At 40.0% G+C, this 72,089-nt stretch overlaps 4 protein-coding genes, 1 non-coding gene and 2 pseudogenes across 5 annotated transcripts in view; 3 read left to right on the forward strand and 4 right to left on the reverse strand.

Annotated features, from left to right (window-relative positions):
* Positions 1 to 3,578, reverse strand: part of cdcp1b (CUB domain containing protein 1b) — a 14,085-nt gene extending 10,507 nt beyond the window's left edge. The window contains exons 1-2 of the mRNA XM_053675148.1: positions 3,323 to 3,578; positions 1 to 35 (exon numbers count right to left, since the gene is read on the reverse strand). The exon at positions 1 to 35 is cut by the window's left edge and continues 181 nt beyond it. Coding sequence (XP_053531123.1) covers positions 1 to 35; positions 3,323 to 3,374 — 87 coding nt within the window. The 5' untranslated portion in view covers positions 3,375 to 3,578. The remainder of the gene's footprint in view (positions 36 to 3,322) is intronic.
* An 11,197-nt stretch (positions 3,579 to 14,775) lies between these two features.
* Positions 14,776 to 22,417, forward strand: LOC108257464 (cell adhesion molecule 4). Its single transcript, XM_017455264.3, has 4 exons — positions 14,776 to 15,190; positions 16,973 to 17,233; positions 17,615 to 17,944; positions 18,553 to 22,417. Exons 1-4 carry the CDS (start codon positions 15,133 to 15,135, stop codon positions 18,804 to 18,806), a joined length of 903 nt encoding a protein of 300 aa, XP_017310753.1. The 5' UTR covers positions 14,776 to 15,132; the 3' UTR covers positions 18,807 to 22,417.
* A 1,532-nt stretch (positions 22,418 to 23,949) lies between these two features.
* Positions 23,950 to 24,052, reverse strand: LOC124626279 (U6 spliceosomal RNA). The gene has a single exon (XR_006981007.1). It is a non-coding gene; the product is annotated as a U6 spliceosomal RNA (small nuclear RNA).
* Positions 23,978 to 27,903, reverse strand: LOC108257467 (delphilin). The gene is made up of 4 exons (XM_017455268.3): positions 26,626 to 27,903; positions 25,636 to 25,889; positions 24,825 to 25,154; positions 23,978 to 24,679 (listed from the first exon to the last, which is right to left on the reverse strand). Exons 1-4 carry the CDS (start codon positions 26,711 to 26,713, stop codon positions 24,608 to 24,610), a joined length of 744 nt encoding a protein of 247 aa, XP_017310757.1. The 5' UTR covers positions 26,714 to 27,903; the 3' UTR covers positions 23,978 to 24,607.
* A 2,363-nt stretch (positions 27,904 to 30,266) lies between these two features.
* LOC108257456 (palmitoyltransferase ZDHHC4-like) lies at positions 30,267 to 35,434 on the forward strand (annotated as a pseudogene).
* A 73-nt stretch (positions 35,435 to 35,507) lies between these two features.
* On the forward strand, positions 35,508 to 38,576 carry LOC108257462 (glycerol-3-phosphate phosphatase-like; annotated as a pseudogene).
* An 11,578-nt stretch (positions 38,577 to 50,154) lies between these two features.
* Positions 50,155 to 58,488, reverse strand: LOC108257455 (cell adhesion molecule 4). The gene is made up of 5 exons (XM_053675149.1): positions 56,935 to 58,488; positions 53,945 to 54,205; positions 53,239 to 53,568; positions 52,365 to 52,616; positions 50,155 to 51,515 (listed from the first exon to the last, which is right to left on the reverse strand). Exons 1-5 carry the CDS (start codon positions 56,990 to 56,992, stop codon positions 51,373 to 51,375), a joined length of 1,044 nt encoding a protein of 347 aa, XP_053531124.1. The 5' UTR covers positions 56,993 to 58,488; the 3' UTR covers positions 50,155 to 51,372.
* Between the last annotated feature and the right edge of the window lie 13,601 nt (positions 58,489 to 72,089).

Genomic DNA, 72,089 nt, shown 5'->3' on the forward strand with positions numbered 1-72,089 from the left:
GTAACGTCCTGTGATCACGCTTACTGCATTTCCCTCTGGAACAACAAAAAGGGGTGCATTTTCAGCTGAAATGCTCCATTAGATTATCTTAAAAGTACCCCATCTGGAGTTGAAAACCACTGCTGATTAGGTGATCGTTGTATAATTTGTATGTTAACATGATTCACCTATTCCCTAGTGATCAAGCGATAAAGTGATACACAGATGCTAGATGGTTAATATATAATTCATCAAATGTGCTTCTGGAAAATGGTTTTATCTGGAATTAGTCTGAACTTTGATGAAAAAGAAAGAACTTTCTTTATTTAAGAACTTTATTACCAGAAGAATTAGCTTACGCTATTGCTGGTATTCCATGTCTCCAGAGTAATAGGTTTCCTCACAAGTCTAGGCTTGAGAGATATTGATTGCATAAATATTGCATAAGTGATGGTGCACACATTTAGACTTTCAGTATAATGCAAGACATTCTGAACAAACTTCGAAAGGGCAACATAGATTCATTCTCTCTCTCTCTCTCTCTCTCTCTCTCTCTCTCTCACACACACACACACACACACACACACACACACGTATACTTCTGGGCCATGAAACTGCTTATCAGTCAAATGTCCGATTACTTTTGAGCTTGTGAAAATGGATGGACTCTCCAAAAATAACTGTAAATAAAGTAATGACAGAGTAAATATTATATACACACACTATATATTACATACATTACATATCTGTGAGTAAAAGTATGTGCACCTCTAGGGTTATCAGTTCATTTGAAGGTGAAATTAGAGTCAGGTGATTTCGATCAATGAGATGGCGATCAGGTGTGAGTGAGCGTCCTGTTTTATTTCTTCAGAAAAATAGTTGTTGAAGCTCATCAGGCTGGAAAAGGTCATAAAACCATCTCTAAAGAGTTTGGACTCCACCGATCCACAGTCAGACAGATTGTGTACAAATGGAGAAAATTCAACACCATTGTTCCCGTCCCCAGGAGTGGAGACCGACAAAGATCACTCTAAGAGCAAGAGCTCACAAAGGAACCCAGCGTAACTTCTAACATGAGGCCTCCCTCACATTTAAAACCATAACATTTCCACCACGTGCTTCACAGTCGGTATGAGGTGCTTCTCCTGAAAAGCTCTTTTTGGTCTGCACCAAAACATGTCTGCTGTTACAGTGACCAAACATCTCTATCTTTGATTCATCAGTCCAGAGCACATTATTCCACAAGGCCTGGTCTTTGCCTATATGCTCATTGCCTATATGCTCATTGGCAAACTGTAGTCTTGCAAAGGCTTTTTCCTGGAACACCTCCCATTCCCCTTTCTGATTGTAGAAGCAGGCACTTTGACACCAACAGCTGCAAGATCCTTCTAGCAGATCCTGTGATGGAAGTTTTGGGGATCTTGGAGACTTCTTGGGCCGATTTTAATGGGATGGCCAGTCCTGAACAAATTGGCAGTTATTTGAAATCTGCGCCATTTGTAGATGATTTTCCTTACAGTGGAATGATGTATTTCAAATCATTTGGAGATCTTTTTAAATCCCTTGCCAGACTCATAGGCATCCATGACCTTTTTATCTGAAGGCCTTACAGATCTCTTTAGATCATGGCATGATGACACCACACACCTCAATAACAAAGGGAACATCAGACACTGGATATGAGAGGGGTATAAATAAGACCGGTTCCACCTGCACTCCAAAGCAGGTTCTAATCACTGGCACACAATCTTGATTATAATTTTATGGATTTGAAGCTGTGTTAAATGTAGGGGTGTACTTACTTTTACCCCGTGACTGATCTGTTTTGTTTTTTGTTGTTGTTCATTTAAATTGTGAAAATTACTACAAAATGTCAATTTTATGTGTCATTTGATAGAGTGCATCAACTTTATTAATAGGCACCTTTTCAAAAAGGATCAAATGTTTGCTTGTCTAAATACGTTAAAACATTTTTTACATGAGGTGTACTTATTTTTTCACGACTGTATACATACACAAACATTTTTTTTCACTGACTGAAACTGGATATAGACAAATATACTGAATCCCAGCTCAAGAATAAACATAGAACTGACTAGAACAGATAGAACGTGTTTATTTTTATTTTATTTTATTAATCATCCTAGGTCAGCATGTCTCCAAGCCAATATGTCAATCTTTTCCCAATCATGAGAACGCACAGCAAACATACCAGACCCTGATCCTGCCGTACTTCAGTACGAGACATGTTTACAGAGGCACAAGCCATTCCGAACAATTCAACAACGTGACATTTAATAGTACAACTCTTTGTTGTTCCCGCACCGCTGCGGTTACGGGTATTCCGGTTTGACGACTTCCTGATGTAAAACTAATCCCATGCGTATGAATGACATACGCAGCATCAGAACACATTCGAACACATTTATTTATAAATACATACACACAAAAACACATTTATTTCATTAATTCTGGATGTAGTTAGTACATCGTACCTACAGTACACTACTGGCCATTTTCTCAGGTATCCCTACCACACAGGTGCAGTTACTGTACTCACTGTAACCCACTTGTTTCTGAAGTCATGGACAGTGTATAATGGGAAGGGATAGCGACGCTTGTCTTTTTAAGCAGTGTGTATTCCCTTAGTGAACATTTTATTATATATTACACCTGCCTTATAATGCAGCTTGTGGCTGTACAGTTAGAGACTATTACACACTATTGTTTTCCCATACGTACTGAGCGTTACATTCTCCCCCGAGCCCTTCAGTGGTCAGTTTCTGATCACAAGGCTCCTGCTGGCTGGATGTTTGTACTTGCGTGACTTCTCACCCCAGCAGTGGTTATAAATCCCAGCATCATTACCGTGTGTGACCCACTCACACCACTGCACCACCACTGCCGTCAGCGCAGTGATGCGTCAGGATCATTATCCAACTCAATGCACAATGCACAATGCATGACTGTCTGAACGTGTTGCACATAGTGTGTCTACACTGTGTAGCTGGTTGCAGTAAGGTGTATAATATCGATCGTTTTTGACCATTGCATGTTCATTTCTCTCTGCAAGCCCCATCATTAAATCTCTACGATCTAAGGGAATCGACCTGAACATCCACCGGTGTGGGGATCTTTTGGCTCAAGAAACACTTAATTAAAACAATGTGTGAAGAATAAGAAGGTGTCCTGTGTGCTGCTATTGCCTCTCCATCATGTTTTAATCCCTCTACAGCCTATTAAAACTGGCACTTTTCAAGGCTACTAGTTAAAACCCCAGCACACCTGAAAGCCCATGACCTGGACCTGGACTGAGAGTTGGTTAGAGCTGTTAGATTCTCACCTGAACTCTCTGCAGTCAGAGCCAGGAGCAGTCCAAACAGCAGCCAACTCATTTTGTTTTTAATCCACCATCCGAGAGAGAGAGAGAGAGAGAGAGAGAGAGAGAGAGAGAGAGAGAGAGAGAGAATAAAAAGGAGGACAATATTCCACTTGTCTTCAAGACTTCTCGGCTCTCCTTAACATGTCGGTTAAATGCACGTTATTGTAATGGGTTATTCGGTAGCCCTTGGAGCTGAGCTGCGGCTCCACTTCCGGGTTGACACACCTGGCTGGGCGTGTACCTGCTACCTGCCCGAACTTGACGTGGACGGGCGAGTTGAAGCGCAAAACTTGAGAACGTGACAACCAACTCCCATCTTAAACCACTGACGGGTTGAGAAGTCGTGTCAGAAATAACGTCCGACTCTTTTAATTTGCTCACCAAAGAGACTATTTTATTTATTTAATGTGCTTTTCACGCGCACACTTAAGACTGCTCAATCCCCCAGAATGCAACAGGTGATGGTTACCGGACTGCTTTGTGTGCTGACATTCAGTTCCTAAACTTGGATTCTTTCACTGTCTCCACATGCCCGAGCACATTCCTGTGAACGCAATGAAATAACCCCGTGGGTCTGTACAGGCCACCTAACAACAACAACCAAACTAATGTAAATCAGATATATCCGGTTTCACATGATCGTCTCTATTGTTGCATTCAGGTGATTTGTCATTTCCGAATAGGAAAGTCTAAAGAAAACTCGGAATTCCGCCACGAGAACTCGGATGGTCTTCTCAACCCCGAGTTCAGCAGGTGACGTCACACCAACATGGCGGCTCACAGTCTGAACATTAAACACTGTCGCACATCTTTACCTTTACATGGGTATTTGCTTTAGATCAATCAACACACAGACATGTTCATGTGTTAAATCTATAACACTGTCTACAGTTCACTGTTTTGAGGAGGTAAATATACATCACTCATCACGGTTAGCTGGCTAGCTTGTTGGAAACAAAAGATGAACATTGAAGCGTCCATGTTTTTTCCCCACACACTGCAGCTCGAATGCATTGAAATCGAATTCCAACATAAATCTCTCTCTCTCTCTCTCTCTCTCTCTCTCTCTCTCTCTCTCTCCACACACTGTTTATGTTGAGATAGGAATAGATGGGGACATAAATATTGACTACACCTATAGTTTAGAGTCAGTTTGATCATACGAAATAATCGTAACAAAGAACCACAATATTTCTTCTGGGAAAGTACTGTGCTGTGGTGGCAGGTGACCACACGAGGGCAGCACAGCCTCATCAGCAAACGCCTCATTAATAATCCGATTAGTTGAAATGAGGAAGTGTGCCAGTTGCCACTAGATCTCATTTCAGTTTATTGTGGGATTCACTACAACAGGAAACGTCTTCATTCATCTATATTTGAGGTTTAACGTCTCTTAAAAAGTATGGTATTATGTCCTTGTTCCTTGTTAATTCTTTAATAACCAACACAAATATCCAAGGCAAATTCTTTCTGGATCCACAAGGGCCATTGATATGGCTACAGTCAAATGTGGTATTATTATTATTATTATACACATCTGTGTGACATTAATGAGCAGTTTATGTGGAAGTATTTTCTAATCCAAACAACTTAAAACAACTGCATTTCATTTTTCTTTTTCTCTCTTACTTTCGTCTGCTTCTCTCTCTCTCTCTCTCTCTCTCTCTCTCTCTCTCTCTCTCTCTCTCTCTCTCTCTCTCTCTCTCTCACTCACACACACACACACATTCACACATTCACACCCCACTCATCCCAAGGCAGCGCTGAAATAAAAACGACAAACCCAAACAATTTAAAATGCCTAAAATGTTTAAGCAGTAGACTCAGTGTTTCTGGTTGATCTGTAAACACAAAAAGTAGGGGAAAAGCACACTATGATGTGTTTGGTTTCTATTATTATTATTATTATTATTTACAGTGTGGCACATTGTGATCATGTACAGTATGAGTACAGTATGAGTTTTCAGGTTTCCCCCCCCCAGGGGAAGACATAATTGTTTACATCATTTTGGAATCATGTCAGCGACAGTATGACAGTATATAGTTCAAATCAATTCGATTCAGTTTTATTTGTATAGCACTTTTAACAATGGACATTGTCTCAAAGCAGCTTTACAGAAACATATAAACACAGGATAGAGATTTTAAGTGTGTGAATTTATCTCTATTGTGCGAGCCGGTGGCGAGGAAAAACTCCCTAAGATGATATGAGGAAGAAACCTTGAGAGGAACTAGACTCAGAAGGGAACCCGTCCTCATCTGGGGAACAACAGATAGTGTGAAAGTAAAAGAAAGTTCATTATGGTTTTTATACAAAGTCTTTGTTGTACTAGTCCACTGTTCACTAAAGGAGACCTGAGTGTAAAACTGTATGTGGTAATTGCAGTCCCAAGGCCATTGCAGCAACCAGAATCCCAGCAACCACAGCGAGAACGTCCATGTGGAATTGAGGTCTAAAACCATTTCCATGGTACTTCAAGCGGTACCATCCTCAGCAATCTCCAGGCTGTAGCCTCCAGTTGTTGAAAGCTCCATCCAGACGTAGGGCATCAGGATGGATCAGGCAGGTCTGGAGAGCAGAAAGGGTCAGGATCATTGGCATCTCCATAAAAAAACGATTAAAATATGATCTATACTGATATATACAGCTCCTGATGCAGCCGGTGAGTCTCCACGCTGCTAAGTATTTGAAGTGTTGAAAGAAAATGGATTCATGTATGTCACAGATGGCTGTGATGGTGAAGAGCAAACTTTATTTTGCCTGAAATTTTTGTTCTTTTTTATTTTGCAGATATATCTTATGTGTGGTCACCAGGAAGGAAAGACATCAAGAGGAAAGACATCTGATTTTTCATTTCTGGTCAAAAGAGTAGTTTTCCCCATATTCTCTTGAGCTAGCTATGCGGTTTATGAAATTGTATGACGTCATGAATTTGTCACCTGTCATGAGCATCTGCAGTGAATTTTATAAGATGGCAGCTACGTCTGTCAGTGTTTAGCCTTAAAGGTTCTACGCTTCCTAAAGGGGGTGTAGTTTGGATCTCTTTCTGATAATCAGGTTGTTGTAGGAATCTCCAGAGAACCGTTAAGACTTCCCTGCCAAGAGGGATGACCTAAACACTTTTTGTTGTAGCAGATGTAACCTTTGTCCTTGTAGTAACATATCCAGATCTGCGTTTTTGATGAATAAACAATTACATTACAACAATACATTAACAATACAAAAAAACAATACATTACATATAATGTAGTTTCCAAACATAACATTACAAGCCTTTAACAGCTCCTTGTTTGTTCTGTGGCTGAATCCTTAAAGGCTCTATAGAAACCTATACATGCAGTGATTCACTATCATATCGTGTTCCAAGTAAAGCTCAGGAAGTGAAGAATCATTGAGTAACCCCATGAATGACTATTTCTGAAACTGCTCACACCCTTCCCATGTATTCTTTCCATTAATTGGACTTTCCAGTGTTGCAGAATGAACACGAGTAATCTCAAAGCACCATTTCCGGTTACATGTCCCATCTTTATTGTTATTATAAGAAGTGGTTTCACAAAGATCTTGGCGAATGTTGCATCTGGTATCATGTAATATGAACACCGTGACATGAAGAAACATTTGGTTCTGTATCTGGATTAACAACAGCAACAACAATAACGGTAATGATCACAATCATAACTTTTACAAAATTCATGACAGAAATCAGAAATAAAAAATGAGGGGAAAAGATGCATAAAGATGAGAAATACCGCATGAATCAGAGATAAAGCATAGACTACATGAAGCAGAATGAATAGATGTGATAGAAGGACAAATAAGTGATAGGTTATATAACAGTTTTTCTCAGCAGTATACAGTTGAGTGGAAGAAGAGTTCACTTTTGTGGGTGAAAAAAAAATCCCTCTGTTTTACAATTTATACACATGTTTAATTATATCAGTGCACGTGTTCAATATTTTATTAAAAGTAGCAAACAAAACAGATGAAATCCAATGGCAGAGTGAAGATTCAGGCAAAGGTCAGGCGATGAACAAATGAGAAAACCAGAAAGACTCAACGAATAAATGACTTGGCATCAACTGTAACAAAAGACACAGAACATATACGTAAGAAATGAGCGAGGGGAGAAGCGAGAGTCTGTATATACTGCCAGAATGTAAACACGTCCAGGTGTATGTAATCAAAAGTGAACGTGAGGGAGTCTGTGGTGGGTGGCTGGGTGTTGTAGTCCTTTGGAGGCCGCACTGTATTCAACAGGAACCGGAAACTGGGAACTGGGAACTGCATTTTCACTGTAATTGATCACAAACAAAATTAAACAAATAACAAACTTGACTTCCATTCTGAATAGTGTGAAGAAAAGAACCTAGTACATTACACAAATGTGCATGTACATTTGTGTGTGTCACATCCTCCCTGACAAAATAAAATAGGCTACAGCTGCTAACCCTGGTATAAGCCAAAAATTACAGTATGAATATAAATGTTTAATATATGTGAACATTTGTCTTGGCTTTTCTCTCCTGAAGATCAAGTCAGTTTAGCCTGGCTTTCTGCTGCCAGTTGACTTCTCCTTATCGCCCCCTGATGGTGGTATTGGATCAGAGATAAGTTCATTTGGTGTTTGACTCTCCATCCACGGTCTCTCCTTCTCAGTGGTACTTGTGTATGATTTTAGACACGAGGATTCTCCTGGACCAACATAAGTATCCTCTCTCCTTTGCCCTGTCCAACTTGCAGAGCTCCAGAGCTGTCCTCGTCCGAATCGATCTATGTCCTTTGTCCCTTTGTTGCTCTGTCTGCTTGGTCTCTGTTTTGCAGGCTCCTTCGGATGCGGAAGTGTCTCAACAGGTAAGTCATTTACCAATAATAGTAGGTTACAGTGTAGGTTTCTTGTTCCTTTTTTATTCCTGCTCTCAGGACTCGGTATGTATACAGGGTTGTCTGCTACCTGCTCTTTAACAACATAAATGGTCTTCTCCCAGTATGATCTGAGTTTTCCTGAACCTCCATGTGCAAGAAATCTGTCTTTGGGTTTAACAACCACACCTTTGACTTTCAGGCCATATTGAGCTTTGCCCTATGCACTTGCTTGCCTGCTGTTCTCACTTGCTATTTGGTTGGCCTCAGCCATTCTTACAGCCCACTGGACAGCAAATCCCTTGTCCTCTTCAACTAGACTGGCCAGGTGTCCCGGTGTGTTGTAATGCATAGCATTTTAGTCCTTTGTCCCACCTCCCACAACTTGAGATGATGTCCCACATTTTGATTGGAAATAAAGAGTTTGAACAGACCAAGGCTGGAAGCGGGGCCTGCTCCAATGCCGGTTTGTGAATGGAGGGCAGATCCGGAGAAGGTGAGTGGTAAGGATTGCACACCTGTGGGGAATTCTACTAATGAACGTCCTGTGTTGCAGTGAGCTGAGGTGAGAATGAAAACAGGAGAGACAGCCGCCTCAAAAGAGAGAGAGAGAGCCGACCAGCACAGAGCCGTGTGTGCATGTGTGTGTCTATAAAATAAAACTGCTGAAATGGGAAATATAAAGAATGCATCACCTTTTGAGCTGCTCCAAGGCTGTCTCCAGCTTCATCATTCCCTACCTGAATTGAAAGTGTTTTTTTTTGTTGTTGTTTTTTTTGTCATGTTTCTACCATAATATTTCAGTAAGTTATAGACTGAAATAGATGGAAAACATCAGTTGCATAGCTGATGAATCAATCGTCCCCAGCGGGTGGTGGCCTAATCTGACATTCATCCAATGGATGTGAAGAAAGTATTGAAGCCTGTCATCAAAGAGCTGTCAGCTGTCACTCAAACAGGGCTCAAATGAGGTCAAGCCATAGAAATCCTTTTTTTCCCACTTAATTTTTTATGCAGTAATGTTTCTCTTTGTCGCATCGTTTGATACAAGAGACATAAATCTAAATAAATATAAACGGGCCGAGTGTACATGTTTCTTATTCACTCAGGTAGACATCAAAATGCGAGGCCTTTGGGTGTTGGAAATATGTCCTACATTGTCCCACACAAACCTACCACTTGTCCCACATTTAGTCCGTTTGCATCTGGTCACCCTACCCAAACATGAATCATTATGGGATGCTCAGCTTTCGGCTTCACAACCTGCTGACGCTTTTCCTTGGAACACATCAAAGAAAAGTGCTGCAATGCTACAGAAAAGATCATGTTGTCGAAGGTCTCGTGGAGAGCCATCCACTGCTGAACTTGGCCAAGACACAGGGCCTTGTTGTGGTTGTGGATCATAGGGTCAGTCCTGTTATAAGATTTCACTAAATAAAAGGTTGTATGGCTGTATGATTAATATGGAAAATTAACTGCATAACCATGTTTAAAGCTGTTTATCAGGCTTTGTCATAAATCCATCCAGTTACATTTATGGCAGACGCCCTTATCCAGAGCAACTTACATTTACCTCATTTATACAGCTGAGCAGGTGAGGGTTAACACTAAGGCCTTGCTCAAGGGCCCAGCAGTGGCAGCTTGGTGGAGCTGGGATTTGAACTCACGACCTCAAGTTGCTTTATGGATCTCCTGATGGTGCTGACTGACACTTGTAACTGCAATCTGGACTGAAACTCACTCTGAATATTTTTAGCATTTCATCGTCCTCGTGGTATTTCTTCAACAATTTGAAGTGCAGCACTAAACACAAACAGGCATTATATTTTCAACAATATCAGCTTGTTATTTTTATGAATTTCGCAAATCAAACAACCCAATTGACCTAACCAATTACCAGACAATTCTCTCTTCTTTTTCCAATAGCATCTCCACTGCTAAATCCACATACTACCAAGAGAAGATTGGTAGTTCTCCCAACGCCCGCATTCTCTTCAAAACCTTTTCCTCTCTTCTCTGTCATAGATGCATAGACCGGCTCCTCCTCCATGTACAGTGAGGGAAAAAAGTATTTGATCCCCTGCTGGTTTTGTACGTTTGCCCACTGACAAAGAAATGATCCGTTTATAATTTTAATGGTAGATTTATTTGAACAGTGAGAGACAGAATAACAAGAAAATCCAGAAAAACGCATGTCAAAAATGTTATAAATTGATTTGCATTTTAATGAGGGAAATAAGTATTTGACCCCTCTGCAAAACATGACTTAGTACTTGGTGGCAAAACCCTTGTTGGCAATCACAGAGGTCAGACGTTTCTTGTAGTTGGCCACCAGGTTTGCACACATCTCAGGAGGGATTTTGTCCCACTCCTCTTTGCAGATCTTCTCAAAGTCATTATGGTTTCGAGGCTGACATTTGGCAACTCGAACCTGCAGCTCCCTCCACAGATTTTCTATGGGATTAAGGTCTGGAGACTGGTTAGGCCACTCCAGGACCTTAATGTGCTTCTTCTTGAGCCACTCCTTTGTTGCCTTGGCCGTGTGTTTTGGGTCATTGTCATGCTGGAATACCCATCCACGACCCATTTTCAATGCCCTGGCTGAGGGAAGGAGGTTCTCACCCAAGATTTGACGGTACATGGCCCCGTCCATCGTCCCTTTGATGTGGTGAAGTTGTCCTGTCCCCTTAGCAGAAAAACACCCCCAAAGCATAATGTTTCCACCTCCATGTTTGACGGTGGGGATGGTGTTCTTGGGGTCATAGGCAGCATTCCTCCTCCTCCAAACACGGCGACTTGAGTTGATGCCAAAGAGCTCCATTTTAGTCTCATCTGACCACAACACTTTCACCCAGTTGTCCTCTGAATCATTCAGATGTTCATTGGCAAACTTCAGCGGGCATGTATATGTGCTTTCTTGAGCAGGGGGACCTTGCGGGCGCTGCAGGATTTCAGTCCTTCACTGCGTAGAGTGTTACCAATTGTTTTCTTGGTGACTATGGTCCCAGCTGCCTTGAGATCATTGACAAGATCCTCCCGTGTAGTTCTGGGCTGATTCCTCACTGTTCTCATGATCATTGCAACTCCACGAAGTGAGATCTTGCATGGAGCCCCAGGCCGTGGGAGATTGACAGTTCTTTTGTGTTTCTTCCATTTGTGAATAATCGCACCAACTGTTGTCACCTTCTCAACAAGCTGCTTGGCAATGGTCTTGTAGCCCATTCCAGACTTGTGTAGGTCTACAATCTTGTCCCTGACATCCTTGGAGAGCTCTTTGGTCTTGGCCATGGTGGAGAGTTTGGAATCTGATTGATTGATTGCTTCTGTGGACAGATGTCTTTTATATAGGTAACAAGCTGAGATTGATAGGAGATAGGAGCACACTTCCTTTAAGAGTGTGCTCCTAATCTCAGCTCGTTACCTGTATAAAAGACACCTGGGAGCCATAAATCTTTCTGATTGAGAGGGAGTCAAATACTTATTTCCCTCATTAAAATGCAAATCAATTTATAACATTTTTGACGTGCGTTTTTCTGGATTTTCTTGTTGTTATTCTGTCTCTCACTGTTCAAATAAATCTACCATTAAAATTATAGACTGATCATTTCTTTGTCAGTGGGCAAATGTACAAAATCAGCAGGGGATCAAATACTTTTTTCCCTCACTGTAACTCCCAACTGACTTCCTTCTCTCCTCTCTCAGAGACTGATGTCTCTAAACTCCTCCTCTCTAGCCGTCCCACAACCTGTCCGCTTGATCCTAACCCTTCTCACCTGCTTCAGTCCATCTCTCCCACACTATTACCTGCACTCACACACATCTTTAACACATCCCTCTCTACTGGCACATACCATACCTCATTTAAGCAGGCCCGGGTTACCCCACTGCTTAAAAAACCATCACTTAACCCTGCTGTAGTTGACAACTACAGACCTGTTTCCCTCCTCCCTTTTCTTTCCAAAACTCTTGAAAGAGCCGTTTTTAATCAACTCTCCAATTTTCTCACACAGATCAACGTCCTGGACACCAAGCAGTCTGGCTTCGAGAGCAACCACTCCACGGAGACTGCTCTGCTTTCCGTCACTGAAGCCTTACGACTAGCAAGAGCAACCTCTAGATCATCTGTCCTCATCCTACTCGACCTCTCTGCTGCTTTCGACACTGTGAACCATCAGATCCTCCTGTCAACTCTCTCCAGCCTGGGCATCACCCGAATGGTTCTGCACTGGGTGGAATCCTATCTCTCTGACAGATCCGTCAAGGTATAATGGAGGGGACGTATTTCTGAAACTCAGCAACTCACAACTGGCGTTCCACAGGGGTCGGTTCTGGGTCCACTCCTCTTTTCTATCTACACTACATCTCTAGGGCAGGTGATTGAGTCTCATGGCTTCTCATATCATTGCTATGCTGATGACACCCAGCTCTATTTGTCCTTCCAGCCTGACGATCCATCTGTCTCTGCACGCATCTCTGCTTGCCTGTCGGACATCTCGGTCTGGATGAAGGAAAACATCTTAAGCTTAACCTGGCAAAATCTGAGCTTCTTGTCATCCCAGCCTGTCCCTCAATCAACCACAACCTCACTGAACAGCTCGGCTCACTCACACTCATGCCAACCAGGACGGCCAGGAACCTTGGGGTGATTCTTGATGACAGCTTGACCTTTACAGACCACATCTCAACAACTGCAAGGTTGAGAAAATCCGACCCTAACTCACCGAACAGGCTACACAGATACTACTAAAGGCTCTTGTTATCTCTAAATTGGACTACTGCAACTCACTGCTTTCAGGCCTCCCAGCCAGCTCCATCAAACGCCTTCAGATGATTCAGAATGCTGCAGCGCGCCTCGTCTTTAACCAGCCCAAGAGAACCCATGTCACACCCCTCTTCATTTCCCTCCACTGGCTTCCTGCAGCTGCCCGCATCAAGTTCAAGGCCTTGATGCTCACCTACAAGACCTTGTCAGGAACAGCACCCTCCTACGTCAATTCTCTCCTGAAGGCCTACGTTCCCTCACGGAATCTGAGATCGCTTAGCGACCGACGCTTAGTAGTTCCTAGTCAGTGTGGCGCAACTTCCAATCTCAATCCGGACCACAGAATCTCTCACCATCTTCAAAAAACAGCTAAAGACCCACCTCTTCCGTGAACACCTAACCAACCCATAAATTTTTTTTTGCACTTTCCACCTCTACTCTGTGCACTTTGCTTCTTCTGGAACTCAAATTTAGATCTTGTATGGTAGCACTACTTGTATTGTTCTCTGCTAGATATATCGCTTTGCTTGTACTTTTCTCATTTGTTAGTCGCTTTGGATAAAAGCGTCTGCTAAGTGCATAAATGTAAATGTAAATGTATTATTATTATTATTAGTATTATTATTATGAAAATGAAAGATTTTGTGCTCTCTTTCTTGTAGGTGGGTGAGTCGGGCAGGGACAGGGGCGTTGGGGCGAGGAACAGCCCAGTATAATCTTCACCGACATCTTATCGTCCTGTTTTCTTATTCTGGACTGATGATTTTCTCTCTCACTTTCTGTTCCTGGAGTTTGACTCCAATCTTTCTTTTGCACTTTTCTACCACTAACTCTTCCTCCACATCTAGATCACTGACTCGACACATCTGTGCATCTTAGTTTCAGTCACAGCCTCTCAGCGGTCCCGACAAGTCCCGGCACAGGAAAACGTTGTGATTTCAACCAGACAGTTCGGCGGAGTGTGTTGTAGAATCGACCTTGTTTCGACGCCGAATAGATATTTTATTTCAGACCTGATAACGGTGCGGTGAACAGAGCACACAGACTACGTTTACATGGACAGCAGTAATCTAATTATTGACCTTATTCTGAATAAGACAATATTGTGATTAAGGTGTTTAGAATACTCCTTTCATGTTCAGGTTTTACACGTTATAGAACACAGACCGATTAACAGCACACGTCATTACGTCACCGCACCACGCCGTCCGACGTCCCTCCAGAATTTCATGTATCTACATACAGTTGGTCTTCGTTATGGTACCGTATACAGTTTTGGGTGTTTTTATTTTTAATTTTACAGACGCTTCAAGTGCAGTCAATTATTTGTCGTGTTATACGTGCTAATAGACGACTGCTTGAAACCGTGGGCTGCGTCCCAAACCGCACATTTACAGAAATACGTGAATTTCACCTACTATATAGTAGGTAAGTACGCAGCCGTGCTCTCTTGTTTGCCTTCAACAGTTGAGCGCTGCCGTGTGTGTACATGTCCTGTCGCACAATGCGGTGAAAACTCCCACATGATGTTAATAGTGTGATTAAGGTGTGTACATGTCCGTAACGCACGTCGATAATGCGACTAAAACAGGAATACTCCACACGTCTTTATTCCATTTGTGTTTACTTCGAGTATGACTTTAATCAGATTAAGGAAATAAAAAATTACTCTTTACATGCTAGTTTCTTAATCAGAGTATTTTCTTAATCAGGTTAATGTCGGATCATTGTTGTCCGCCTAAACGCAGTCAGTAGTGAATGCCGACTGAACACTGTAAATTAACTGGTGACTGATTCTGACTATATAACTAAAACTAGACGTGAATCGACGCCTCTTTGCTGTATCCTATATGAAGGAAGATTTCCAAAAAAGAGGACACATCCGGGGTAAATGGAACGTTTCTCAGACTGAACGCGAAAGTAATTTGAGATCCTCCGGTTAATGTGTGTCATTATCAGTGTGTGAACCTGGATCATCCGAGTAACTGACGACAGACTTGGGCGTGGTGTGTATGTGTGTGTATGTGTGTGTGTGTGTGTGTGTGTAACTTGGGCGGGTTTTAGTGTTATGAGCCGAGTTGCTACAGACTGTTGGATTTGTTTCGAGCACTCTGTCAGGGATTATTTTATACACGACGTTCAGCCATGGCGCGTGGCGGCTTCTTCCGGTTAGTGCTCCTCTCAGCGGGTTTTATTCTCAAAGGTAGGATCTGAGCTCTTTGATCGACTCTTGTTTAACCTCCTGTTGAACTCCGTGTACTACATTCATTCCTCACGCTGTAAACCGCCAGCCTAAAGTTTTCCACACGGTATGGAACAAAGGTCAGTTAGCAGTAAATGTACCTCAGGGAAGTGTTAGGGTTTTGCTTTAAAAAACAACATTTGATATGTTTTTTTCTTACAATAAATTAACTTCAGCTAACTGTTCGGTTCTGCTTTTTTTTTTTTTTATACACGTTTTTACCCAGCAAGGGTGTCAATAATTCTGAGTTCCAAATCATTTTTGGTTCCAAGAACATTTTGAAGGTTTGTTTTTGTTTTGTCTATTTCTATAGGAAACAGAACGTTATTTTTAGGTTTGCAGAACGTTCCCCTAGCATTCCTTTAACACTCCCCCAACGTTCCTGTAACGCTACCCCAACATTCATCTAACGGTCCCCCAACGTTCCTCTAACGGTCCCCCAACGTTCCTCTAACGGTCCCCCAACGTTCCTCTAACGGTCCCCCAACATTCCTCTAACACTCCCCCAACGTTCCTCTAACGGTCTCCCAACATTCCTCTAACGGTCTCACAACATTCCTCTAACGGTCCCCCAACGTTCCTCTAACACTCCCCCAACGTTCCTCTAACTCTCCCCCAACGTTCCTCTAACGGTCTCCCAACATTCCTCTAACGGTCTCCCAACATTCCTCCAACATTTGTTTTGTGCAAAACAAAACAGTGTCAATAACAAGCAGCAATTATAACTGGTAGTCACCATGACAAACGGCCAGTAAACAGAAAAAAGCAGCAGTAGCAAAACAGCTATGATATCATAGTGAAACGGCAGCAGCATCAGCAATCAGTGTCTTCAGACCAAGTGTACATTGTGTCCCTGCAACCAGAACAGAGAAAAGGTCATCAGACATGCGATTTCCTTCACAGAACAAACGTATTATTACTAAAAACATAATGAAGCCCAATACATCCCATACGAATGAGTCGGAAGCAACTCAGCAGTCAGTCCCAGCCAAAATCAACGACTGCGCCAAACTCTAACCCGCTCAGGCAGAAGCGGAAGTGCAAAGGGGAATGGAGGTTGTGCCCCCCATGACACGTATCCAGGCAACCAAACAAAGGGTTTTTAAATAGTGCAGATTTAACTATGATCCCCCCCCCCCCCCCCCCCCCCACACACACACACACACACACTTCATGCACTGACAGTAACATTACTGTCCATTGAGATGTTAGTTAAAGTGTTGAATAGGTACTTACCACTGGAGCTTAAGTGCTGAAAGAAACAGTGCCGCAAGTTTTATTTTAAACAAACCCTACTCAACTGATGGAGTGCTCTGACATCGATCAGAGATGACAGGGGCATTTCACACTGAATTCTCTAAATTGACCTAAAATGAACCTCGAGAGCGTTCTGTATAGGTTCTCTTCTTTAGGTTCTCACAAAATAAAAACCTCCCTGGTTACAAAAAAAAGGACCTACAGAGAACACTCCTCGAATGTTATTATTTGGTTCCCGAACAAATAGCCAAACAGGAGCCGTATGCTAACGTTAGGGGAATGTTTGGTGTTTGCCGGGTGTATAACAAGTCCAGTTGCCTTGTCTCACTGTTACTATGATTATTCAACATTAAAAATGATCTTAATGCCTCTCAGTCACTAAGTCTGTCAGTTATTTAATTATTGAAGAAACTAGTTGAGAATCCAACATGATCCCGACTATGATTCTGCAATTCAAACCATATTTGTCCTTGAATATGTTCCTAGCTGCTGGTGACCTCCTGGTGTTTGAGCCCTCTAGCCTGGTGGTAGAATATGGCAGTCAAGCCTCAGCTAACTGCTCCACTACCTCCAGCCATAAAGGAATAGGCTGGGAAGCCTCAGAGGGAGCAGTGGATATGGTACAAACCGTCCGGCACCTTACGTGGACAGTGCCGAGCCTTACACACTGGGATATAAAGCCACTGTGCTACATGAACTTGGAAGACGGGGAGCAAATTGAAAAGGTTCTCCCGGTTACTATTTACAGTTAAGTTGCTGTCTTTTAAATAAATTTATGTTTGGGTGATCAACTTTACAGTGTCCAAAGATGCTGTCTCTTATGCATTGTTGCCTTTAAAATCACTTAGCCATAAAACTGCTTGTGTTGTGGCGTGACACATAAAAGCGTCACCGTTTCACGCAATTAAGTGATGTGAATAAAACACTCCCAAATTTACATTGTATAGCATTTACACCATGTCTGCTCTGTTTACACTAACATTAAAAAGGGACTATTCATCCAAATAATGGCTCAAACATGGCCACCAGTGAATGGACAGCTGCCAGTTAGAAACACTAGCTTTCATTCATCAATAGCCATTATTATTGTTTAGCTGTTGTTTACTAAGACACATTTCTACTCCACAGAGCTTCCAGACACATTGTCGGTCAGTTTGAAGAATTGCTCAAGAACAATAAATGAGGGGGAAACCTGCTTGCTTCAGTGTTACATTCAAAATGTTGCTCCTGTTCCATACCTTAAAGTCATGTGGTACAGTCAACAGTTTCTTATGACGAATCACTCCTTTGATGAAACCGCCATCAAACCAGTGAACAAAACCGTAAACCTCCTGATCCAGCCCAGCAGAAATGACGATGGAGCCGAGTATTGGTGTGAGGCAAAGCTGGAACTGCGCCAAGAAGGACTACAGCCTCATCTTAGAAAGAAATCGGAACGTCTCAGTATTGCAGTACACTGTAAGTTGGGCTGTTCTAAAATATAACCTGTTGATATCACCTGTAGAAGTATTCGCGGTCTCGGCGTGAGATTAGCACATGCATTTTAAATGATGATGATGATGATAATAATAATGTTTCAGCAAATAATTCACAGGAGGAAAGTCCATGTTACTTCATTTACGCCTGAATATGAATGATCATTCTTTGGCTTTCTAAAAAACAATGCATTTCTACAGTGTCCGCTTGGTAACTAGTAATCAGTGATTATGTACAGTATTAGTAGCATGTGCTCACACACAATGGATATGGTGAAAGCTGACTTTGCAAAAGTGACAAGATGGAAACAAAAAAAGCAAGGGCGGCGTCGTGTCTGTTTCTGAAACTCGTCGGCCCGTTGCTGAGAACCCTGTGCTGTATGTTATTTGAACCGTTCTTTCTGATACTTACTTTTAGCCTTACGCCTAAGTGTGTATGACTCCTGTATAAAGTGAAGTGATCAGCACGCTGTTGCCTTTATGCTCCGTGACCTTTGACTTCCCTATTTTCACGTTTACAGATTCAGCACTGCTTAGATTCCTTATTTTATGTGCTTCAGGTTGTTTTTGTTTTTTTTGTGCTTTCTTCAGACAAGCCAGTGTTCGCTAATGATACAGAGCAGAAGATCCTAGAAATAGGAAATGAAGAGATCATCTTAAACTGTACTGCCAGAGCAAACCCTCCTTCTGAGTACACCTGGAATGTGACACCTGGAATGGATAAAAATGAACTTGATTTATCGTCCCCGTCATTGTCCGTTTCTCAGCCGGGAAACTACACTTGCACTGCGTCAAACCGTCAAGGCATGGCAAAGAAACTGTTTGTCGTCAAACTGTCTGTGTAGCCTTCACTCTCATTTGCATTCAGTTCTAAATTTAATCTTCCCCCTTTTTTGGTTTTGGTTCACATTCTGATTTTAATACATAATTAAGCAATATCACGCGAACAGGACGGCCGTTGTAGGGAAAATCAGCACGGCTGTGATTCGCAGTCGTGAAGCCGCAGTTTGCGACTGTGAAATTGCTTTTAGACAAAGCAGGAAATGAATAAGAAGTTAACTGAAATTTTAACACAAAATATGGCCAATGAAAGTATTTCCCAAAGAAGCCACAAGTGGATAGAGTGTTGCCACGGTAACACACAAACTGACCGACAGCCCGTCGTACCTGTAGTAATGGTTGCGACGTAACGAACCATGAACACGGACGAGCGGGGTTAGGCACGTACATCTCTACATCTTGGTTGATACAATCTAGCGTTACGTTTCTGTATTATTTAGCACATTGTGAATATACAGTGGGAATATGGGATTATATACAGTATGTTTATATACGTTTTGTTTTATACGCGTTACCGCTGATGGGCTGAATTCACCAGGGAAATGGCAGTAAAAGAAGGAATCTCTATGACCCTATCTGGCAGACTGACACAAACCACGGTCGGTGAAAAGATCCCAACGCTCACTGATAAGTGACTCTGCGAAAACGATTTGGACTCTTAAGCCACACTTAAAAACGTACGACTTTTTGACTGCATTAGAAAACCAACATCTTGAATTTAAAGATTCAAGTGAACATGAACATGCTGAATTTAAAGATCGATAGCTAGCACTAGCATGCTTTTCGAGCAAAAAGATAGGTGTTATGTTTCTGATTATAATATAGCTGACTAGCACCACTGTAGGAAAATCAGCCCCAGCGTCCTGTGTAAATACCCTCAGTGCAGTTTGATTGCAAACACTTCACACAAACTCTTTTTTTTTCCCCCTCTTTTTATTCAACTGAAAACTAAAGCAGTTCTTCAGAAGCTGCTGTCTTTCTGTACATGCTCTTTTGCAGATTTCACCCATGCTTTCTTGATGAATGGTTTCCGCTCCATTGCTCTCTCTCTGTACCCATGATGTGGTTTTGAAGAGTTTGTGTGCTAGTTGTATATCTGCTAATTCGCACTGATCTCCGAAGCACACCTTGCTCCTGTTTTTGCCTATTTTTCTTTCTTGATTTTACTGACAATTACCCTGCCCAGTCTGCTGGTGTGTTTTTTTTCTGAGTCTGCCTACATGTTGTCCGTTTTCATTCAGAAGTCCTTCCTCTTTGAACATTTTTTTTTTTACTGATTTGGTGAAAAAAGGGAGCGATGATGCTAAAACTTCCTTCCCTGTTCTTTAACCAGCCGATCCCGAGGTCATTCGGGGCCACTGTATGTTTACTTATTTCAGATTTTACAGTAGCAAATGAACACAAGCTGTTATGCATAAATCACGCCTGTTCTTTGTAAAAAACAAACAACATAGATTTTTTTTTTAAATCGTCTGGTCACGAGTGAGGTTTGCTCCTCCATCGTTCTGCAGGATCACTGTTCGAGTCTGTGACTCTTTTAGGTTGTGATTAATACTGTGGATATTTTTTTTTTAAACATATCAAAAATTCTCGTTATAAAATGATTCATTATACTGTGGGAGCTACTACGTTAAGGTTATAGTCAGTGAATGCGCCATGTGAAACTTGAGATACAATACAGTATATTGCATCGTGATATGTGCAGCCATTATGAGCAACAATGCCTGTAAAGGATGTGTTTATGCTCCCTGTTACATACTGGCTGAGTCGAGTTTGTACCATAGAATTTGCAAATACACAAAATGAGGTTAACTAGCATCCATGCTAGTGGCATGAGGACAGTGGGGATATTTATTACATTTATTTTTATACACAATCTATAACAGTATAACATCCTCACAGTATCACTGAATATAAATACTTTATTGTCTTCTTCTCATGCTCTTCAGAACATTCTTGATGAAGACGTGGTGTGTGGAATGTTGTTGAACGTTTCATAGGTGGGAATGTGTTCGGGTAACAGGGTGGAGTGAGTGTTGTAACGATTAGCTTTTAAGCCGAAGTGTAGTTATTAATGAGTTGGACAGGCTAAATTCTGTTGTATAAGTGCTGTAGGATTTATTGTTGCATATTGTTGAATTCTCAGCTCAGAAGGTGTCGATTTAATTTTTGCATATTTGGTCAAATTTGCTTTCACACTTCACGGATGAAAAAATGAAAAGGTTTCTTTATTTGAAGAGGTGGGGAATGATTCTTTACATGATCAGAAATAAGGTAGAAGATAAGGTGAACAAAGCTTTTGCATAAAAATTTCACATCTGAACATGAAAAAAAAGAGTTAAATAATTAATAACTCAATTGCGTACATAAACACATAGTTTAAATCATTTAAATTAGGAATGTTGTATGGAGCATTTCTCTTTGTATCTGTTCTCTGGTATTTAGTACCATCTCATGTATAGTTTTAGCTAGCTGCTATGTGCTATAATGTATTTTAGTTGGATTTACACTGCAATTGAACCATTTATTTATTTATCGGGGGGGTGTACTGAGACCACTTCCCACTTCCCAAACAGAAGTGACAAATAAATAGATAGATAGATAGATAAATAAATAAATGGGCCTGGGAAACACTTACTGAAGAGACCAATCCTGCATTCGACTTACCTCAGAAGTAGGAGATTGTTAGGAATTATGTAATTTTTTTGTGCATTCGCGCTACAGAACGGGGAAAAACCACGGACAGCTCTATGTTTGTCGTTTGTTAGCAACGATCTAGCCAGCTAACTGTGATGAGTGATGTATATTATTCTCCTAAAAACAGTGAACTGTAGAGTCAGTGTTATAGACGATGTCTGTATGTTGATTGATCTGATTACAAACACAGCATAACTCATTTAAAGGTAAGCGCTGTTACTGTGTTTATTGTTCATGCTCCGAGCCACCATGTTGATTTGAGGTCGCGTGCTGAACTCGGGGATGAGGAGACCGTCCTGAGTTTCCTGATTAGGAGTCGAAGGGGCATTTACTTTGGTTTTTCTTAGTCTGGGGTCGGGAATTACGAGTTACAACCTTCCGTCGAACGCAGCACGAGGTTCTGGAGGTTGGTGTTATTACTGTGAAACGGTAAAAGGTTGAAGCAAACTTCAGTCGTATTATTTGCACTTATGTAGTAATATATAATTATATAGAAATAATAACATAATAGTTGCTCAGATCCTTCCGCTTGCCGATGTTTTTTTTCCTACTCCCAACCCATCAGCTGTTCACTTGCTGCCTAATTTATCCCACCCCTTGACTGATGCCATTGTAATGAGTTAATTGATTTTATTCATGTCCATCTGTCAGTGGTTTTAATGTTATGGCTGATCGGTGTAACTTGTTTGAGTTTAAGAAAGCCATTTTTTCCTTAAAATGGTAGATTTCCAGAGTTTTAACATCTGATATGTTTTCTATGTTCTATTCTGATTAACACAAGGGTTTATGAGACTTGCAAGTCATTGTATTCTGTCTTTATTTACATTTTACACAACGTCACAACTTTTTTGGAATTGGGGTTGTACTTTTGCCACTCAATAAATTTTCCTCAATAAATAAATGATCAAGTATAAAAGTATTTTGGCTCATTTGTTTAATTGGGTTCTCTTTATCTACTTTTACAACTTGTATAAAAATGTGATGATGTTTAAGGTCATATTAGTGTAGAAAAGTCTATATTCTATATTCACAAACTTTCAAGCACCATTACACATACTGCTGACAAATTCTTATTACTTCCTGCATTTATTAAATGCTGATTAATTATTAAATATTTATTAGCATGAATAGCATTAAAAAACGTATTACTTACTGGATTTATTTACACTATGGGTAAATACTATGAGCGACGTTCAAATTCAAGTTCATCAATCTGAAATTTGCCATAAATAAAAGATACTCATACCAAACAACCCATCTTTCTTTTCAAGGCTGTTATTAACTCTGAATCAAATGAAAAATAAAACAAGGCACTATTGCGACAGAGCAGAAGGCAACTGAATAGTCTTTGTATTTTCAGAAACCAGCAAGAAACTGTCAAAAGTATGCACCCACTTCATGAGCTGCAAAGGCATAATGGTGAATAATGAGAGGAAAAGAGAGAAATATGAAATATATGCAGGCTTGCATATTAACATATTTTAATATTCTGCCTGTATGGAAACACTATGTCTCCATGGCTAGCCACCATGACAACCGAGTCAAACAGTATTTTTCAACCACCATCTAAAGTGAACATTAGTAATGAATGCTGCATCCCAGTAGGCCATCACAAACTGTGCTATACTCATAGTGTTAAAACACTGACCCAGATATTGTTCAGTAGGTTAGAAATGGGAATCAAAAACAGTCTTAATGTATATAGTCTGTTTTGAATTACACCAAATACCAGCTGTATGTATACTTCTATGACTATTTGAGTTTAAACGCAGTAGAAACATTGCTTATACAGACACACCCTGCTGTTGGGGCGCAGATGGAGAACAGATCACAGTTCAGGAAGAATGCAAACAGCAGTTTTCTCACTGAGGTACAAACACAGTAGGAGCATTTAAATACACTATAGGATGTATCAGCCAGTTGAAGCTACATAATCACATCCAACATTTGTGATCTCCTCTGTCACACTTCTCAGCAGACACTTCTACATAGATATAGAACAGATATATGTAAATTAATATTTCCAGCCATAGCATACAGCATGTGTACATTGGGGATGCATGCACTAGTTTTTGTCCTCCCAGATTCATGGTGCTGTCGAAGGCAACAGTTTGGAAAAACCCACTGATCATCATCATCATCATCATCATCATCATCATATGTAGTGTTAAACAGGTGCTAGTAGCCCCTGAACTGCTGAGAAGATGCTGATGTCCACATTAACTGCCCTTCTCTCTAAAGACCATTACACACTTGCCTAATACCTCAGATAAAAAAAAAGGATCAAAACTGTTAACTATCATATTAACTGTTACTCCAGTCTTAAGCTGGAATTACACAAAGAAATCATATTTTTTAGCATTTCATCTGTCTCCCATACACACCCCATAATTAGACCAATCTCTGAATCAGCCAGGCATTCCAGGCATGCTAAAATCAGAAATTGTTCTGAAGAACCAGTTTATTTTTCTGTGCTTGCTTGTCATCCTGTCATAAAGGCCACGTTAACCTTCTCTGTATCAATCCAATTTTAGTGTAGGTGCTTGCCAAGCAGACAGATTGTGTTGGGACACAGAGCTGTGTCAGCACTAGATCAGCTATGGTGATGCACATGAAATATCATGCCACTGAACTAGTACAGGAATTTCACTTATGGACATGCATATCTCCCACACAATAAAGCCAGCGGATAATCCTGAGCACAACAGTAGCAGATGGGATCCAACTGATCAACAGCATTATGTAGTCAGACTGACTAACACCGACTAATCTACCTCTAAAACTTGACACAAACACTGCAGGTCCTCTTGCAATTTATTACCAGATTCTGCATAGCAAAATCAGAACATTACCTGTTACATCCTTTAAATGAACATTAGCCTGAATCTCAAGTGAAAGAATCAACTCTGAGGCCCTCTAGTGGCCACCTGACAGCACAGACGTGCTAAAAGTGTTTCAGGTCAGAGAAGCACTGAAATAGAGTGCTTTTTAGAACACAGTAAAAACTGTATAGAGGTCTGATGCCTACCTGACATTAGAAATTAGTTGTTGATGCTCCTCAGTGGTCAGGATGTCAGGAAGGACAGATGCCAGCCAGTCCACCTTCCTCTCAGCAGCAAACTGCTTTAGCACAGCAAACAGCTTCTCTCAACTCAGGCTCATTCCCCAACACCTCCTCAATCTGATGCATAATTCCACAAAAACATGGCCATGAATGTTATTTCCTTGAATCATCATTTTAATTCACATAAAATAATCTTACATATGAGAGTTTTTTTTTCCTGTGGACTGCTAAAGCAACAAAACTTGTTATTATGTAATCTCACCCTTTTATTGAACTCTAAGGCTTTATGTTTGCGGTCCAGCCGCGTGCCTTCGTTGTCTTTCTGCCACTCATCTATGCTGCTGCTACGCTTCTGCCGGCTGCCCATGCAGAGCACTTCAAGGCGCAGCGTGCGACCCTGTGACGACTTTATTAAGGCAGCAGCCATCTCATGATGCTTCACAGGGATTCCGTTCACTTCCATGACATAATCACCAGCCCTCAGACCACTGCGCCCAGCAGGGGAGCAGGGAGAGCAGTCCTCCACCAGCAAGGGGCAGTCTCCCACAATAGTAAAGCCAAAATGACCATCAGGACCTGGGGTAATATCCATCTGCAGAGTCAAAGGAAAAACAGAGATTAACTGCTGTCTCTGACATTTGAGTTACTTAGAAGAATGATTTATAAGAAGGGAAGTAAGAAATAAAGATAAAATGAAAGGTAAATAAACGTCAGTCCATTCTAGCTATACACATGAAAACAGCGGGATGAATATATTATGTCTCTAGGAACAAGGTGACGCATACCCAATACAGGGGCAAGCAGTATAAAGAGTGTAAGACAGCATGATTATGTAATGGGAACAAAAAAAGGAAACAGAAAAAGAAATGGAGGTTTGCCAGTGCAGACCATGGCTTTAACTTAATGGTATAGAAATTTCTATAGTAAAAGACTAGTAAACTTTTTGAGAACTTGGCTGGAAACAGTCATGAGAAGCAAACGGGAGAAATTGGAGAAATTGGAAATAATAGGAAGTTAACTAGGAAGGCGGAGCTTAAGGCATGGTCCTCCCAAACTTCAGTTATTTCTCAAACCTGCTGTATTCTGGAGACCACGCCAATGCTGGGTGGGATGTTCTTTTGTGCCTGTGCCAGGGCGATGACTGCCTGAGCTCCCAGACTGGACACATCCTGCCCTTCAATCTCCAGCACCTGGTCTCCAGGCTGCAGGCCAGATAGATGAGCACTGCTACCCTCCCCCATAGTAAGGATATAGCTGGGTCCAGTGCCCCCAAGCTGGAAGCCAAACTCTTCTGGCCAGCCGTGGTTAGATGTTGGCATGGTAAGAACTGAAAGAGAGTTAGGACAGCAGCTTACCTTTCTTGTTCACCTGTGTGATGATGCCATGACTGAAGCTGTACCAAGGATTTAATGAACCCCAAACCTGTTCTTGAATCACTAGGCAATCTAGTTTCGCTTCAGAATAATTGACCATTTGACAAGCAGCCATGTAAGCAGGCCAGATTGCTCTGTAAATGACAATATCCACATATTCAGGCAAAGCAGTGGAACTGAGGTATAAGAGTATGGTGCAGGCTCACAACCAGCAAGTCTCAGCTGACTCCTCAAACCTTCTGCCGTCATTGACCTGATTGAGAATACACAGCTGAGGAATATAAAATCACCTGTGCTTAGAAAACAGACCATTACATGGTCTGCCACAAAATGTCCAAAACCCTCTACAGCATGGTGCTTACTTTAAAATGGATGTAAGAGAGACATTCATGCTACAAGAAAGGAATATCAGTATAAGAATATTAATTTGGCAATGCGTATATGTAGAACTAAGTCGAGCAATTTACCAGTTGGGGGCAGACCAAGGAAACCCTAATTCTGCTCTGATCTGCTAAGAGGCTTTAAATTTTAACAGAATTATACAAGCTTATATGTACACCGATGGTAATACGTTTTGACGCTTGTAAATCATGTGTCTTATCTATTAGCAACTACTGTATGGACATTTAATAAGAAAATCATATTCTCTTGTATCCTCACAAGCAATTAAAAACATTAATATAAACTTACAGAAATCTTTAGGTGCATAGCGTGGGCCAGACTTCTGGTATTGCTGTAAGGAGGACCTCCCTTTCTTACTTTGCAGGAATCTCTTCATTTTGCCTGAGTCAACAAGTGAAGAAAAAAAAATATCCAGTGCACTTCTCCCACCTCAGTGGCTCCTAATTTTATTCACCACATCCTCTAGTCAAGCATTAGGAGGCAAGGAGGAAAACCTTCCCAATTCCCTCCATCATCAAAGTCAACCATGCGCAGTATTGACACATAAAATGGTGATGGGCACACAGTGCCGAAATCCTTTCCTCCGTCACGTTGACTCTGCATCTCTGGCAAGTCTGACTAGTCTTGCCTGCAGAGCTAACACTGTGAAACTGGAACAGTGTAGCACAGATCCTTAATAATTCTCTCTCCAAAAAGGGTAAAGTGAGGCCCCATTTTGCTATAAATATCTTCCTCCCATACTCTGACAGCTAGCTCCCTCTCCAAGGGATGGAAAGTGGCCCAGTTTCAGCATGGGGATGTAGCAGGATGGTGGAAGCTAATTAGAACGTCTGTGAGAGGATCACAGTCACACCAGTGCAATTAAATCCCTTGCTCTGGATTAGACAGATTAAATGATACATGTTAAGATCTACCAACCACATGACAGAAACACACTCGGACAGTGTATCCTCAGGGAAGACTAGTGAAACGAGATTGATTTCCTCAGAAAGCTCAACTCTGGGCTCAATCACAAATACGAAAACAGTAACCATATACTGTACTTATTCCCAAAAGCAGTACACAGTAATGCACAGCAGCATAATACTCAGTAACTCCACAAAATGCAAAAATATTAGCACCTATGTAACTCATGTAAATATCACATTTTTTATTAAATCTAATTAATTCAGTAATAGAAAGGGCCAGGTACAAAGGCAAGTGACTCAAGGCTAACTGAATTATTTAGCACCAGAGCCAAACAGACACTCTTCCTCAATCAATGGCTCATCTTACCAGCTCAAAGGGTCTGGACCATAAGGCAGAAAAATGGGTTGGGATTTCAAATAAAGTGCAAATAACTCCTAGACTGTGCACTCATTTAAAGCACTTTGGTCTGTACTAACTTTAAATGGTCATTAGTTCCAGTCCTGTAGGGGCAGGGTGCAGTGCAGTTTGGTGATTTCCCTGAGCAAAAACACTTGATTTAACTCACCAGTTAATACCAGGTTAAGTAGATGCTTTAGTGGTGGAAAATTGCCCTTCTGTTGGACTCTGATCCTCCAGGACTTTATTTGATGGACTGTTTTAAAGGAATCCATCCAATTTAACACAAATTACACTGAAATACAATATCCAATTTATTCCTTAACAGAAAGAATCTGCTGAGCTCCCAAAACATGTTGAGTTGGGGGTGGACACAGAAAGTAAAACAATTCCAAAGTGAATAACTAAACAGTTCAGTTACAGTTCTGAGCAAAACACAAATGCAGTGTTATCCTACCCCAACAGACTATTCTCCTTTAGTCTAAAAGACACAGGTAGCGATACTAACATACCTTTTTACAATTGCTGTATTTGTTGCTGGACATTGAGTCACTGAAGTTTTTTTTCTGCGCTACCAGGTCCTGAAGGCATCACCTCTGTTGTGCTGTAACCTGAGAGGTGTTTGCAGCTCCAGCCAGGTTTCAACCACAGCAACCTGAGCCTTGCACAGGTCCATCTAGAACTGCTCTGATACAGTATAAATAAGGACAACCCATCTAAACACTGCAACAGTAATATAAGATGACTATAAAGTCTGCTGAACAGAAATATCTACAATACATTAGTCAATATGGAGTGAGTAATGAAAAACATTTTGAATTTACATAGTTTTAAGTGTTTTATGTATTTACTTTTACATTTATTCATTTAGCAGACGCTTTTATCCAAAGCGACTCACAGATCAGGAAATGTATATGTGTGTTTGTATTTATGCCAAAGATTTTATATAGCAGTGGTATAGCCCATAGAGCTATAAATATTTCGGTCCATAAAGCCAGTAGGTCTGTTTTTTATTTATTCATTCATTCATTCATAGACATGATGATGATGATGATGTTAATGATTATGAGGGAAACTGTTATAAATTTAGTTATGGTTGTTATGGTTATTATTTAATTCTCATTATTATAAATTTGAATGAAATCAATTTTGTCAAGGCTGGAGAAAGGCCTTCCTCACCACCAAGACCAACACTGTCTCCACGCATCTGCTGCTGATTGGCAGCTGAGAGCAGATCTGGGCATAACATGGTCACCTTTTCAGATACCACCAGACAGGTGATCATGGTAGAACTGACATTACCCTGGGAAGAGCACATGGATGGGGCATATCAAAGGAAGCATGCCAAGTACCAGGAGTTGGTGGAGCAAGGTTTGGAAAACAGATTGCATGGGCTGACTGGGCTTTCAGGACACTCAATCTGTAAAGTCCTGACCCAGCTAGGCATAGTGGGTTTGGATAAAACCTAGGCCATAAAATCTGTTTTACTGATGCTGCAGAGAGTCACAAGGTATCTCTGTGTTAAGAGGGCAGACCGGTGGCCTACTGCTGCTGGGATGCAGGCCAGGGGCTGATCATCCATGTCTGGGTCACCTGGGTGAGGGTGTCTGATGGTGAAAGGCCTGAAACACCTGCAAACCACAGGAACATCACTGAGGTTGCATCCCAGCATACACCCATAGGATGTATTTGGTAAATTAATTTTTTTAAGGGGCCAGAAGGTGTTCTGTGGCTGCTGTTTGGTATGATGTCAATGTCTATGTATACAATCAAAGGCTGTGTGTTATACTAGTGTAAAAAAAACAAAAAAAACAAAAAAAAACCAATTCATAGTTTCAAAAATTATTTAAAAATAAAACTTTGATTATATCACATTACATATAAAAGTACATTTACGGCATTTAGCAGATGGCTAATTATCCAATGTGATGAAAAGACGAGCTTTGTAGTCTCTTTAACAAACAAAATCCTCATAATAGGAAAACCATGTTAGAGAAGTTAGAAAGCACACACATTAATGGATCTTTTAACATAATTAAATTTCTACAAAGTCATTTATTAATTAAGTCAATTCATCAGAACTCTTACCTTACTGGGGACTTTTACATTGACGCTCACTAACAAGGAGTCTGTTGTTTTGACTCGCTTCACGCTGCTGGTTACCTGTGGCTAATGAAAGGAGACATGAGCAAATAAACTGCCGGGGGTTTGTGGAGGAATGTTTTGTAAATTAAAAAAAGGTAGCATTTTTAAAAATGTTTTTATTTTATTTGATATTTTTCCCCTTTCTTCCCTTTAGTAAATTGTTGCCAAAGTGTTTCCCTATGACTAGTATGTATCTAGCTGTATGTAGCTTGCTGGCTATTAAAACGAAATGAAAGTAAGCCTAAACTAAAATAAAACTTATATATATATAAAGTTTTATATATAAGTTAATATAATATAAAATAATAATAAAACTTATATAAGTTTTATATATATATATATATATATATATATATATATATATATATATATATATATATATATATCTCGCAGCCACAAATAATAACTGGAGTGAGAAATGCACTTGGATAAATCAGTGTGTAAATCCTGTTTGTTCGTACAGCACAGCGCCCAGGTAAATGGACTTCCTGACTCTTGATCTATGTGGCGGTGGTGCTCACCTGCATCGCCCTGGTGTGTAGATACTCAGACCAACAGCACACTCCTTTTAGCCGAGTCTACAACACTCTCTCTGAGGTAAACACTTGACAAGAGACACCGGGGGAGCTGTCCTCTTACAAATCTCAAAACTTTAAGATTCAAACTCTAATTTGTAATAAACGTCGTTAGTTTTGCACTGGAGTAAGACTCCTAAGTAATGGAGAAACTATGACAGTCAATAAGCATCATTCAAGCTGCATGTCAAAATAACATGTTGATTTGCTAAAGGAATATACATTACATGGCCAGTACGTGCATATCAGCTTGTTGAACATCCCATTCTAGATTTAATCCCCCTTTACTGTTATAATAACCCCCACTCTTCTGTGAAGGCTTTCCACTAGATTTTGTGGCGTGGTTGTGAGGATTTGTGCTCATTCAGTTACAAGAGCATTAGTGAAGTCAGGCAGGGATGTTTGGAGAGGCGGCCTGGTGCACATTCAGTGGTCCAGTTCATCCCAAAGGTTTTCGGTGTTGTTGAGGTCAGGGCTCTGTACAGGTTACTCGAGTTCTTCCACAGTAACCTTGGCAAACCATGTCTTCATGGAGCTCGCTTTGTTTGGGCCTCTTAGTTCCAGTGAAGGGAAATCGTAATATTACAGCATACAAAGACATTCTAGACAATTGTGTCCTTCTAACTTTGTTGCAACAGTTTTGGGAAGGTCTACATATAGGTGTGACGGTCAGGTGTCCACATACAGTACCTTTGGCCATATAATGTATGTGCTACAGTCGTAATGTATGGGCTATATACTTGCTTCCATGTACTGTGTAAAGAAGAGAAAACTTGTTGACTTAAAACTCTCTTATAACACAGACTTGGAACTAAACCTTTTACTCGCTAACAGTTAAAGTCTCAGGATAACATTAGAGAAAGCTTTTATTGACTTTTACTCCCCTTTCAAACATGAGAACAACCAATTCATTCATCTTTACTTACCACGTTGTCAGGATCCCAGAGTATCCAAAGCCTATCCCAGGTACACCGGGTTTGAGGACGGTCCATCGCAGGACACTATGCAAATACGTTTTCACACCAAGGGATACTTGTGCATAAACAGTCTGCCTACTTCTTATTGGGAGGTGGAAAACGTCTAAGGAAATACATTTTGGATGAAACCCAGGGAGAATGTGCAAAACTCCACACAAAAAGCAGCCCAAGCTCAGGACTGATCTAGACCAATACAGTCAATAAAGTCATTTCTATTTATGCACCATCAAGCTGAAACTGGGGCATATACGTGTTTACATGACTTTGATGTTTCTGCATAAGCACCAATTCCTCCTTTTGAGAAAGGGTGTATTGTACAGATTTAGAGCTTAAGTTACAAATACCTCTGACTGAAGAATTAATGTTCGAAAAAATATTTTTATACATGTATTGACTGCCCTAACAACTGCCCCAGACATCTAATATAACTTGGTTTCAAGTTAACAGGTTTTCCATTCTTTTTCTGCTTACAGGAAAACATATCAAAATGGTTGTCTGGGGGTAATCACACATACACTACAGATGTGGTAAACAGAGAGTGGGATGAAAAAATGCTGAAGTAAGCTCATATAGACTTACCTGTATGGTATAATAATGGTAACATACTATAATTTAAAAACAAAAAAAAGCATGTTCCACAATTTAAAACTGTTGGCCATTTTAGATCCTGACTCACTTGATTTATGTATTTAAATCCCTAAATACAGACATTTTCTGCTTATGTAGAACTGATGATATATATTGTCATGTGAAAAAATAACTACACCCCATGGAAATTGTTGGCTTTTTTTTTTTTATATATTTGGACAAGCAAACATTTGATCTTGAGCAAACTCATGGCCTTCTGATCAGTAACCCAACATCTTATCCACTGAGCTACCACTGCCCACATGTTCCACATCTATTCACATTTCTGTTGAATAAATGATTGAAAAAACTAATTTTCCATGTGGTTTTGTTCAAGTATATCAGCTTTATTAATAACCACAGTTTCAAAGATTATGGAATGTTTAGTTGTCCAAATATGTAAAAAATAAATAAATAAATTTAAAAAAGCCAACAATTTGCATGGGGTATACTTATTTTTTCACATTACATAATGTCAGGTCATTATATATGTTAAAAAAATTAGAAAAGGCAAAAAAACAAACAAAAAAAAAACACTTAATTAAATTTACTTTGTACACTAACCTTTGAGTCAGCTGAACACTAAACCAACAGAAACACCACCTTGAAAAATCTCTTACTGAAATGCAAATAGCTTTTTAAGGATATCTATTTTGGTTACCCAGGTTGTTACTCCTTGGATTCCACAATGCATTCAAAATATTTGCTACAGGATTATGCACAGACTCTTCCATCAGAGGTGAGAATTTCAACCAAATCCAGCATTACTTTAATCAGTGTAAATAGAACACTGGTGGAAGAGTATTTCAGATTTGCTTATTACTGTACATCAATACTTCTCAAATTTGTTGTTTAGTGTAAGCCCCCTTTGTCTGTAATTAACATCACTAAGCACAGTTTTATATTTTATTTAATAAAATAATATTGTATTTCTGTCATACTGTATATAATGTTTTTATACACTAAAATGTATTAAATACACAGGGACTATGCTTTAAAATTTAGGGACTATGCTTTAAAATTCAGATTTTATCCAAAATTGCTTGGCAAAATGACTTTTTATTTTTACAAATTTTGTATCACACAACAGCTTAACTTATTTTGTCTCTTGCGAGATGCTAGATTACTGATGACTTTAAGGGAAACTTCATACTACTTGCTTCTTGTGTTGGTCTGTTATTGTTCAATTGTGCTGGTTGATTAATTGCATGATGTTTATTAAGTATGCCATTTTCTCTTCTGCAACAGAAACAGGCTCTTCATTTACTTGCACCTTATTCTTGAGGCTGCTGTGTATGGAGAATTCTCCTATGAGATCTTTGGGTTCTGTTTAGAAATGGACACCACTTTGTTCAACGTGTGTCTTCCATATTTCTTCTTGGCAATTAAGTCCTACATCTTTTACCTGTGCTGTAGTAAAGATCCAGGTAAGCAACATATGTAAATCAAACATATGTGAGTTTTGCTTATAAAAGTAGAACCTCAGACAGTTCATCTAAAATTTGCTTTCTTTTTAGGTACACTGACAAAGGAAAACCATGCAGTTCAACTGAAGGTGTACCAGTATGATGAGAGGTTGTTTCAAGAGGGAGTCTTTTGCCAAACATGTCAGTTGGTGAAACCTGCCAGATCTAAACACTGTAGTGAGTATCAGTGTGCTCAGGAAAGTATAAAATTTAAATTTCCTCATGCAAATTGGCAGTTCCATGCCAAAGATCAGCTCATTATCTTGCTATTTCAGTGACATTTCTAACCTGGAAAAATGGTTAAAATCTCTATTTTTTGTCATATTTAGGTGTATGTGACCGTTGTGTTCAGAGATTTGACCACCACTGTGTCTGGGTGAATAACTGCATCGGTGCTCAGAATACTAGATTCTTCCTTCTCTACCTGCTGAGCCTATGTGCCATGGCAGGCAATATTGCAATTCTCACAGCAGACATGTTGTTTCATACTGTCCTGCGATCTGGAATCATGAATGCACATTACGTTGATGCGGAGGGTCAGCAGCAGCCTGTAGGACCACTGTTTGTTATACAGGTGAGTCACCAACGAACGGGCCCATAAATAATATTATAATAGGTATCATGGAGAGAAAGATGGATAACGGAAAATAGAAAAAGAACAAGAATGTCTCCACAGTCTTTTGAAAAGAGTGACTTCAGTGTTGTTGATCCAGGCCAAGTTCACTAGTTTTGCTTTCCTCAGTAGCTGTAACCAAATTCTACAACAAGTGCCCTAAAAGCTTCATGATCAGTATTAGGAGCTTTATCTAATCTTATGGAGAAAGCTTTCCCCATACGCATGCTTATAATGACTTTACAGTAGTGGTAAACTGAATCTTTATTTGTGCAGAAATTTTTATAATAGCCTTACTGTTAATTACTGTGACTGCTGGGGAAAAAAAGTCTAATTTCACAGTCCAGGAAGTATTTGACATTTTCAAGGCTAAATGATGTAAACCTCTCTCCACAGCATCTCTTCATGACCTTCCTGAGGATAGTCTTCATGCTTGGCTTCGTGGTATTTGTATTTTTCCTTGTGGTGGGGTATACCCTGTTTCACTGTTATCTGGCTTTGGTGAATCAGACATCTAATGAATGGTTCAAGCAGAAAGGCCATGGCTGCCAGTACTGCAATCCTGTCTCTGGACATCGATGCCGTACGTTCTACAACCCATTACGTGGTTTTTATCACAGAGGAATCCTCAAAAATCTTGGGGAAATAGTTTGGCCTTTATGCCCTACTCAGAAGAAAGACAATTAGCTTCTGTTTAAAGGAGTTTGACCAAAAAAAGAAATGTAGACAATTTTCTCCCAACTCCAAACGTAGTTATATGTGGAACAAAACAATAGTGTTTGTTCATGGTGCTAACAAGTAAGGGAAGCTAATAGCCACCAGTTTAGCATTGTGCAAACTACATGCCTAAATCTTTGCACAGTTGCATGCAATTAAATTATCTCAAAAACACTTGCTAATGTTGTTTCTGACTTTGTATGACACTTTTATTTATAAAATGCACAAAAGGACATCACAGAGCAGACAACAGTAGCAGCAGCTATCATGAATCCAGAATCACTTTCTTCATTATATAGTTTTGTATGACTTTGTGCAAATATCAGAGTTGTGTAGAGGTCACAGTCATTTGTTAGAAATGATTTCGATAAAAAATAGTTTAGAATTGATACTTAATTGTTTTAATTTAGACCTATTATTTTATGAAAAAGTTTAAATACATGTGGTATCCAAAAATGCTAAAAGGGTTTCTAGAGAGGCAGTGTGTGAGAAATTAGATGCAGTTCGCATAATACTTTCTCTTTATCAACATTTGTTCTGTAGCTCCACTATAAGAAGGAAAAGTACCTTTTGGATCCCAAACACGTCTTGTAACTACTTTTATCTGTAAATTACTTTTCTTTAATGTGATGTTTTCATACCACTGTTTTTAATAAATTGTTTTATATTGTCTTGGTGGGTGAGATGATTTTTTTAAATAAATGGTTTTTATACGATGTTTGTTAAACAAGTGGCTGTAGATTAGATGTGTTTCTCCAATATTCCCAGCTAAAAAATCCAGCTGGCTCTGATCAGCTGCCAAAACACAGGCCACTCTCGTCAAACTGGTAGTCTTTGCCTGCTGATGGAAAGGAAACGATTTCTGAACTAGTGCTACTAATGCAACATTGTGGACAAGTTGCTTTTAAGAAGCATACACTACACTAAGGCAGTTAAACGTGCTGAATAATTTAGTTAAGAATAAGAAAGAAATAATGATTTACCAGTTTGACCAACTCAGTCTGTGCTCTGGTGGCTAGTCAGGCCAAGCTATTTTTTCCAGCAGGATTGGTTAATGTAGAGTGTGGTAGATTTTGTTAGCCTTGTAAAATGTAAATTTTTTAGGACTGGTCATATACTTTATAAAACCAATATCTAGGCTGTTGTGCTCATAAGCGCCTGGTATACACCCTTTTTCAGTTATTGTGCTTTTCAGTTATTGTAGCCTGGTACACACCATTTATTCCAGTTACTGTAGCCTGGTATATACCATTTATTCAGTTACTGTAGCATGGTACACACCATTTATTCAGTTATTGTAGCCTGGTATACACCTTTTATCCAATTATTGTCCCTTTCAGTTACTGTAGCCTGGTACACAGCAGTTTTTCGATTACTGTAGGCTGTACACCATCTTTTTGTTACTGACATGCACCTGTAGCTGGTGTACGCCAGGTTTTTTTGGGTTTTTTTTGTTACTGTCCCTTTAAGCCGCTGCTGAAGTGTTGCATGTGCTGCTAATGCAATAAGGTCATGTTGGGATCCCTTAGACAAGCTAATGTATTACTTAACACTGGATATCTCGAGTTACAGCAACATTTTTCAACACACGGTTGTCAGTTAGTATTTGTTCGCTACTGTCGACAGTTACAGTCTTAGGGCTAAATACCCAAGCGGAGAAGGATTCAGCCGTGTGTTCGGTAGGCGAGCTAACCCTGACAGCAGCTAGTTTCTCAATGGCTGTGTCTAAATGCACCTGGCTCACTGGCCCGTTGACCAAGCAGGTCCTGGACTCAGTGGACAGTGTGCTGTTTGACTGCGACGGGGTGATATGGAGAGGAGATCAAGCGATTCCCGGCGCCCCTGAAGTGATCAACTCGCTGAAAAAGGCTGGTAAGCATGTGTTTTTCGTCACCAATAACAGCACAAAAACCCGCAAAATGTACGCAGAGAAGGTGGAAAAGCTGGGCTTCGAGGCCAGCAAGGATGAAGTGTTCGGCACTGCTTACTGTTCAGCTGTGTACCTGAAAACCATGTGCAACCTCCAGGGCAAAGTGTACTTGATTGGAAGCAATGCGATGAAGCAAGAGCTCGAGGCGATAGGGATCGAGTCGGTCGGTGTGGGACCAGATCCGGTCTCAGGAGAGCAGAAAGACTGGGCCAGTGTTCCTCTGGACCTGGAGGTCAAGGCCGTTCTGGTGGGTTTTGACGAACATTTCAGTTACATGAAGCTGAACAGAGCATTACAGTACCTGTGCAATGCCAAGTGTCAGTTTGTGGGCACCAATACCAGACACCAGACTTCCTCTTGAGGGGGGCAAAGCTGTCCCAGGTGAGATTTTACTCTCCTGTTGTAAAACAATGAAACAAACAGAACGACATATTGACTGATCTTGTGTTTTATCGTAGGTACTGGTTGCCTTTCGAAGGCCGTGGAGACAGCCGCGCAGCGCCATGCCCAAGTGGTCGGGAAGCCCAGCAGCTTCATGTTCAAATGCATGGCTAACCGGTTCGGGCTTGACCCAAGCAAATGCCTTATGGTTGGGGACAGACTGGACACAGACATCATGCTAGGTTCTACCTGTGGTCTGAAGACTCTGCTATCCCTGACTGGTGTCTCAACAATAGCAGATGCAGAGGAGCACCAAAGAAGCGGGTGTCCCAAGCGTCAGGGGATGGTGCCTGATTACTATGTTGATAGCATTGCAGAGATTTTACCAGCCCTCCAAGCATAGTGGGTCAGTACTGATGAGGATGTAAAATGTATCCAGGGTTATGTAGGTTCCACATAAAGGGAATATTATTTACAATATTTACTCATTAAAATTTACAATAATTACTAATATTATTTACAAAACAGAACTCAGTTCATTGTTAAAAGAGTGAATGAGGAGGTTTTTAATTTAGTCTCCAGGACCTCCAATCAACACATTTTTATTTTGCTTAGTCAAACACACACGTCCCAGGTAAATAATAGGTGAATTTTTGATTTAGGTGTCTTTTGGAACTTCAGCAGAAGAAAAAGTGGACTGGCTTGAAGGTCTTGAGGACTAGATCGAGACCCACTGCAAGAGGCTTATATAATAGCTAGATATTTCCAAGTGATATTTTTATCAGTAGTTTCTGATCTCCAGTTATCAGGACCCACAGCCCTTCATAGCTACTTCAACACACCTAAGATCCAGTTTATGGATTGGTTTAGGTATTTAGGGGTAGGAAAAACTAGCAGTGGATCCTCATGGGTGGATTTCATATACAATATCCAGGATTTTGTTGGGACACTGATTGGAATATGTAGTCCTTATTATAAAGCCACAAAAGCATACTTTCTATTAATAATCTGCTCCATCAGCAGCATCCATGGTCTACCTCTGTTATTCCACAAGAATGTCCACGTATATCATTGTGCTTTTTGCAAAGTACAGTGTTAGTGTTCCTTTATGCATTTTTGAAGATATCTACATACATATTGGTACACACCTATATACATACATGTACTGAATACAGAATCAACATGTGATGTTTTTTTGTTTCTTTCAAACCTCAGGTACTGAAAAATGGCTTGCAACAGACAAGATGGCTTATTGGTTGATAATACAACCAATGTGATGATTTGCTCAGATGTGCACTACCACAAATAACTAAACACAGTGTTCTTTATTGAGGTGCTTGTTTTTCCTCATTATTAAAGTTAGCCCTCCTTGTAGAGTTTGAAGCGTAACAGCTACTGTAACTTACTTCAGTTTTATGATCACTAGTAATGGTTTCCTTTTTTTGTCTTGCCTTGAACAAAGTGCTCACTACACAAAAGATCAAATAAATAAGCATCCTCTCAGACTGAAAGACATGACTGGTGTACTGTGTGCAAGCTATTACATGTAATCATGTGATGTTCTCATGATCAATTACAGTATTTGAAATTAAAGTCACCTTGGCCAGTCAGCAGCTACAGTAGCTGATCCAGGCCAAAAGCAATGCATTTCTAAAATAACTGCCTCTTTGCGATGACAAGCTCTGTCCACAGAAAAAAAAAATCCAACCTACCGCTCACCTTTGTTTATTGTCCAGTGTGGAGTGGCAGCCAGTGGGTTGGACTATGTTTTGTGTGGAGTGTGTGTCTGCTGGGGGGTTAAAGACTAGCAGTGAGGACCTGAGCAGGTATACAGCTGTTGCTCTTGCTCAGTCATGAGCACAGCTTGATACAGACAAGCAAGAGCCAGGGACTGGGGAGAAGCAACTAGATGCAGAATGACGAGGTGGTGGAAATTCTCAGAAACTAGTTTGGAGGAGCCACAGTGCATGGTAAGTTTCCATGATGCGGTCTTTCATTTACATGCAAAATGACGATTCACGTGGCTAAGTATAAATTAATAAAGAACATATTAAAGTGTATTGTAATCATTTTGATAATTTTTTAAGAATGAATATATGACTTTCTAGTACAGATTAATCATTAAGACTTTTGAATAAAGAGGGTAATTTAGTGTAAAATCTTCACCCGAATCCAGAATAAAGATGCTTAAGACTGAAGCAGGCTACAGTAGTGTTATGATAGGGTGATATTTACGTATTTCTTCTGGTCTCAGCATTGTTGCCCCATAGGCTCCTCCAGGTTTCCACAGCGTGTGTTATGGGGCACCCTCACTATCACACTGCTCATCGTTATCATTGCCCTTACTGCCCTATCGTCACTGGGAATTTCACACTCCAACCAGACACGCAGATGAGCGATAGGGTGTCTACTTCAAGGCATTTGTTACCCTTACGAATTATCAACAATAGAACAGCATTTTGTTTTATAGGTCTCCAAAACCTAAATGCGCTCCTAAACAGTCTTCATTGCAGGTTGTCAGACTCATAGCTCCTGACCACCCTGCTGCTCTGATCAACCAGTCTGCATTAGTAGACAAACACAACAGTGTAGTGACATACTCGGTCACCTCGCAAACAAACACCTTGTGTCAAAGTGTTAAAATAATGGTTAAGACGTTGTAGTTAAAACACAGAAGAAACTCTGCAACTATCTGTTACAATGTCTGCTCCGAGAAATCCTAATACCCTTAGAAGATTGCTGTGTATTCAATAACAAGAGGACCTGTTGAAATGAGAGAGGACCTGACTTCTGCTCCAAAAACGATTAAAAAACCAAGAGGTTAGATTGACAAATTATTAATGAAGGTAATGTAAAGACGTTGTTGTTTAGCCCTGAGCAGGGCGTCAACAACTCCAAAGATCGTGTTTTAAGTCCGAGGGTTTAGTTAGGAGGTAGAAAAACATTCAAAGATGGTGCTTTAAAAGAAACCAGTGTTTCATCCTTAATGGTAAAAAAGAAAAATGGTTGTACTCCAATATGAAATAAAACGGTGGAGACACACTGAGTACATTTCTGTTCCACAGTCTATAAGGATCCCAAAACTTCATGTAGTGTGGAAAAATATATACACCCTCCGTGACTATGTTACTTAAGGTTTAAACATTTTTATTTTGTGATGGCAGCAAGACAAAACGGTTGTGCATTTGGTATCTGGTGATTTTAGAATTAGGCCCCAAATGTCAAATATGTTTTGAGTATGGCTTCGTCAGGCAAAGATCTCGATGGTACGGAAAGAGTATACAAGAGTAATTGGGGTGATCTAATGCTTAGGACTTGTACAGTACTTCAACTCGGGAACGTCCCACCATGGCGTTCAGAGAGGCGTTATCTAAGGTACACGTATATATAATATAGATCAGATCACCAGTCTGTCTTTACCCACTCCTGATCTGCAGCCAAAATGATTAATGTTTATTTCCTTGTAGGGGTTTATGAACGGGAGCAGTCATATACACTACAAGCCAAAGTTATAGAAGCAGTCGAGTTATTTTAAAAAGGTTCTACTAGACATTTATTGTAAACTAGTGTAAAAAAATAATAAAAATCTCTGAAATATTTCAGTGAAAATAGTGGTCCATATTTAATGCATTATATTAGAAATGATAGTACAGCCTTTGTTGATCAGTTACCAACTCATACTTTATAATAATTTGTTTAGGAACATCTGAATCTGGCAAATGACTTTTATTACATTTAGGCATACAATAAAAGATAATAAACAAATTAGGAAGAAATGACTTGTGCACTACTGCTGCGGATATTAAGTCAAACCATTTTGTTCAAACTTCAGCATGACCCATAGAGAAGCAGAAACTTATGGCACCTTATGAATACCATGTGAAGGATTAAGTTGACTCGTCCCTTACAGTTACAAAGACATGTCCTTGTGCAGGCTCACTTTCGCACCAGCATCGATCCCCTCTTCTCCCGTTTCAACGTATAAGAAAGGCAAAAAGTAATATAAGATATATAAGAATATATTTATAAAATATAACACATTATGAGGAAGAAACAAAATATTATTTAACAAGGTCTGCCAATCAGCCCTCTTAACGCTAAGAGCATCATCAGTATTGTACGGCAGTTGGGGACAGTAGTTAGCTTTCAGATGTCAGATATAAAACAACTTTTTGAGTCACAGTGCCAAACTACTAGTATTATATTTTGATCCTTCTTTTTCAACATGAAGGATTGGCATTTATTTAATAGACAGATGGTACAGCCATATACTTGGTCAGAGGATTTAGGAATTTCTTTGAGAAAGGTTCATTGTTTTTGTTCTTTTATCATAGCATCAGTTTGTATGCTTACTTTGGTTAGTGACTTAAACTGTTTTATTAGGTATTGACAGATTTCATTAACAGGGAACGATGATAGGTGAAGATTAAGTTGGTATGCGTGTACAAAATAAAACTGTCTATATGTACAGTGAGGGAAAAAAGTATTTGATCTCCTGCTGATTTTGTACGTTTGCCCACTGACAAAGAAATGATCAGTCTATAATTTTAATGGTAGGTTTATTTGAACAGTGAGAGACAGAATAACAAGAAGAAAATCCAAAAAACCGCATGTCAAAAATGTTATGAATTGATTTGCATTTTAATGAGGGAAACAAGTATTTGACCCCCTCTCAATCAGAAAGATTTCTGGCTCCCAGGTGTCTTTTATACAGGTAACGAGCTGAGATTAGGAGCACACTCTTAAAGGGAGTTCTCCTAATCTCAGCTTGTTACCTGTATAAAAGACACCTGTCCACAGAAGCAATCAATCAGTCAGATTCCAAACTCTCCACCATGGCCAAGACCGAAGAGCTCTCCAAGGATGTCAGGGACAAGATTGTAGACCTACACAAGTCTGGAATGGGCTACAAGACCATTGCCAAGCAGCTTGGTGAGAAGGTGACAACAGTTGGTGCGATTATTCGCAAATGGAAGAAACACAAAAGAACTGTCAATCTCCCTCGGCCTGGGGCTCCATGCAAGATCTCACCTCGTGGAGTTGCAATGATCATGAGAACAGTAAGGAATCAGCCCAGAACTACACGGGAGGATCTTGTCAATGATCTCAAGACAGCTGGGACCATAGTCACCAAGAAAACAATTGGTAACGCGCTACGCCGTGAAGGACTGAAATCCTGCAGCGCCCGCAAGGTCCGCTGCTCAAGAAAGCACATATACATGCCCGCTGAAGTTTGCCAATGAACATCTGAATGATTCAGAGGACAACTGGGTGAAAGTGTTGTGGTCAGATGAGACCAAAATGGAGCTCTTTGGCATCAACTCAACTCGCCGTGTTTGGAGAAGGAGGAATGCTGCCTATGACCCCAAGAACACCATCCCCACCGTCAAACATGGAGGTGGAAACATTATGCTTCGGGGGTGTTTTTCTGCTAAGGGGACAGGACAACTTCACCGCATCAAAGGGAGGATGGATGGGGCCATGTACCGTCAAATCTTGAGTGAGAACCTCCTTCCCTCAGCCAGGGCATTGAAAATGGGTCGGGGATGGGTATTCCAGCATGACGATGACCCAAAACACATGGCCAAGGCAACAAAGGAGTGGCTCAAGAAGAAGCACATTAAGGTCCTGGAGTGACCTAGCCAGTCTCCAGACCTAAATCCCATAGAAAATCTGTGGAGGGAGCTGAAGGTTCAAGTGGCCAAACGTCAGCCTCGAAACCTTAATGACTTGGAGAAGATCTGCAAAGAGGAGTGAGACAAAATCCCTCCTGAGATGTGTGCAAACCTGGTGGCCAGCTACAAGAAACATCTGACCTCTGTGATTGCCAACAAGTGTTTTGCCACCAAGTAACAAGTCATGTTTTGCAGAGGGGTCAAATACTTATTTCCCTCATTAAAATGCAAATCAATTTATAACATTTTTGACATGCGTTTTTCTGGATTTTCTTGTTGTTATTCTGTCTCTCACTGTTCAAATAAATCTACCATTAAAATTATAGAATGATCATTTCTTTGTCAGTGGGCAAACGTACAAAATCAGCAGGGGATCAAATACTTTTTTCCCTCACTGTATATTTGTCTGCTATGTATCTGTTTAAACACTGCTGTAATGGCGATATCAAGAGAGAGAGATACCCATTTACTAATTCATAGAACCCCTTTCCACCTTTTCAAGTTCGTTATACATTTTTCTTTTCAAGCATCGTGTTCAGACATTGCAAATCATCAGTCTGAAGGTTAAGGGTTTCTTAGATTTTTGCTTCTTCAGCATCAAAAAAAAGTCTAAACCTTAATCTTCTTATTAAACTCAGAAACAATATAACTGTCTGGTTGTGATCATAATAAAAGGCAACGTGAAAGGTGACTTAATTCCCAATGAGATTTCTCTATGTTCTCTATGACCTTTCTACAGTATATGCCATTAAGTCCTTGTTTCCAGCCATCATTACAGCACGGGAGAGGAAATCTCGTTTATCAGATGTGTGATGTACGTCTAGACAATCTGATAACAAACTACACACAACATTTATGTTGAGAAAATTCAGCTTGATCTTTGTTCCCAAATAACATTGTGCAGATCCATGTTGTAGAATTGCGTTTATGTTGTCTATGAATGTGATTAATCTCTTATAGGATGCAATAGGGTGTGTTAATTAACCACTAATAAAGTGTTTTAGTTTACTGAATTTCATTCACTCAGCTCAAACGGGTCATTCCTTCTGATATCTGTATTATTACTTCCAACACCGTGTCTTTATCTCCACCATCTTTGAAACAAAGTGATGCACATATATTGCCTAACCCTATCCTTACTGAGTGTACCTATTCCTTGTGGACAGGCTGAACCGCAAGAATTGTTAACAAGATGAGGTTATGGTCTGATTTACCAAGTGGGGTAGTGTAGTAACTCTGAGAGCTACAGTACATTAATGAGTTTATCTATATTTACTCAAACCCCTATACAGGAATAGCAAATTGGTGCATGATTTTATGAAAAGAAAAGTAGGTTCTGTGTGCATAAGAAACAGAGAAAGACCATTTTCTGAAAAGAGTTGCATGGTGAAAATCCATGTTCCTACATTCATACGTTATGTTAGATGTCAGACTTTTTATGATGTAAGGTACATCATAAAAAATAATAAAATGTATATAAAAAAATTTGAATATGAAAATGAATCAAGACAGATCTAAATAAACAATAAAGTTCCAATGAACAGTAAATCTACATTTTCTCCTCCTCTAACTTGTTCAGTACTCATAATACAGATTAAATATGTGTGGGACAGATGCTGTAAACTATGGATCTGATCCAATGTTATTTGGGTATCTCTCTCTCTTTATATCGCCATTACAGCAGTGTTTAAACAGATACTGTACATAGCAGACAAATATACATATAGACAGTTTTATTTTGTACACGCATACCAACTTAATCTTCACCTATCATCGTTCCCTGTTAATGAAATCTGTCAATACCTAATAAAACAGTTTAAGTCACTAACCAAAGTATACAAACTGAAGCTATGATAAAAGAACAAAAACAATGAACCTTTCTCAAAGAAATTCCTAAATCCTCTGACCAAGTATATGGCTGTACCATCTGTCTATTAAATAAATGCCAATCCTTCATGTTGAAAAAGAAGGATCCGAATATAATACCAGTAGTTTGGCACTGTGACTCAAAAAGTTGTTTTATATCTGACATCTGAAAGCTAACTACTGTCCCCAACTGCTGTACAATACTGATGATGCTCTTACAGTTAAGAGGGCTGATTGGCAGACCTTGTTAAATAATATTTTGTTTCTTCCTCATAATGTGTTATATTTTATAAATATATTCTTATATATCTTATATTACTTTTTGCCTTTCTTATACGTTGAAATGGGATAAGAGGGGATCGATGCTGGTGCGAAGGTGAGCCTGCACAAGGACATGTCTTTGTAACTGTAAGTGATGAGTCAACTTAATCCTTCACATGGTATTCATTAGGTGCCATAAGTTTCTGCTTCTCTATGGGTCATGCTGAAGTTTGAACAAAATGGTTTGACTTAATATCCGCAGCAGTAGTGCACAAGTCATTTCTTCCTAATTTGTTTATTATCTTTTATTGTATGCCTAAATGTAATAAAAGTTATTTGCCAGATTCAGATGCTCCTAAACAAATTATTATAAAGTATGAGTTGGTAACTGATCAACAAAGACTGTACTATCATTTCTAATATAATGCATTAAATATGGACCACTATTTTCACTGAAATATTTCAGAGATTTTTATTATTTTTTTACACTAGTTTACAATAAATGTCTAGTAGAACCTTTTTAAAATAACTCGACTGCTTCTATAACTTTGGCTTGTAGTGTATATGACTGCTCCCGTTCATAAACCCCTACAAGGAAATAAACATTAATCATTTTGGCTGCAGATCAGGAGTGGGTAAAGACAGACTGGTGATCTGATCTATATTATATATACGTGTACCTTAGATAACGCCTCTCTGAATGCCATGGTGGGACGTTCCCGAGTTGAAGTACTGTACAAGTCCTAAGCATTAGATCACCCCAATTACTCTTGTATACTCTTTCCATACCATCGAGATCTTTGCCTGACGAAGCCATACTCAAAACATATTTGACATTTGGGGCCTAATTCTAAAATCACCAGATACCAAATGCACAACCGTTTTGTCTTGCTGCCATCACAAAATAAAAATGTTTAAACCTTAAGTAACATAGTCACGGAGGGTGTATATATTTTTCCACACTACATGAAGTTTTGGGATCCTTATAGACTGTGGAACAGAAATGTACTCAGTGTGTCTCCGCCGTTTTATTTCATATTGGAGTACAACCATTTTTCTTTTTTACCATTAAGGATGAAACACTTGTTTCTTTTAAAACGTCATCTTTAAATGTTTTTCTACCTCCTAACTAAACCCTCGGACTTAAAACACGATCTTTGGAGTTGTTGACGCCCTGCTCAGGGTTAAACAACAACGTCTTTACATTACCTTCATTAATAATTTGTCAATCTAACCTCTTGGTTTTTTAATCGTTTTTGGAGCAAAAGTCAGGTCCTCTCTCATTTCAACAGGTCCTCTTGTTGGTGAATACACAGCAATCTTCTAAGGGTATTAGGATTTCTCGGAGCAGACATTGTAACAGATAGTTGCAGAGTTTCTTCTGTGTTTTAACTACAACGTCTTAACCATTATTTTAACACTGAGACACACGACTCCCTTTAATTCGTTAACAAACACATTTGTAAGAATTCTGGTCAGCAAAACCCCCGAAAGAACACCTGTGTCTCTCTCTCTCTCTCACACACCAACCCCCGCACACCCATATGGTCATCAGAGGTCATAAATGTACTGCTGGACATGGGATGTCAAAGCATAGCAAAAGCTTATGTATTTAGCGACAGTTCTGTGTAAGTATCCTCGTTGGCGAACCATTTTCTGAAATCTTGTTTATAGTTTAAACAAAGAGCACGACTCTTTTAAAACACCGTCTTTAAAAAAGGTTTTTTCACCCTTAAATTAACCTGGTTAGAAGGTAGGATATGTAATACATATTTTCATTTTCTTCAGACATATTGTCACTTCAGTCTCCACAACGAATAACACCGATGGTTTTGACCTTTCTTTCAGTAAAAGAGAACAACGACATCATACAGCCTTGAAGGACTGTAGAAATGTTTTACACATCACAGTGTTTTTCTCAACAACGTAGCCAATAAATAGTTCAATTATTTCACAAACCTCAGTCTGTTCATTTCTTGACAGAAGGATTACACATAGATCATACACATAGGGAGCTACACATGCATAACATGTCCAAAATTCTAATACATCTACCACATTCAGTCACCAGGTCTAGTATTTTCTGATAGATTAGTTACACACAATGATAATTACCACAGAAGTAATTTCAGAAACAAAGATTCACTTAAACCACAAATGTACACATTGGTAGGGATAGTTAAACCCTGAAACACACGACTCGTGCCTTAATTCATTAACATAAACACACTGTAAGCATTCTGGTCAGCAAACCCCCAGGAAACACATGACTCTCTCTCTCTCTCTCTCTCTCTCTCTCTCTCTCTCTCTAACACACCCACACACACGCACGCACACCCACACACCCACACACACACACACTTCAGACACTGTCACCAGAGCTCATAAATGTAAAATTTACACTGTCTACAGAACTGTCACCCCAGGAAAACACATGTGTAGGACAGTGTGTATAGGCCTACAAGACATCGCCCGGAAAATGTGTCTTCTAGTTTAAACAAAACTCTCGATTCTTTTAAGCAACACTTTAATCATGTATTTTCTAACAGCGGAGCGATGCAAAACAAACCCCCACAATCTAAATTTAATGTGTGGTTGCAAGATAAAAATTCTAATTTATTGAATTAAATAAATATTTAAAGTTGTACACATTATATTGATTAGTTATGTTGACATAATAATGTTGATAATTATATCAACTTAATATTGTGTGTAATTTCTGCATTAATTGATTTAAAACAAAATTTACGTTGTAGTACATTTACATTTATTCATTTAACAGAGTGTTAGAGGACCTGTAGACTGAACAAATACTAAGGACATTACAATGTGAGTATCATTTCACTTACAATTAAATTCTACTAAAGCAAGGAATTTGGGGCATGTTCTCAATTGTGATATGACCAATAGTGGACTCGTGTATAGGCTACACCTGCTAATACATTTGATGGACTATTTTTGCACTACTACACGTAGCTAATGCTAGTCATATTTAGCAGTGTAATTTGAATATCTACTCTTTAGTTTACCATAGCAGTGGATAAGAAGGAAAAAGTTCTGCTCATCTAGAGAGGGCTTTTCATTTGTGCTACAGGAAAGATAAGCATTATTACATTTCTGCTTATTCATGTAAACCTCAACTACATTGTGTAGTCTAATTTCATGTATTGATACATTTTTTATTTTATTTTTTAAAAATCTTTTGTCATTCGCACACGTAGCCTTCTAGCTCCACAGCCTTTGGACTGTGGATAGTTCTATGAGAGAGATAAAAGTAGTAGACACAGAGTGTTTATTTTTTGTCTATATTGCTCATTTCATTCAGTGCTTTAACGTCTATAAATCCTGCAGAGATGTTACGTATGAGATTTGTAATGTAAATCACACTGGATTTTACTTACTATTGTTATACAACTTAAAGGCAATCATTTTTCCTGGTTTAAAAGACTGCATTCTACTGCAGACAATCTAAATGGAGAAACGTAATTTTAAAAATGATTGTCAACTTAACAACTTGTGTTCATAATTATGTTAATTTAGTACATAACACATAAATTCCTTTTAAATAATGTGAAAATGAAGTGTGTTTGTGTGTGTCATATTTTTGTTTGGATGTGTGTGTGTGTAATACACATGGCCATTCCACGTATAGTAACGTTTGTGTCAGGAATAGAGGGGAACTCGATTTAACATAACTAGTAACATTTGTGTCAGGAATAGAGGGGAACCCGATTTAACATAACTATATATATTTTTATGACCTACCTGTGGGGTGGCTGTGGCTCAGTTGGTTGTCCACTAATCGTAGGGTTGGCGGTTCGATTCCCAGCCTGGTTGACTCCACATGTCAAAGTGTCCTTGGGTAAGACACTATACCCCAAGTTGCTCCCGATGGTAAGCTAGCGCCTTGCATGGCAGCTCCTGCTACCACTGGTGTGTGTGTGAATGGGTGAATGAGACACAGTGTAAAGCGCTTTGGATAAAAGCGCTATATAAGTGTGCCATTTACCATTTTTACCTCAGAGTGTTAGAAAGAACATGTGCAATGTGTGTGGGGTGTCTGGAATACATATGGCCGTACCAGGTATGGTAACGTTTGTGTCAGGAATGGATGTGATCCAGATTTAACATAACTATATATATTTTTATGATCATGACCTTTGATCTAGATATAGAGAGTTAGAATGTGTATCTTTTTGACCTTTGACCTATACCTGTCAAAACTAAGGGTACATTATATACAAACTATTTCTCTCTGGTAGAAGATAAGGTGAACAAAGCTTTTGTATAAAAATTTCACGTCTGAACATGAAAAAAAAAAGACAGTTAAATAATTAATAACTCAATTGCGTACAAAAACACATAGTTTAAATCATTTAAATTAGGAATGTTGTATGGAGCATTTCTCTTTGTATCTGTTCTCTGGTATTTAGTACCATCTCATGTATAGTTTTAGCTAGCTGCCATGTGCTATAATGTATTTTAGTTGGATTTACACTGCAATTGAACCATTTATTTATTTATTTGGGGGGGGGGGGGGGGGGGTACTGAGACCACTTCCCACTTCTCAAACAGAAGTGATAAATAAATAAATAAATAAATAAAAGGCCCTGGGAAACACTTACTGAAGAGACCAATCCTGCATTCGACTTACCTCAGAAGTAGGAGATTGTTAGGAATTATGTCACTTTTTTGTGCATTCGCAGTACAGGACGGGGAAAAACCACGGACAGCTCTATGTTTGTTGTTTGTTCGCAACGATCTAGCCAGCTAACTGTGACGAGTGATGTATATTATTCTCCTAAAAACAGTGAACTGTAGAGTCAGTGTTATAGACGATGTCTGTATATTGATTGATCTGATTATAAAAACCGAGCATAACTCATTTAAAGGTAAGTGCTGTTACTGTGTTTACTGTTCATGCTCCGAGCCGCCATGTTGATTTGAGGTCGCGTGCTGAACTCGGGGATGAGGAGACCGTCCTGAGTTTCCTGATTAGGAGTCGAAGGGGCATTTACTTTGGTTTTTCTTAGTCTGGGGTCGGGAATTACGAGTTACAACCTTCCGTCGAACGCAGCACGGCTGACGGTTTGCTTCTGGAGGTTCGTTGTGGTGTTATTACTGTGAAACGGTAAAAGGTTGAAGTAAACTTCAATCGTATTATTTGCACTTATATAGTAATATATAATTATATAGAAATAATAACGGTGATAGTATCGTCCACTCGGCTGTACCAGCTCGAATCCTCCCACCGTTTAAATGTAGGTCACGGCAAGCAGTTAGCAAAACAGAATATTTATTAAGCACACATACATGGCATACAGATATCTTTTTATCCCAATATTAAGACTACTGAACATATTCACATCAGTGAATTTGTTTCTGACACAAAATCAAATATAAACAACAAAACATATACCATGCCTGCTACTTGAGACCCCCTTATCAAAATGAAATCTCTTGAAATGAAAGCTTTGGGTAAAACTACACCCGACACGTCGACCCGCTATATTATAATCAGAAACATAACACCTATCTTTTTGCTCGAAAAGCATGCTAGTGCTAGTTATCGATCTTTAAATTCAACGCCACGTTGGTTTGACATCTTGTTTTCTAACGCAGTCAAAGTTTTTAAGTGTGGCTTAAGAGTCCAAATCGTTTTCACAGAGTCACTTATCAGTGAGCGTTGGGATCTTCTCACCGACCGTGGTTTGTGTCAGTCTGCCAGATAGGGTCATAGAGATTCCTTCTTTTACTGCCATTTCCCTGGTGAATTCAGCCCATCAGCGGTAATGCGTATAAAACAAAACGTATATAAACATACTGTATATAATCCCATATTCCCACTGTATATTCACATTGTGCTAAATAATACAGAAACGTAACGCTAGATTGCATCAACCAAGATGTAGAGATGTACGTGCCTAACCCCGCTCGTCCGTGTTCATGGTTCGTTACGTCGCAACCGTTACTACAGGTACGACGGGCTGTCGGTCAGTTTGTGTGTTACCGTGGCAACACTCTATCCACTTGTGGCTTCTTTGGGAAATACTTTCATTGGCCATATTTTGTGTTAAAATTTCGGTTAACTTCTTATTCATTTCCTGCTTTGTCTAAAAGCAATTTCACAGTCGCAAACTGCGGCTTCATGACTGCGAATCACAGCCGTGCTGATTTTCCCTACAACGGCCGTCCTGCTCGCGTGATATTGCTTAATTATGTATTAAAATCGGAATGTGAACAAAAACCAAAAAAGGGGGAAGATTAAATATAGAACTGAATGCAAATGAGAGTGAAGGCTACACAGACAGATTAACCCCAGCTTTACTCTTCTGACAATTCTAAACCCTGGGCAATCTCCGCTCTGGCATTTACAGCACATAAAAAAATGTACAAATAAGTTGATCTCTTTGCCACGCAATGCTGTATCAGAATTAGCATCAGTATGTTTAACAGTGCATCAACATCACCAGTGACAAAAGTAATGTAACTGTAACTTATTTCAAAGGAACTGACTCTCTAACTCCCTTTCTGTTATTCACAGACTTTTTCTTTTGGTAAACTAAACCTGTAATCAGCAGAACAGCAGCTAGGAGTAATCCAACTGTCAAAATAATCCAGAAAGTGGTCCAGTCATGATCTGTGAGAAAAAAAAGGTATAAAGAACTAAAACATACGTATTATTAGTTCATTTTTAGCACTAAAATCAGCAAGTTCAAGGAACACAGTGCTTCAAAAGCTGAGAACTAATCTAAGACTACGTCGACATTAATCCGGACAGACCTGAAAACTGCATTTTCAAACGCTCTTTCCGCCTTCGCTGGCGTTTTCAAACGTTTTCCGAAACGTTTGCTCGTCCACACCGAAACGTAAAAACGTAAGAAGCTCTCCAGCCTGCGTCTGTTCGCTCAGGCGTTTCGAAAGTTGTGCAAAGTGACATTAATCTTTAACAAAGCTACCGAACTGGATTTCAGGCGCAACAACTGCACTACAACCAGCTTGTTTGTTTTGAGTTGAACGGGTCACGTGACACAAAATATGCCAAAAAGTTTTTTTTTTTTTTTTTTTTTTTTTTGAAAATCTCTGTTTTCTCAGACCACGCTACAACACATAAACGGTGTTTTCAAATCCATCCGCTTGGGAGAGCGTTCTTGAATAAGCTCAGCTGCTGTGGACTTACGGCCAAAAACGTCAAGAAAAACGTGTTTTTCAAATTCGATCTGGATTAATGGAGATGTAGACTACGTGATAATCTGTTGAAGTTATAAACTGTATATTTTGAAGTTATAACCAATACGTTCACAAATGCGTGTGAACAAGTAGCTGAATATAAAGTTTGTCTGCTAGATCAAATGCATAAATATAAATCTATCAAGGCACACATTACCGTGCCCAAACTGAAACGAAAGCTCCATACTGCAATTTGCATGCATGCAAAACAAATGGATGGAACGAATATCAGAGGACAAAAGAAGTCTTCGATACTCACGTTTACGTTTGGTGACGATGAACAGTTTCTTTGCCATGCCTTGACGGTTTGACGCAGTGCAAGTGTAGTTTCCCGGCTGAGAAACGGACAATGACGGGGACGATAAATCAAGTTCATTTTTATCCATTCCAGGTGTCACATTCCAGGTGTACTCAGAAGGAGGGTTTGCTCTGGCAGTACAGTTTAAGATGATCTCTTCATTTCCTATTTCTAGGATCTTCTGCTCTGTATCATTAGCGAACACTGGCTTGTCTGAAGAAAGCACAAAAAAAACAAAAACAACCTGAAGCACATAAAATAAGGAATCTAAGCAGTGCTGAATCTGTAAACGTGAAAATAGGGAAGTCAAAGGTCACGGAGCATAAAGGCAACAGCGTGCTGATCACTTCACTTTATACAGGAGTCATACACACTTAGGCGTAAGGCTAAAAGTGTAAGTATCAGAAAGAACGGTTCAAATAACATACAGCACAGGGTTCTCAGCAACGGGCCGACGAGTTTCAGAAACAGACACGACGCCGCCCTTGCTTTTTTTGTTTCCATCTTGTCACTTTTGCAAAGTCAGCTTTCACCATATCCATTGTGTGTGAGCACATGCTACTAATACTGTACATAATCACTGATTACTAGTTACCAAGCGGACACCGTAGAAATGAACTGATTGCATTGTTTTTTAGAAAGCCAAAGAATGATCATTCATATTCAGGCGTAAATGAAGTAACATGGACTTTCCTCCTGTGAATTATTTGCTGAAACATTATTATTATCATCATCATCATAATCATTTAAAATGCATGTGCTAATCTCACGCCGAGATCGCGAATACTTCTACAGGTGATATCTACAGGTCATATTTTAGAACAGCCCAACTTACAGTGTACTGCAATACTGAGACGTTCCGATTTCTTTCTAAGATGAGGCTGTAGTCCTTCTGGGCGCAGTTCCAGCTTTGCCTCACACCAATACTCGGCTCCATCGTCATTTCTGCTGGGCTGGATCAGGAGGTTTACGGTTTTGTTCACTGGTGTGATGGCGGTTTCATCAAAGGAGTGATTCGTCATAAGAAACTGTTGACTGTACCACATGACTTTAAGGTACAGAACAGGAGCAACATTTTGAATGTAACACTGAAGCAAGCAGGTTTCCCGCTCATTTATTGTTCTTGAGCAATTCTTCAAACTGACGGACAATGTGTCTGGAAGCTCTGTGGAGTAGAAATGTGTCTTAGTAAACAACAGCTAAACAATAATAATGGCTATTGATGAATGAAAGCTAGTGTTTGTAACTGGCAGCTGTCCATTCACTGGTGGCCATGTTTGAGCCATTATTTGGATGAATAGTCCCTTTTAATGTTAGTGTAAACAGAGCAGACATGGTGTAAATGCTATACAATGTAAATTTGGGAGTGTTTTATTCACATCACTTAATTGAAACGGTGACGCTTTTACGTGTCACGCCACAACACAAGCAGTTTTATGGCTAAGTGATTTTAAAGGCAACAATGCATAAGAGACAGCATCTTTGGACACTGTAAAGTTGATCACCCAAACATAAATTTATTTAAAAGACAGCAACTTAACTGTAAATAGTAACCGGGAGAACCTTTTCAATTTGCTCCCCGTCTTCCAAGTTCATGTAGCACAGTGCCTTTATATCCCAGTGTGTAACGCTCGGCACTGTCCACGTAAGGTGCCGGACGGTTTGTACCATATCCACTGCTCCCTCTGAGGCTTCCCAGCCTATTCCTTTATGGCTGGAGGTAGTGGAGCAGTTAGCTGAGGCTTGACTGCCATATTCCACCACCAGGCTAGAGGGCTGAAGCACCAGGAGGTCACCAGCAGCTAGGAACATATTCAAGGACAAATATGGTTTGAATTGCAGAATCATAGTCGGGATCATGTTGGATTCTCAACTAGTTTCTTCAATAATTAAATAACTGACAGACTTAGTGACTGAGAGGCATTAAGATCATTTTTAATGTTGAATAATCATAGTAACAGTGAGACAAGGCAACTGGACTTGGTTAGAGTTTGGCGCAGTCGTTGATTTTGGCTGGGACTGACTGCTGAGTTGCTTCCGACTCGTTCGTATGGGATGTATTGGGGTTCATTATGTTTTTAGTAATAATACGTTTGTTCTGTGAAGGAAATCGCATGTCTGATGACCTTTTCTCTGTTCTGGTTGCAGGGACACAATGTACACTTGGTCTGAAGACACTGATTGCTGATGCTGCTGCCGTTTCGCTATGATATCATAGCTGTTTTGCTACTGCTGCTTTTTTCTTTTTACTGGCCGTTTGTCATGGTGACTACCAGTTATAATTGCTGCTTGTTATTGACACTGTTTTGTTTTGCACTTTGGCCACTTTTGGAGGATTTATCCATCGCTTTGGTGCGAATCCAGCAAATCTTGTTTTCTTTGTTCCGTGCTGTGCTGTGACTAATGGTGTGGCTTCTGTTGTTCTTTCCGTTTGTGTTTTGATTGTTCGTATTTTGTCGTATTAAGTTGTCAGCTAGCTTACCCAGCTTCTGGTAAGCCATAGCCCTTTGTTGTCATTGTTTCTTGGTTGTTTGGGTTTTGGTTGGTGGATAAACCGGCAGCGATAGATCAAGTTTATTGTATTTTACGATTTTATTATTCATTGTCAATAAAGGAACTATTTTTGTATGAGTTCTCACATTTTACTTTGCCATCCTTTGGTAACTCGCCCGTGTCCTTGTCGGGGTTATTTTTCCAGGGTGGTGTAGTCGGTAAAATTAGAGTCAATTACATTATATGGAAACGGTGGGTTTCTTTCCACTTTTGCTATGCCACAATCACACTATTAGCTTTATTATTATTATTATTATTATTGTTATTATTATTGTTATTATTATTGTTATTATTATTATTATTATTATTGTTGTTATTATTATTATTATTATTATTATTATATTATGTATGCGTGTGTTAATCAGAAATGTGTTGCTTGTAAATACCTTATTCAGAAAAACCACTGAAAGGAGATATATGCGCATGCTCCTAACTGCTATGTCCACATATGATATAAGCTAATCTGCTGAATACTATGTCATAGTCTGTTTTGTTTATATTCACAGCATTATTTAGTTATTTATGTATTTATTTTTATTATATTGTTATTCTTTAGCACTACCTGTTATATTAGACACTTTCACATTAAAACTGTGTACTAGTCGGTGCTAAAATGTCACTTACTATTGTCTAGTGCCTATTGTCCTGTTTTAGTAGTACTGTAGTGTTCTGTGTTGTTAGCACACGTTTGCACGTGCACTTTATGTAGAAATGTGTAGATCTTATTAAGTTCTGTGTCGTCTCATGTGGTTAGTGTGTTGTTTTAAGTAGCAGGAGTTCCTGGAGGAACTCAGACGTACTTACAACAACCCTGTATACAATGTATTCCAATGTATACAATTTATACCTGTACGCGTATAAACATTGTATTTGGAATATGACTGCAGCCTGAGTATACGCAGACCTTAAACAATTTGATGCACATGTAAACAAATAAAACTGAATGTAAACGTAGAAACGTAGTCTGACTCGCACGTTTATGACGCTTTGGATCCAGGCCAACATTAATATTACTTAGCATTAATGTTACATTACTTAGACTGGCACTAATGTTACACATAACAATAGACTAGACTTTTTTAAATTTTATCTTGAGACTTGAGAACGGGAACAGGTGAGCCCCCTGGGTAATGTAGTGTATGTAGAGGGTTTATGAAGTGTATTATATTGTTCACTGAGAAGATTTATGACAAAGTACACAAAAGAAGTCTTAATATCCAGTGCATGTTTGCTTTTCACTTTAATTGATATTTTTAAGATTTAGCATTAGAGGAATGTTGGGGGAATGTTGGCGGAACGTTGGGGGAGCATTAGAGGAACGTTGGGGGTGTTAGAGGAACGTTGGGGGAATGTTAGAGGAATGTTGGGCTAGTGTTAGAGGAACGCTGGGGGAATGTTAGAGGAACATTGGGGGTGTTAGAGGAACGTTGGGGGACCGTTAGAGGAACGCTGGGTGAATGTTAGAGGAATGTTGGGGGAGTGTTAGAGGAACGTTGGGGGAGCGTTAGAGGAACGTTGGGGGTGTTAGAGGAACGTTGGGGGATGTTAGAGGAATGTTGGGGGACCGTTAGAGGAACGTTGGGGGAGTGTTAGAGGAATTCTAGGGGAAAGTTCTGCAAACCTAAAAATAACGTTCTGTTTCCTATAGAAATAGACAAAACAAAAACAAACCTTAAAAATGTTCTTGGAACCAAAAATGATTTGGAACTCAGAATTATTGACACCCTTGCTGGGTAAAAAAACGTGTATAAAAAAAAGCAGAACCGAACAGTTAATTGAAGTTAATTTATTGTAAGAAAAAAACATATAAAATGTTTTTTAAAGCAAAACCCTAACACTTCCCTGAGGTACATTTACTGCTAACTGACCATACCGTTGGAAAACTTCAGGCTGGCGGTTTACAGCGTGAGGAATGAATGTATTACACAGAGTTCAACAGGAGGATAAACAAGTGTCGATCAAAGAGCTCAGATCCTACCTTTGAGAATAAAACCCGCTGAGAGGAACACTAACCGGAAGAAGCCGCCACGCGCCATGGCTGAACGTCGTGTATAAAATAATCCCTGACAATAAAATAATCCCTGAGTGCTCGAAACAAATCCAACAGTCTGTAGCAACTCGGCTCATAACACTAAAACCCGCTCAAGTTACACACACACGCACACACACACACACACATATACACACACACACACCACGCCCAGGCCTGTCGTCAGTTACTCAGATGATCTGTGTTCACACACTGATAATGACACACATTAACCGGAGGGTCTCAAATTACTTTCTGAGAAACGTTCCATTTACCCCGGATGTGTCCTCTTTTTTTTGGAAATCTTCCTTCATATAGGATACAGCAAAGAGGCGTCGCTTCACGTCTAGTTTTAGTTATATAGTCAGAATCAGTCACCAATTAATTTACAGTGTTCAGTCGGCATTCACTACTGACTGCGTTTACGCGGACAACAATGATCCGACATTAACCTGATTAAGAAAATACTCTGATTAAGAAACTAGCATGTAAAGAGTAATTTTTTATTTCCTTAATCTGATTAAAGTCATACTCGAAGTAAACACAAATGGAATAAAGACGTGTGGAGTATTCCTGTTTTAGTCGCATTATCGACGTGCGTTACGGACATGTACACACCTTAATCACACTATTAACATCATGTGGGAGTTTTCACCGCATTGTGCGACAGGACATGTACACACACGGCAGCGCTCAACTGTTGAAGGCAAACAAGAGAGCACGGCTGCGTACTTACCTACTATATAGTAGGTGAAATTCACGTATTTCTGTAAATGTGCGGTTTGGGACGCAGCCCACGGTTTCAAGCAGTCGTCTATTAGCACGTATAACACGACAAATAATTGACTGCACTTGAAGTGTCTGTAAAATTCAAAATAAAAACACCCAAAACTGTATACGGTGCCATAACGAAGACCAACTGTATGTAGATACGTGAAATTCTGGAGGGACGTCGGACGGCGTGGCGCGGTGACGTAATGACGTGTGCTGTTAATCGGTCTGTGTTCTATAACGTGTAAAACCTGAACATGAAATTAGTATTCTAAACATGACTCATATAAACACCTTAATCACAATATTGTCTTATTCAGAATAAGGTCAATAATTAGATTACTGCTGTCCATGTAAACGTAGTCTGTGTGCTCTGTTCACCGCAGCGTTATCAGGTCTGAAATAAAATATCTATTCGGCGTCAAAACAAGGTCGATTCTGCAACACACTCCGCCGAACTGTCTGGTTGAATCACAACGTTTTCCTGTGCCGGAACTTGTCGGGACCGCTGAGAGGCTGTGACTGAAACTAAGATGCACAAATGTGTCGAGTCAGTGATCTAGATGTGGAGGAAGAGTTAGGGGTAGAAAAGTGCAAAAGAAAGATTGGAGTCAAACTCCAGGAACAGAAAGTGAGAGAGAAAATCATCAGTCCAGAATAAGAAAACAGGAGGATAAGATGTCGGTGAAGTTTATACTGGGCTGTTCCTCGCCCCAACGCCCCTGTCCCTGCCCGACTCACCCACCTACAAGAAAGAGAGCACAAAATCTTTCATTTTCATAATAATAATAATAATAATAATACATTTACATTTACATTTATGCACTTAGCAGACGCTTTTATCCAAAGTGACTAACAAATGAGAAAAGTACAAGCAAAGCGATATATCAAGCAGAGAACAATACAAGTAGTGCTACCATACAAGATCTAAATTTGAGTTCCAGAAGAAGCAAAGTGCACAGAGTAGAGGTGGAAAGTGCAAAAAAAACTTATGGGTTGGTTAGGTGTTCACAGAAGAGGTGGGTCTTTAGCTGTTTTTTGAAGATGGTGAGAGATTCTGCGGTCCGGATTGAGATTGGAAGTTGCACCACGCTGAGTGGGAACTACTAAACGTCGGTCGCTAAGCGATCTCAGATTCCGTGAGGGAACGTAGGCCTTCAGGAGAGAATTGAGGTAGGAGGTGTTGTTCCTGACAAGGTCTTGTAGGTGAGCATCAAGGCCTTGAACTTGATGCGGGTAGCTACAGGAAGCCAGTGGAGGGAGATGAAGAGGGGTGTGACATGGGTTTTCTTGGGCTGGTTGAAGATGAGATGCGCTGCAGCATTCTGAATCATCTGAAGGGCTTTGATGGAGCTGGTTGGGAGGCCTGAAAGCTGTGAGTTGCAGTAGTCCAGTTTAGAGATAACAAGAGCCTTTAGTAGTATCTGTGTAGCCTGTTCGGTGAGGTAGGGTTGGATTTTCTTGATGTTGTTGTTGTGGATAAAAATGACATGAAATAAACATGAGGGAGACCTGGTATCCAGTAAAGGGGAGAAGAAGAAATGACGGGCACCAAGACACACAGAAGCGGTGTGAGGCGAATATTGACGAATTGGATTCACACTTTAAGATCTTTAAGAGTACTACACTATGGTTTATTAGTCAAAAAGTCAAAAAGAAGTATAAGAGCTGAGGAGTGCTAACACACACACACACGCTCTCATACAGTCAAGGGCGGGCATGTAGACATAACACACACACACACACATAACATTATAAATAAGAATAATAAAAAGGAGTATTAAGATATTATAAGGGTAATATCTTATAATAATAGAAAACTCTTTATAAAATAAAGAGTAGTAGGATATGTAGGACAATAGAAGGGTAATATAATGATATTATGAAGTAGGAAGTACAGTAAACCATTTTGCAAGCAGAATAACTATATATAAAATAGAGATATAGAGCAAATATGAAAATAAATTGTAAACTAGAAACACAGAAAAATGTAACTTACTCATAATTCAGATGGTGAAGATTCTTGCCTCGCAAGGAAGGCCTTAATTTTAAGAGAAACCATGAGGAGACATTTATAATGGGAAGCTGATTCAAGCTGCCCCCGCGAGATAACAGTGAGACCAAGGTCACTCTAAATTGTTTTGTCTCTCCACTTTTGAACCTAATTTTAAATTGGAAAGTCCTTTTTCAGAGCCTAATGGTAAATTTGAAAGTCCTTTTTCAGAGCCTAATGGTAAATTTGAAAGTCCTTTTTCAGAGCCTAATGTTAAATTTGATAAGCCCTTTTCAGAACCTAATGGTAATGTAGATGAGCTCTTTTTTAACCCTATTGGAATTGATATCATAGTCTTTCTGAAATATATCGGTTATCTACCGTGTAAATACAGTATAAATACTGGAGCTTGAGCTCCGGGTGTCAGATCACTTCTGAGAATTCTCATCGGTGTGGATCTCGTGTGGTGGAACGGAACCAATAAATCTGGACCCTTGCTTCTTCTCACTCACGGCTGGTGTCTTTTTTTCTATCTCCAACTGGGTTCAGAGGTAGATGTGAGTATTTGCTTATATGTTGAATTTTAAGTGTTTTTGGGTAATAGGCTAAATTTGAGCCAGCATTTGGCACCCTAGATGGGACTGGGCTAAGACCCGTACGTCTGTAATCTCTCCCGTGGGACTTCACTCTCTAAGCAACAGATAGGCCGTGTAGAAAGAAGGCATTGCAGATGCCTGCTATTTCAAAGCTCTGTTTTAGTGGTCTGTTGTTACGATTGGGAAGCCCCGGGGTGGGAAGAGAGACTAAAGTTGGTCTCCAAAAGAACCTTGGGTGAGTGAGAAGAGGTAAGAGAAGTGAGAACCAATTGTAATTGTATAGGGCTATGAATAAGGTTCATAAGACTGTTTAATGAAATTGTATGTGTTGTGTGAGTGAAAGTCCTGCAATACCGCTGGTTAAAAATTCCAGGGCTGGATAGGAAGCAGGTGGATATGAGGCCTCAAACCCCAGATACCGGCTACTAGACTAGAAGTGGCGGCTGCTTTGGTGGGGACCCCTAATACCGCTGGTAAAAGATTCCAGGTCTGGATAGAGAGGGGTATAAATCCTGGGCCCAGGTCCGGGTCGTGCAAAACAGCGTGCCAGGAATGTGTAATAACAAATGTGTGTGCTTATAATATGAGTGTGGTGTGAATGCATGTGCTCTGAAACTTAGTTTTGGAGACAGGGAAAAATGTATTCATTAGTGCTCTGAACATGAGCTCCATACATAAGGAGATATGTGTGTTGGGATAAGCTTTAAAACAGTAGTTTTGGAGAAAGTTGCATTTAATTTATATGACTGTAAGCTTCATACATACGGAGCTGGTGTGAAGGCGCTTTATACTCTGAGACCACAATTGTGTGTATGTAATAAATAAATATGTGTAATAGTGTGTGAATATAATATGTGTATGTGAGCTTGCGGGCGTTGTTTATAAAAAGGAGTGGTGTGTGTGTTCCTATCTGTTCTTATCTGCGCAAGCAGGCCTGCCGTCTGTGTGGACGGAAAAAAAAAAGAAAAAAAAAAAAGAAGGAAAAATTTGTGTGTGTGCGCGCTCTTCAGATTGAGCTGGGTAACACAGAACAGTGTGAGATTTTTTTTTAATGTTTTGAATCTGGTACAGACTTTCTGTGAGTCGGTGTGACTGTGTGTATTATAATTTCTTTGGTATCAATAACTGCTGTGTGAGTGTTTTAAAAAATTGGGGGAGCATGCAAGAACATTGTAAATATTTTAGACATCTGTCAGACTGCCCATTGTGTAAATAAGAACTTCTAGACCTGTAATATATAACAAAATTGTTGAGAAATGAGTGAGTCAGTCCATTGGGACCTTTCATTTATATTCCATAAATTATGAAGGTGTTGTTCAGTTAAATGACAAATAATAATAATATAATTTAATTTAAAATAATTTTCCCCCTGTTGCATTCCTTCCCGAAAACACTTATGATAAGTGAAAAAGTACAGGCCCCAAAATTGGGTAATATTGAATAGGGGTTGTAAATATTATGTCTAAGAACATTGAAATCATGTAAGAATTGCCGGATTGTGTGAAGCTGTGTGAATTACCTAAAGTTATACTTAAGATTCATAAGATTAATTGAATCATCTTAATTAATTAATTAATCATCTTAATTAATTGAATGTATGTACTCTGAGTGTATGTGAGTCCCTAGGGCGGCTGGCTGGACCGAGTACGGACGGAAGGGAAAAGCAGGCATAAATCGGTACGAGATAGGCTGGAACAGCAGGACAAGGTAGGAGGAAAACATTTGGCTGTGAGGGATAACTTAGGGGATTTGGGTGGGGGGGGCATGTACAAAAGACTCTAAGGGCTGAGAGGTGTGAGACACGACCAGAGTTATGGCTGAATGTAAGAAAGAGATGAGCCCGATAGAGAGGGTAATAAGCAAACACTGTACAGATGAGAAGGACATTAGGCATGTTGGCTCGAATTTAGCCTATTACCCAAAAACATTTAAAATTCAACTTAGAAGCCAATACTCACATCTACCTCTAGGAATTGTTAAGGGGAGTAACGGCCTAGAGCTCTCACATGCAGTCACTTGGAAAAAGCGCTGATCAATAATAATAACATGTGGAATGGAATTACAGTTATAGGTTACAGTTGGAACATCTTATATTTATATATATATATATATATATATATATATATATATATATATATATATATATATATACATATATATATATATATATATATATATATATAAATATGTATTCTATATCCATCATACTATAAATAATGGTTACTGGGTGGGTTGGTTGTATCGCAAAACTTATCGCATTTGTTATCACAGCTTGCTGTAATAATGCTAGACTAAGTGGGCATGTCCTTTCATCCTTTTTCTGAGGATCGAAGATATTGTTTACAGGACAATAGTACTGGAAACTGGAGACAGACAACTGGGAACACACAACTGCAAAACCCATCATTAAATGTTCAATTTATGCATCAGATCTCGGCCTTAAACCGGTGAATATTTATCGTGATTTACTATACCCTGATTTTAATAAAGCAGGAAGCTATTAAAAACAATTACAAATGAGGAGTTCAGTTTTTAACGTGTTAAGACTTCTGATGTTTACAGATCACTCAAGTTTGATATAAACACATCACAAGGCCCTGATTGTGTGGAGTCTGTATTTCTAAACTTAGCAGTTGATATTATTTTATCTCTTTTAACTTATCATTTTAATCTTTATTTGACAACGGGGTTATACCAGAAATTTGGAAATCAGCTTTCTTTTTTATTTATTTATTTATTAAATTAAATCAGGGACATCCAACTATATTAGATCATTACAGTCCAATCCTAAAGCCTCCTGTCCCTTGTAGACAGCTTTTTCAGTGAACCGTTCACATGTTATCAGTCTGCAAGAAGTCTAAGGTCATACAAACATATCAGCACAACTGTTGTTTTGAAAGTCTTAAGACAATGTCACGGTACCCTCTGCACTTCCTTGTCTGTTGATTTAGAAGAGGCTCTCAACCCAGTGAATCAGGAAATATTGCTGCAGAGATTAAATAATGTTGGTCTATCAAATCATTTAAAAAAATTTACTAAAGTAATCTCCACTGCTCTAATCAATCGAATAACACCTCTCTCAAAGGGGTTTTCCACTCTCATGTATAGTTATCCCAGTAAAATAGTTCTAGTCTGTTTACTTTTAAAAGTACAAACCCAATCTTATCCCTTCCTGTTTTTCATTTACCAGAAAGATATTGAGAAAGGAAAACAAAATTCCTTTAGTCTGAAAATTTGTGGTGCACACTACCCGAACATATTGATATTCCATCTGTGCTAACGAGTGATAATCCCAATAAGATAGAACTAAAATAGAGTAAATGAGGTTGAGATCTAGATATGCATTTACAGTCCTCTAGCCACTTTTATCCCACTAATTTACATTCAAAACAACCTAGTGAATTTGGTTCTATGTGTACAGCACTAGTCTTTAGTCTAAATGGTATACATGCATGTACATGCATTTTGTTTCTTATTAACTTATAACTGTACCAAAATACTGTACTCAAAATATCACTCAGATCCTTCATACATGACATTTAAATGTTGCTCACTTTGGAGGAATGTGAATATGTATTTAACTTAGTCTAAAATAAAATTTATCATCTGTGAGCTTTGTTTCAATTTACCACCAAGTTGTTACCTCGGCTGAGCGCCCAATTGTAAGAAGCATAAGATTCGTCCTATAATTTTATCCATTTCATTTAAACTGTATTTGACCATATTAAGGTAGTGTTAAATCTACTCATATCACAAACCACATTTCCCATCCTTCACTGCGGTCCACAAACATGGCTGCCATGGACTGCAATTCCCAGATCACACACACCTGCATCCAGTTCTCAGCTGCTGTATAACGTATTATCAATTCAATTCACTTCACAGGTTGTGCAGTATATCCTCCCTTTCTCGAGTTTGTGACCACTGCTTTGTATTATTTAAATATTGTAACTCGTATACTTTATATGACATATCCATAGCACACCGTATAGCACATATGTATATATATACACACCCACACATATATAATTGCATAACTACTCTATTCTATTCACCAATCTACGGTTCAGGAAAAAAACACTTCAAACTACACCGTTGTAAAGGGACCGTAATTAAACTACCTCCCAAACTCATATCAGCACAACATGTCGGCAAAAGTAAGTAATCAAATCATCACCTTATTCTAATGTTACTGATTCAGATATCACATCTGTAACAGGCGTACAACACATTATAAAGAATTTAAAATGTGCAGACTACTACTGCCATCTGATCTTACTAATTACTTATCATTGGACATATACACATCATTTAAAGAGAAAACATGCAGAAATTATTCAACATTATGCAACATGAATACCACACGCCAGAAGAATTCGCACTTACACTGCTTAAGATATTGTATAGACACGTACCCGTATAGGAATCACTTACACAAATTAATTATGGTTACTCCAGCTCTTGTTAGCGAGTCAGCTCATGAAGGTAGACTGCTCTCTAAAACCAAATGTTTAGGCTCAACATTATCTCAACAGGGAGGATGTGACCTAGCCTGATACGGACCACATTGTGATCAGCCAGAGACTGTTACCTCGGGTCGGTTTTACTTTTCAGGGTTTTTTATTAATATCACTCAAAACGAACAGGTTCACATGTCAATTTTATCATTAGTCAGGAAAAGATGCCTCTGCAGAAGAAACTAAGTGGCACAATGCACACCACATAAACTATTATTAAAGTTCTCTCTGGATTGATCAAGACATGCTGATTGATTTTAATTTTTACAGGAATATATCCACGTATATATATATATATACATTGAATCACTTTGACTTTAATGTAGAGCGTGAGATAAAGGATTGGAAAAAAGGGGAAAAAACAGAAATCTCTCGCACGCGCTCTCTCCCTCTCTCGCGCGCTCGGTGGTTTAGATAACCGTCACCATGGAACTCAAAACACTTTCATTCAGTTTCCAAACAGGAAACACACCGAATTCAAATTAAAATGAAAAGAATGATTTGGAACTCCGGCGCGCATGATTCTGACCAGCCACAATCTATATATACTTCCAACTAGTTTTTCCACATTATTTAAAAGGAATTTAAATGTTATGTACTTAATTACCATAATTGTAAACACAATTTTTATAATTTACTAACTTCAAGTTGTATAACAAAAGTTACTAAAATGCTACAAACATTATACCTAACATCTTTGCAGGGATTTATAGACAAGGCACTGAATGAAACGAGCAATATAGACAAATCATTATTATTATTATTATTTTTATCTCTCTGCTCACACATCATAAAAGAGAAATCCTTTATTATAACTTAATTTATGGAATATAAATGAAAGGTCCAAATGGACTTTCTCCTCCACATTTGGAGCGTCTGACTCATTCATTTCTCAACAATGGCTTCTGGGGCCTGAAAATGCACACTTTTTTTCCGCCTTCAGTCTTCCTTTTTCCCTGGATCACACAATCTGGGAATATGTTTTTATATATTACAGGTCTAGAAGTTCTGATTTACACAACGGGCAATCAGGCAGATGTCTAAAATATTTACAATGTTCTTGACTGCCCCCCCATTTTTAAAACACTCATACAGCAGTTATTGATACCAAATTAATTATACACACAGTCACACCCGACTCACCGAAAAATAAATAAAATCTCACACTGTTCTGTGTTACTCAGCTCAATCTGAAGTGCGCACACACACACATTTTTCTTCTTTTCCTTTATTTCTTTCCACACAGAAGACAGGCCTGCTTGCGCAGATAAGAACAGATAGGAACACACACATACACCCCTTTCTATCAACAACGCAGGCAAGCTCACATACACACATTGTATTCCACATTATTACACTTATTTATGTTACTACATGAAGTTTTCAAAGTATAAAGCACCTCCATACCAGCTCCATATGCATGGAGCTTATAGTCATACAAATTAAATCCAACTTTCTCCAAAAAAAAATTTTCTTTTCTCTGAATCTTATCCAACTTATCCAATACTTCAGGTATGGAGCTCATGTTCAGAGCACTAATAAATACATTTTCCCTGTCTCCAAAACTTACACGCTCTCACACCGCACTCATATTATAAGCACATATATCATAAGCACACACATTTGTTAGTACATATTCCATTCATACACCGGGCATGCTGTATTGCACGACCCGGACCTGGGCCCAGGATTTATTCCGCTCTCTATCCAGCCCTGGAATCTAATCTATCTATCTTTTATCTAATCCTTTTCCAGCGGTATTAGGGGTCCCCACCAATGCAGCCGCCACTAGACTGCTAGTCTAGTCTAGTAGCCGGTATCTGGGGTCTGAGGCCTCATTTTCCACCTGCTTTCTATCCCAGCCCTGGAGTATTTCTTTATTTCTCTACTCTTTTTTCTACCTTTTTTCCCTTCCTCCAGCGGTATTGCAGGACTTTCACTCACACAACACATATACCATTTTTTTATTACAATTATAAAAAGTACATTCTACAATCTACACTTCTCTTACCTCTTCTCACTCACTCCAGGTTCTTTTGGAGACCCACTTAGTCTTTCTTCCCACCCCGGAGCTTCTCAATCGTAACAACAGACCACTAAAACAGAGCTTTGACATAACAGGCGTCTGCAATGCCTTTTCCTATACGACCTGTCTGTTGCTTAGAGAGCGATGTCCCACGGGAGAGATTCCAGACATATAGATCTTAGCCCAGTCCCATCTGGGGTGCCAAATGTTGGCTCGAATTTAGCCTATTACCCAAAAACATTTAAAATTCAACTTAGAAGCCAATACTCACATCTACCTCTGAGATAGAAAAAATACACCAGCCGTGAGTGAGAAGAAGCAAGGGTCCAGCTTTATTGTTCCATTCCACCACACGAGATCCACACCGATGAGAATTCTCAGAAGTGATCCCCTACCCTGAGCTTAAGCTCCAGTATTTATACTGTATTTACACACTAGATAACCCATAGGTTTCCAGAAAAGGCCTATTTCACTTACCCATAGAATTGAAACCAGGGGTTTTAATTTACACATAAAATCAGAACCCAGGCATTTCCAACAACCCAGGAAACAAAAACCCAGAGTTTCTAGTTACCTACGTTGTCAAAAACCAGGATTCTCATTTACCTAGGGGGTCAAAAACCAGGACTCTCATTTACCTAGGTAGTCAGAAACCAGGATTCTCAATTCTCTAGGTAAAAAAAATGACGTAGACAAGACGACTAAACAACCGGGAGGGACCTTGGTCTTATCGTTATCTCGAGGGGGGGGGGGGGGGGGGGTAGTTTGACCCAGCCACCCTTATAACTGGCTTTCTTCATGGTTCTCTAAAAATTAAGGCTTTCCTTGCGAGGCGAGAATCTTCACCACCTGAATCATGAGTAAGTTATATTTTTCTATTTTTCCTGTATTTCTAGTTTATAATTTATTTTCATATTTACACTATATTTCTTATTTTATATATATTTATACTACTTGAAAAGCGGTTTACTGTACTTCCAACTTCTTAATATCATTACAGTTCTACTGTCCTGCATATCCTACTATTCTGTTTTTTATAGAGTTTCTCTATTACTATAAGATATTATTAAAGTTATTCATGTGTGTGTATGAGAAAGAGAGAGTGTGTGTGTATGTTGTGTCTACTTGCCCACCCTTGACTGTACGAGCGTGTGTGTGTGTATTAGCACTCCTCAGCTCAGCTCGTATACCTCTTTTTGGCTTTTTTGACTACTACTGCTCTTAAAGATCTTTAAAGTGTAATTCCAATTTGTCAATGTCCGCCTAATCCCGCTTCTATATGTCTAGGTGCCCGTTTTTCCTTCTTCTCCCTTTTGCTGGATGCTAGGTCTCCCTTATGTTTATTTTATGACATTTTTTATCCACAACAGGCATTATTGTAAAAAATGCAGTGAGAAGACTAGTGGTGAGTGGAAATGGCCTGAGGAAGGTACATAGCCTTGTAAGGTAGGTACATAGTTCTTGATGAACAGCTATGCCAGATAATGAAAGAGAGATTAGCTGTATGGAATGAACAGAAAAAAGGCTTGAGAGTGAGGGAGAAATGTGTGAAGACAGAGAAGATAGTGGACTGGTTTGTGAATGCAGGGAAGGAGGAGAAGGAGAAGGATAGATGGCAGAGAGAACGAGCAGAGGCAGTGATACGGAAGAAAGAAGAAAGGGAAGCAAGCCTAGGAAAAAAAATAAAAGAGGCCATTCAGAAGGAATGGGCCGAGGCCCCGCCCCATATAACCTTCAGTACGCCCCCCAGTGAGACCTGTCGGAAGTGCCCCACCTGCCGGGCTCTACAATGATGCAAGACCTGGAGGACAGAGAAGATGAATGGAAGGAAACCGAGGTGGACATACAGGGAACATTCACCGGATACCAAAGAATGAGGCATCGCATGCGGGAGGATGGAGAACCTATCAAAATGGAAGAAGGAGCTGCCGAATACGAGGATAGAACCCCGGTCGAGAGCGAAAGCCCACGGCTGGACCTTTCACAGGTAGGCAACAAAGAGAGGGACAGGGAACTACAGGAGTATATGAAAAACTGGACCCACACTCCGGGGTGGCCGGAGCACGGGGAGATTCCCACCAGCACTAGCACCCCGAGGCCAGGGTCATGGCCGATGGTGCACAAGCAAAGAGACAAGAAACTGGAGGAAATACAGGAGCAGGAGGAGCATAAGACCAATGACAATCAAGAAGGTCGTAGGAGTGAGAGAGGGCACGAGGGTGAAAACGGAGCACGAGGGGCTCCACATACCAGAGGAGGAGAAAAAGGTGAGCCGAGAGACAATGTGGGGTGGGTGGTCCATATAGAGGGGGATGTGGTGCTCTCCCCATATGCTATCGAGAAGGATAAGGAATTGGAGGGCAGGATTCGACGGCTGGAGGACGGGATATCATACGACGTGGGTAAAATGGATGAATTGAAAAATCTCGCAGGTCAAGCATTCCAAATGGCAATGGCTGTGAAAAATAAATATACGCACAAGCCCCGTTTGGGAGAATCAAAATCACAGAGGTCGAGAAGAGCACTGAACCAGTCAGCAGGAAAACATGTGAAGAGCCTGAGTAAGGTCTCAAAGGTCCTAATATACCACCAGCAGAAGAAGAAGCAAGTGAGTTCAGACATGGATCTGGACGAACAAGGGGGGACTGAGAGTGAGGGGACTGAAACAGACAACGAAGGAAAAGTTGAACAAGACGTCAGTGAGGAGGAATAATCAAGGGCCACGAAGACGGAGCCTAGAGAAGCTAGATCTCTACGGAGCAGGGCAAGCCTGAGGCCCCCAGTGAGATTCCAACCTGGTATCACAGCGTACTTAGCGCATTCCCACTCCCACTCGGAGCCCAGCCTTAATCAAGTTGGGTGGTCACCCCCAGGTCAGATGCCCCTCATGGTTAAAGGAAAAGCCCTACATTATGCAACCTGTAGTTTCATGGACCTAATAGGCCTGACCCAACGACTACCCAACATGTGTGAAGGGGGGCAGAAATGGATTACACAGTTCGAGGAAAAAACATCAGGACAGCACCTGGCGATTGGCGATATCAAAGCCATTCTCTGCCAAACAGTGGGCAAGGGACGGGCTGAAGAGATTTTAGATAGGGCAGAACACAGGGATTTGATAGACGACCCCAAGGCTGACGCCATCCCGTTTGGCCTGTACCGACAAGAAATATGGGAGGCTGTGAGGAGTATGTTTCCGGCTAAGATGGACCCTGGGAAGCTCGAAAATATAAAACTGAAAGACGAAGAAAATGTGATAACCTTCATACAAGAGTTTCAAGAAAAATGGAGTAATGAAACGGGTGCCAAATGGGACGATTCGGTGGCAAGTGTGGGACTGTTCAAACTGCTGTTGAAGAAGGCTCTCCCTGGGGAGGTACAGCAGAAGTTAGAGGAAGTGGTGGGGCTCAACGCAATGGAATGGGCTTCATTCATGTCATGACACATGTGACCCATCACGTGGAGCAACACAGAAAGCTGAAAAAAGAAGCTAAAGATGCCACTGAAACTGTAATGAGCCAACTCATTACAAGGGGCAGCCTCAGCACAGGCTGACCCTTTGCTGCTGGCCAGTGGATACCAGGCCCACCCACAACCGCAAGTCCCACACATAACTACTATGCTGCACCCCGCCCAGATGGATTACATATATCATATGAGGGCTCCCATGTACCCGGGGACGCCACCTGCCTAGGGGAGGGGACGAGGATACGGACGGGGTCGGGTTTTGCAAAGACCAAATGTGGCAACTGAAGGGTGCTGGGGTTGCGGCGACCCTACCCACTTCAGGCGAAATTGTCCACGTGTCCCACGACCAACTTGGGGAGACCGCGTGGATAGGGCTGAAAGAAGAGATCAGGTGCTTGGACCAAAAGCGCTGGAGAGCTATGGAATGCCACCTCAGTGTCAACCGCTACCGCCAGTACCCCCAGATGGTCCCATGTATGGCCCCTATGGGGAGCCAGGACCCAGCCAGAGTTGAGGAGGCCTAGAGAAGCCCGGCGGGGAGCTCATGCAGTCTGTCACCACACTGCACCCACAACAAGAGCCAACTGTTACTGTGACGATCGAAAACAAATTGCAAGCGCCATTTATGATCGACACTGGAGCTACATATTCAAGCATAGGGAAAGAAGGTTCACAGATCCCCCTCACCTGTAATGCAATTGAAACTATGGGCTTCGCAGGAAAAATACAGACCTTATGATTCACCGAGCCTCAAGAACTAACTCTGGATGGCGTGACAATACAAGCACCCCTGTTATATTCGCCAGGAGTGCCTGTTAACCTACTGGGACGTGATGCCCTGTGTAAGTTGGGAGCTCAGATACAGTGCGAGGCGACTGGGATTTGGGTGACATTCCCTAAATCAATATCCACACAATACCTACTATTGCACGAGCCACCTAGCACCGCCCGTAATGTGAGGATGGTATACTGGTTGGAGATGTCCGATCCATCTAACTCGGAACTCTGGCACAGATACGCAGAATGGAAACCGTGGTTACAGTACATGCGGCCCGATTGCACAGAGGTGGAGGCCCCTTTATATTGCATTATTAAATATGATGACAGTGGACGAGACCAGGAATATGCTCACCTTTGGGAAGACATGGAACAGGGACAAGTAATGGACATTAAAACCATGGAAATAATAAGCGGCCCACAGGGAGTGGCGGCTATGATCAAGCTCCCAGAGAGAATCACAAACTGGTATCAGCTGGAAGGGACAGCGCCCCATGTCACACTCATGGTCACCAAAGGCCTTCAACCGGAAGATGTAGGGGCCAATGATAAGGCAGGCGAAAGAAGTAAAAGAGTGGAAGCCAACTACTAATCCGTTTTTGCACAAGTCGCCTGATGGAAAGTTTGTGCGAATCTCAATAACAGCAGTTGACACCACCGTGGCCACTAGTGTCTGCATATGCACGAGCACTGACCGAAGTGGTTTGCAAATGGCAGTTAAGGCAGCAAAAGATCAGGACAATGAGGAAATACTGAAAACTGTTCCAGAACAGCTATGGACAAAACATCCGACCGACGTAGGGTTTATTAAATCCGCCGACCTAGCTCAGATTAAGGTAAAAGAGAATGCAAGGTTGCCCTACCACAAACAGTATCCATTGTCAGCGCAAGCTAGAGAAGGCATACGGCCCACAATACACGGATTGGTAGAGGCCGGAGTGCTAATCTCCACGCGA

Source organism: Ictalurus punctatus, chromosome 24 (assembly GCF_001660625.3).
Source record: "Ictalurus punctatus breed USDA103 chromosome 24, Coco_2.0, whole genome shotgun sequence".
Lineage (NCBI taxonomy): Eukaryota > Metazoa > Chordata > Actinopteri > Siluriformes > Ictaluridae > Ictalurus > Ictalurus punctatus.

Excerpts from the sequence above, each read along its gene's own strand:
- LOC108257464 (XM_017455264.3), top strand. The coding sequence starts at position 15,133 with ATGGCGCGTGGCGGCTTCTTCCGGTTAGTGCTCCTCTCAGCGGGTTTT. Across the intron at positions 17,234-17,614 it reads TCTCCCGGTTACTATTTACA|AGCTTCCAGACACATTGTCG; the intron begins GTTAAGTTGCTG and ends TCTACTCCACAG. Across the intron at positions 17,945-18,552 it reads TCTCAGTATTGCAGTACACT|ACAAGCCAGTGTTCGCTAAT; the intron begins GTAAGTTGGGCT and ends TGCTTTCTTCAG.
- LOC108257467 (XM_017455268.3), bottom strand. The coding sequence starts at position 26,713 with ATGAAGAGATTCCTGCAAAGTAAGAAAGGGAGGTCCTCCTTACAGCAA. Across the intron at positions 25,890-26,625 it reads CTATGCACCTAAAGATTTCT|TTCTTACCATGCCAACATCT; the intron begins GTAAGTTTATAT and ends ACTCTCTTTCAG. Across the intron at positions 25,155-25,635 it reads TGGTCTCCAGAATACAGCAG|ATGGATATTACCCCAGGTCC; the intron begins GTTTGAGAAATA and ends TTGACTCTGCAG.
- LOC108257455 (XM_053675149.1), bottom strand. The coding sequence starts at position 56,992 with ATGGCGCGTGGCGGCTTCTTCCGGTTAGTGTTCCTCTCAGCGGGTTTT. Across the intron at positions 54,206-56,934 it reads AGCGGGTTTTATTCTCAAAG|CTGCTGGTGACCTCCTGGTG; the intron begins GTAGGATCTGAG and ends ATATGTTCCTAG. Across the intron at positions 53,569-53,944 it reads TCTCCCGGTTACTATTTACA|AGCTTCCAGACACATTGTCC; the intron begins GTTAAGTTGCTG and ends TCTACTCCACAG.